Below are 72,089 nucleotides of genomic sequence, written 5' to 3'. Positions count from 1 at the left end.
TACAACAGGAGAGAAGGATTTTGAAGTGAAAACCAATTTTAACAGGAAGAGAAGAGAGAAGAAAATAGAAAAGATGTCTGCATATGTACAAGATGTGATTTATAAGATAAACACTCAACTGGGTTCCAAATCAAAATAGGCTGCTAAACTGACAGAGGTTGGTATTGCTTAAGTGAAGAAGCCACAAGTTCACATTTCCCCTATTACTTCAGACTCTGATCTTGAGGATAATGAACCTCTGGCTTTCAGAAGGGTACAAAGGAAGAATGTGGCAAAACCACGGGTAGAGAAGAAGAAGGCAGAGCCTAGGAGGAGACTTGTTAGAAAGGTAACTAAGCCTACTACACCTCCACCACTAGTAAGGAAGCCTATGCATAAGAGGAAACTAGTCACACCGGCAACTACAAGCAAAAAAATGAAGGGTGATGATACTGGAACCGGTAAGACCACAATGATCTGTGTTGAGCTTATTGATGAAATTACAAAAGATGGAATTTTGAAAAATATATCAAAGTATTATGAATATTTAGAAGAGAATGAGAAAAATGAATTAGAAGAGACTATTTTGTTGTATATAGACATCTATAATAAATCCGTAATAGAAATTTTGAAGGAGATACCTTTATCCTTGTATAATAAACTTGAGGCTAGGAGACTTGGCATTGTCAAGAGGGATAGGGAGATCAAAGAAGTAGCACTTTTGGAATTATATGGTGTTGTAAATAATGAGGAAATGAAAAGATGTACTGACACTGCAAATAGGATAATCATCAATAGTAAATCTCAACAGATAAGCCTTATGATGGGTGATGCAGAGTACACGGCAAGAAATGTACTAATGGGCCTACTTCTTGGTTTATACACCCAAAGATTGATTTATCACTCCTAGGTGGTCCAATGGCTTCCTATATGGAAGGAATAATTTCCTAAGTGTGTTTCACACCCCATACTTCTCCTCAAGGTTCTAGGGACCTTACACAACTTTAACCAAAATTGGGTTTTGGGACACTTTCCCCAAATTTGACCAAAATATGGAAATTTGGCCTCCGGTCTACAAATCCTCAATCTAATGATTGGAATAGTTTACTTATGGCTAATACAAGGATAATAAATCATAATTTGGATTATGGGACCTCCACAAGGCTAAGAACCCTTATAGGGCTAGAGGATCCCAGTAGGTCTCTTTAGCCAGTTTATGGGCAACAACTTGCAAAACTTCCAAAGGACTAGACAAAAAAATCATTGTTTTGGACACCCTTTTTGGACTTACAAAATATTCCAAAGTTGCAAGAATTGAGTCTACTCCAGCATACCCTAACCCTTGCCATGCTCACAGACCTAATAGGCCTAAATAGGCTTGGTTAACAAAGTAAGTATCAAGGAATGGGGGCATAGAACCAATGCAACACTTTAGTTAGGTCCTCCTACCTCCAAATGAACAGTATCCACTATTAAACTGGTCATCTTATTTATTTGGTTGACTGTTCACACAATGGTCTCATCTCTTAGGCTAAATACATAGAGATATTTAGCCTATAACTTGATGGTTGAGGCAACAAACAAACTCCTCTAGTCCTGAGCCTTTAGGGTCTTACTATATACTCCCCTAACTTGAATTTTCCAAGTGGTTGTGAGATTCCACTATAGAAAAGACAAGTTAGGGTTCCATCTCTGCACTAACCCTTCAATTAAGGGTTCCTAGACCAGTCAGAACAGAAAGAAGACAAAACCAATACTCCGGTCACCAAGTGAACTCCAAAAACAAGAAAATAAGAGATGATTCAATTTACCATAGTTCAATGCCTAGATTTTTGATTTGGTAATCCGTATTGTACCATACTATCTCAGAAAACAAAATTGCTTAGGAAATTCAGTGTTTCTCATTCAGTTCTCTACCCAAAACAACATTCGTTCACTTCCCACCTTCACCTTGAAGGTTTCACATTATTGCATAGACCCTTTCCAACAACTCTAACCACCTTTTGAATGGTTATTGTTGGTATTATGGATGTGTTGCATTGGTTTTGTCATTGATGTCAACACTTACCAGAACTGGAGATCTTTGGTTATGTTCACCGACATGTTAAGTGACTTATGCACAGTCACTGGTATTTGGTTTACCGGCAGGTTATATTGTTCATCGGCACAGAGGATGACTTGTTATCATCTGGAGATTACTTGGTTATGTCGAAGACATTGTTTGGACACTTGGTTTTGATGAATTGGTTATTGGTCTAATCGAGTTTGCATATTTGTTGTTACCGACAAATTGGTCTAGGTTATGGACCGGCAAGCATTATCTATTCCAAATCAGCACGACACATTATGAAGATGATTTATTGATTGGTTATTATTGTAAATGCATTGAGCTGACATGATGCATCACATATTGATTCATTTGTAATTGATTTAATTGTAATATTCTTAATGAGCCGACCTACACATTTGGTCTTAGGTTGTGATATATGTGTAAGATCTCACTTGTCAGATTATGTAGAGGAAGTGGAAAATGATTGTAACAAGGTATATGTGAATATAAGCAGAGCTATACACGCAGATGTCATTTGAAGATTCAAGGAAGGTATGAAGAAGACAATCAGAGCTTAACCGGTACTCAATCCAGCATATGAAGATGCTATTTTGAGCAGTACATTATCATTGGATTTAACCATCCAATTGTAGTCAGTGTGACTCTCATTTTATAATTGAGTAGTGAGCTCTAGCCAGTTGGCCTTTCTACATGTCCAGACCCCATTTGTACACACATACTATCTACAGTAGTATCATCTGATTGTGGGTAAGTTTTCCCACCGTGGTTTTTTCCCTTACAGGGTTTCCACGTACAAATATATGTGTTATGTGTTGTGGATGTTACTTGTCTTTCTGTTTCATGCATTAAACTTTACCGGTACTGTTATTAATTGTTAAACTATCAACCGACATTAAGTTTGGTTTACCGGTATTATGCATCAAGTTTGATTAAGTTATATTTGGGTTGAAATTAATAGACAACTAATTCACCCCCCCCCCCCCGCCCTCTCAGTTGCCTCCGGGTCCTAACAGTTATGACTATTACAACCAAAATGCAACTTCTCAGAGCAATATTGCAAAAGTTGTTGACAACATTTTTGACAATTTTGCAACTTTTGGCAATTTGCATCCTCCAAGCTTCAAACATGTTTAAGATCTATTCTATAGTCATTTATTTGCTAAAACAATATCAAAAACACTTATGACATCCTATTCTAAGGTCCTGTTGGTCTAATGAGACCCAAGGTTGTCTTAAGGTACATTTGGGACTCTTAGCCTTACAAATTGGACCAATAAAAAAATATTAGGTGGATCCAAAGGATCAACACCAAGATTACACCCTATTAACCTCTTACTACAACCTAGTGACTCTTCAAAAGTATGAGATATGCCTTGGGTTCCCTGCACTAATGGGGAGAGTAAATGATGTGGTAAATGAGACAAGTAATGGATGGACCAAATTCTTTCAGAAAAACCCAGACTTTCTCACATCTCAAGAAGAATTTGCAAGGGAAACAACTTCCACCATTCCTGACTAATCAAAAGGGAAAGGTATTTTGGGCAGTTCAACTCCAGTTTTGACACAATCGGTAGTAACTATAGATTCTTAAACACAATCAACAGTTAAGAAGAGTGTACAGTCTGTACCAGCACATACCATTTTTGAACAAAGCAATGTATAGGACACTACAAATTATGTGGATAATACTCCATCGGTAGTAACCGACACTGCACCAAGTGGCGAAGCCACCGGTGCAATAGAGGTTGAGATGGATAAGGTAAAAGCCACCGAGTCCATACTGGCAGGTAAAACTAATTCCCCGGCAAAGGTTTTGGCAATTGACACTTCTCAAGTTGAGAAGAAATCAGTCTCTGAGTTGAGTCCAACTGAATTAATGATGATGGCTACTTGGAAATTACTGAAGGGAGGTACTGCAGATAAAGGATTAATTGATCAATCAGTCTCTGTGTTGCACAGATTATTACCTGACTGTCAAATTGAAGATGGAGCAAGCCCTTCTGGTAGGCTCAAGACTCTAACAGACCACATATCCAACAATTTTCAATCTTTGAGGCAGATTGCAGATCAACAAGATTTGGACAATTTCACAGCAACAAAAAGAATAGCTTTTGATGAACTTATAGAAATAGGGAAGAAGAAAATTGAGGACAAACTTATCCCTATTGAGGTTTGTTTAAAACAATGTACAAATATCTACAGAGTGTGTTGTAACATAGAAAGTCTTACAGCTAATGTAGATAGTAGATTGAAGGAGTTATATGATAAGATAACTAAAATTGCTAACTCTTTTGATGGATTGACTACACTAACCACATCTGTTGATGGACAAATTTTGTCCTTGGAGAACCAATTTTTTTCTTTTGAGAAGGAGAGAGATAAAATCATGAGAAGAGCAAGAAATCTAAGAGGATTGGTAAGTCCTAGACTAGATTCATTGGGTGTTCACAAGAAAGAGTGCATGGATATGATAGCTAAACCCACACTGATAGATATCCAAGAGAAAGAAACAATTGCCCACTTACTAAGTGGACTTGCATCTATTTCTGATACTTTCAAATCCGGTTGGGATACATATCTTCAGTTATTGCAAAAAGGCATACCCGAAAATCCTAAAGATGACTAAGCTCCAGTGAAACTAACAATATTCTTTTATTCTTTCAATTCTTTCACCGGTCTTTGGCATTAATGTCAAAGAGGGAGTATGTTCATATGTGAAAAATATCAAGGAAACACATTTCAAATGGAGTGTATTGCTCAGGGGGAGCATATCGACAGGGAATCCATTTTTCACATGAGTGTTGTCATCAATGCCAAAGGGGGAGATTGTTGGCAATTGACACTCATTGGATTCATTTTGTTGTCATTCATGGCAACAAGATATGATGGAAGTCATAAACCGGCACTAGGAAGCATATACCGACAGATACCAGTTTTGGAGCATTCAGGGCTACATCGGCACCGACACCGGCATCAATACTTTGTAATAGGTAATTGGTATATAGGTATACTTTGTAATAGGTATATAGGCATTGAATATCTTTTGTAAATGTATTGTAAGCCAACATAAGGCATATCATTTGTAATAGGTATATAGGTCAGTCTACTGGGTTACTTTTGAAAGGAAGCAAGATATATAAAATGTGTATAGGAGAATATAGCAGAACTGTATGATACAAAATATATGTATGGAGATCATTTTGTATGCTAGTAGTATATCATGCAATGATCTATAGATAGCTTGGAAAGAATTCTAGGAGGAGAAGAGATACCGGTAGCAGTTCAGAGTTTGTGAACCGGTACAGAGTAGAACCAAAACTAGAACTCTATTTGGCATAGCAGATGCATTCTTGAGTTTATTTTCAGTAATTTACTTTGGCAGAAAGCTTGTAGTCAGTGAGGCTCTTTAGTGATGAGAAGTATGCTCTAGGCAGTGTGCCTTCCTGGAAGTGCAGGCCCCTATTATCTGTAATATATTTTCATATGCCCAGTGAACTGATATTGTGGGTCACAAATCCCACCGTGGTTTTTCCTCATTGAGGTTTTCCACATATAAAATTTGTGTGTTATGGTGTTCATTCACGTGGATGGTTTATTTGCTTCTTGTTATATGTTTATTTGTTTATCGATATATATGCATGGTCTAGAAAGTTAAAAATTGTTCATTTCGGCAGAATATTGATTCACCCCCCCCCCCCTCTCGGTGTTCTTGGATCCCAACAGGATCCGACATGATCCGGTAGGCTCCGGTATGGATTGGTTATGGAATTGTCTTATTCATGATACTCATGTTCATATTTAGTTAGTTGGTCTTGGTCTGGTGATCAGATGATATCCTTTTTTCTTGGAAGCTTGGCTTCTGATTCCAGGGAGGGTTTCACTGGTAGAGCTTTTGATGAAGATCTTTGGTGATATGCATAAGTGGTGTTGGTGCAGTTTTTGGTGGAGTTTCAAGATGTTGTTGGTGATCATGTTCAAGACTTGGTGGATGGAGATCATTGCTTTAGTGTATGGACCTATATTGGGTCCCGGTTGATCTAGGTTATGGATCCACTTAATGTAACGTGTGGATTGGACCTCTCGATGTGTTTCTGGGATGTCTTATATGTTGGATATTATTTGTTTGTTCTAAGGCCGACATGTTTTGTAATTATGTAAATGATTTATTATCTAGTGGCCGACCTAATTGTTTATGGTCAAGGGTTTGTATATATAGATGTAAGATCTCACTGTAGATCAGATGTAGGAATGGGATATGGATATGTAATGTGTGAATAATGTAATATCATTCAGGAAGAGGATTTCGTTGATCATTGGAGATCAAATTGGGTTTATGTAAGAGGATTTAGTCCTCTGGTATTGAGATTAACTGGAATTGTACTCAGGCATATGAGATGCTATCTTTGCAGTTCAAACACTTCTTCGAATTGTAGTTTGGATTTCTATGTAGTTAGTAAGGATCCTTTTGTGATGAGAAGCATGCTCTAGGTTGTTGGCCTCCTTGCAAGTGCAAGCCCCTCAATTATAATTCACATACTTATTGCAGAAGTATTATCTGAATGTGGGTAGACTTCCCACCATGGTTTTTCCCTTTACTGGGTTTTCCATATATAAATCTTGATATCATGTGGATGGTATTTATTTTGTGATTATTGTTTATGCTTAATTAGTTTAACTACTATTCCAATATTTGGTTTAAGCATTATGGTATTAATGTTTTGGGTTCCGATATTAAAGTTTTAATTGCTTAAGGTTTCGGTAATCTGTGACAACCGATTCACCCCCCCTCTTAGTTGTCTTCCAGTTATTTGAACTGTCTAACAATTGGTATCAAAGATTTGGTCCTCTCAACAGAAAGCTTAACCTCTTGAGGAAGATCCTATGGCGACTAACAGTTCAAGTTCACCCAGTTCATCTAGAGATATCTTTCGGAGAGATATTCCTAGGCTTGATGGAACAAATTACACAGTATGGAAGATTCAGATGGAAATTAATCTGAGATGTCTTGGCAAGGAGATTTAGGAGATCACATAGAATGGTGTTACACCTTATAATCTGGCATCTGGCAATCCTCCTTTGGCAAACCTGGATAAGGAGCTTGAGAATGATTGTAGAGAAAGAGAAGCCCTCTTGTGTGCACTTTCTAATCAACAAATAATGGGACTAATTGACAAATCATCTGGAAAGGCTATATGGGATAAGTTGGAGACTCTTAATGAAGGTGACCCTACAGTGAATATTGCTAAACTTGATGGTTACTGGGTGATATATGAAAACTTGAAGATGGAAGAAGATGAAAGGATCACTACATTCATGCAAAGGGTAAATGGGATTGTTATGGGAATTCAATGTTGTGGTGGAACTCTGAGTGAAGATGAAATTATTTCTAAAGTTTTGAGAGCCCTACCACTGGCTTACAAGATAAAGGCTACTGCTATTAATGAGTTGAGAACAATGGCTAATACATCTATTAACAGAGATACTTTGGTTGGGAAATTATCTGCTTTTGAGCTTGAAGAATTTGGACCTTCTGGAGCTATGAAGTCTGAACCTTCTTTTCATGCATCTACATCTGTAACCGGTAAGAAAGATTGGAAAGCTTTATATGCAAAGGAATTGGAAGATATGAAGAGAGAATATGCCGAGTTTGAGCAACTTGAAGCACTATTTGCTAGAAGAGTACCTAAAGGACTGGTAGAAAGTAAGTATGAAGTAAAAGTACCTTTTAAATGTTTTGCATGTAATAAGATTGGTCATTATGCATCTAGATGTCCTGAAAGGAATTCAAGATTTGAAGAAAGAGTTAGAAGATCTTTTAAGCCTAGCCCTAGATATCAAAACAAGTATAAGTACAGGAAAAACAGAGACAAATCATGCTACATAGCGGATCAGGAAAGCATTACTGATTCTGATGATCAATGGACAGAAGACTCTGCTAGTGATTCTGGAAATAGGAAGGAATGGGTGTTGCTAGCTATCAAGGAAGATGTTCCAACAACGAAAGATAATGTACCTAAAGAGAAGGCACTTGCTGCTAAAATTGAAGACAAGGATGAATGGGTAATTGACAATGGTTGTTCACATCATATGACTAGAGATAAAGGGAAGTTTCTATCTTTGCAAGAATTTGATGGCGGTCTAGTTAGATTTGGAGATGACAAAGCATGTATGATAAAAGGAAAAGGGATTATATCATTCAATTGTAAGAATAATACTGACAATGTTTATTATGTTGAAGGTTTAAGGCATAATCTTTTGAGTGGAGGACAATTGGTGGATAAGGGATTTCAATTACAGTTCAAGGATGGAAAATACAAAATCATTACCAGATCTGGTTTGGAGATTGCAAACGGTACACAGACAAAAGGTAATATATTTCATTTGAATTCCGGTGAGAAGACATGTTTGATTACACAAATCGATGAGAGTTGGTTGTGGCATAAAAGGCTGTGTCATGTGAATTTTAATTGCATTGTAAAGATCAATTCAACTAAGGTAGCTAGAGATATACCTAAGATTATGAATGTCAAATGGGGAAATAGGTCAGAACCTCTTTTAGGAGTATACAAGACAAATCTAATGATGTTCTTGATCTTATTCATAATGATTTGTGTGGCCCTACTAGAGTTAAAAGTTTTCAAGGTGATAGATATTTCATGCTAATCATTGATGATTATTCTAGAATGACGTAGGTTACTTTTCTAAATGAAAAATCTGAAGCATTTGAAAAGTTTAAAATCTTTAAGGCTAAAGTGGAAATTGAGACAGGATTGAAGATTAAATGTTTGACGTCAAATCATGGTGGAGAATTCACATCCGATGAGTTTAATAACTTTTGTGAGAAGCACAGTATAAGAAGACAATTTGCTGCTCCTCGGACACCTTAGTAGAACGAAGTTGTGAAAAGGAAGAACAAAACTATCTTGGATGCTACTAGAACAATGATGATGGAAGCTAGTCTACCTTATATCTAATGGAGAGAAGCAGTGAGCACAACGGTTTATACATTCAATAGAGTACATATCACATGAGAAATTGGTAAGACACCTTATGAATTATGGTTTGGCAATACACCTACAGTTAAGTATTTTAGAAGCTTTGGTGGTAAATGTTATATTAGGAGAGATGATATCATTGGCAAATTTGATCCTAGATGTGATGAAGGCATATTTCTTGGTTATTGTAAAGAAAGTAAGGCATATATATGTTATAACAAGATATTACAAAGAATTGTGGAGAATGCTAATGTCAAAGTGGATCAGATGAATAGAGGTCAAATCAGAATTTATGAGAAGGAACCAACAGTAGAAATGATTATATCTGAATCGGTAGCACCTTTACCAGAATAGAGTGTTGAACCAGTTACTCCAGCACTATCAACAAATTCTACAGTAACTAAAGAACCAAGAAGAGGAACAGAGAGTTAGAAAACTCCTAGGTATGTGAGATTGAATCATTCAGAAGATCATATCATTGGGGATAAGAACAATGGAGTGATGACAAGAAGAAGACTGACAACTAATGAGGTATGTTTAATTTCACAATTTGAACCGATATCAGTAATTGAGGCATGTAAAGATGAATATTGGTTGAAAGATATGGAAGAAGAATTAGATCAAATTGAGAAAAATAACACATGGACTTTGGTTCCCCGACCTAAAAATAAGAATGTTATTGGAACTTGTATACACCTAAAAAATGGTGTGAAGATAATTAATTAAATAAGCAATTATTTAATTAATCCCCCTTTCTAATTTAACTGAATTCATTAAGTAATTTGATTAAATTCCCCCTTTCATCTACTTATTAATAAATCTAAGGATTTATTTAATAGGTTCATTTTCATAATCCCCTTTGATTAATTAATTCAAATTAATTAATTTTCCCCCCATCTTCAATTAATTCTTCTAATCTTCTAATTAATTAAAACAAATCAATTTATGAGTTGTTGAGAATTAATTAGCCTTATTTGAATTTTAAATTCAAATTTACCCACATGCCTCCTAACTTCTAACCACCTAACCTAACCCCTTCTAAACATAACCCCTTCCATCTAACCCTGGGTTTCATTAAACCTACTCTTCCCTTGAGACACATGGCATTCTTAGGCCACATGTCCCATTTCCTTAGACACTTGCTCTCTCATGAGAAAAGCTTCTTGACACTTGTCACCACAGAGATGACAAATGTTCCCTTTCATCCAACCTCTTCTAGAAGCTGCTTGACACTTGTCACCATAGAGATGGCAAATGTTCCCTTTTATCCAACCTCCTCCAATTTCACCATTGATATCTTTAGACTTAATCTTGACCGTTGATTCCTGCCACCTCACCCCTGGCCTTGGAAATCCTATAAATAGACCCCATTTTGGAGCAATAATGATCCCATCTCATTTACATTTCAAGCATTGTTACTATAGGCATATGCAAGTTTAGTTTATCATTTGAGCATTGTTATCATAGCTTAATTGCATTATTTTAGCATATTTTCTAGCATAATCATGGAGTCATGTAGCTTAATCATTATCATTGCTAGCTCATGCATATTTTTCATTTAAATCCTCCATCTAGGTGTAGTCAAGTCACTGGAATTTGCCTAACCAGATCTGAGAGCAAAATTCATACTCGCATTTACTAGGAGGTGATAGATCGCTTAGCTATGGTTTTATCTTTCTTTGCTTTAAATTCATTAACCATGCTTGTAATGATCTATTGAGTGTTTTGTGTTGCAGCTACAGGTATACACTTCATAGGCACGACATTTTGGCGCCCACCGTGGGGCTGGAATCATCATTTTTGGCCTCTCAAGCTTCATCAACACTCATCTTTACTCAGGACAGAATCAAAAACTCGTACGAGCTCCTTTGTAGCCTCATACGAACTCCTTTATGATCTGGGATGACAGTCCATCCTGATTCATACGAGCTTCTTAATTGTCGTATGAGCCAGTTTCTTCATTCACACGAGATCTAAAGTTTTGTCGTATGAGCTGGTAAATCATGTCGTACAAGTATCTGCCTCTGTATTTTTAAATAAGTTACATTTTTAGGGTTTCAGGTTTTAATCCGACCTTTATTAATTTTAACCCTGACTGGTTTGTAAGATTTTTGGTAGCCTAACTCTTTTCTATAGGACGATTGTCGAAGATACGCTAGTCAAAGACATAATTCAAAATGCATCAATGACTACTAATGGATCTATTTTGTAGGTTGCCTAAAAGAATTCAACAAAACTTTGTGTATTTCTTAAAGTTTTTTTTAGGAACACTTATCTTTTGCTAAAGGAATGAACAATCATGTATTTCGTGTTTTTGATGATAGGCAAGTATGCTCTCACCTTTCTTAGGTGATTAGAAAGCTAGACTCATCTTTTTCTTTCATTAGTGCATATCTTTAGCAGGTCTGCCCTCCCGAGAAGCTAATAACTCTTAAAGCCATTATGGTCAGTGAGAGGGGAACGACCTAAGTGGGAATGACTAATGCCAAGTAATCCAACCCACTATAAAATAAATGTGATTTGATGAAAATCAAGTCAACAACAGTGCTCGGGAATAGCTCTCCTTTGTACCTTCGAGTATATCAAACCTTGGTTTTCAAGGCTGGGAGACCTCTTAATTAAGTATTATACCCCGACGCGCTGGACGGATCCCTTACTAGTACCGGTTAAATTAGAAGCTACCTGATTCACCTCCGAAAGGGTGATAATCTTTGTGCAAGAGAGATAGTAACTCTCCCAAGACACTTGCCATATCATGCCCCCATTAGCGTTTGGAGTCAGATAATACGACGTTGAGAATCCATTGCTTGAGACTCAGCAGCCATATTTTGATTAGCTATTGGGTGTGTACATAAGTTTGCAAGCAAAGGTTTTCTCTCCTCAACCAACTTCCTTAGGGTTTAGCATGCTTGGAGTCACTTATCATATCACGTGTTTGTTGTGTATTCATCCCTGAATTGAAAAGTCAGACATCTAAACTGGAAAACATAAGCAAAACATTAAACTTCAGTGATAAAAAATTGAACAAACAAACACTTTTTATCCCTGCTTTGTTATCTGTTGTACGAGTCTGGTTCTCTATCGTATGATCTAGTCATTTATCATATGGGATTTATCTTTTGTTGTATGGCTTAGTAAGGTTTGTCGTACGAGTAATATGTTTTATCATATGGTTCAGAAAGTATTGTCGTACGAGCCTCTGTTGTTTCACATGAAAATCTCAGTTTGTCGTATAGGTTTGTATCTTTTGTCATTTGAGGCTATATGATCTGTCGTGCGAGTCTCTATTTTATCAGTCCAGAGCTGTCGATTTGCATGACTTTTTCAGGTCTGACATTTTGCTTGATCAGTTTGTAGTAATCATAAACATCTGTTATTTGTCATTCTATGCTTAAATTGTCTTCTTGGTTTGCTTGGTCATCATCTGTCAAAATCAAACTTTAGAACATAAACAGCGTAAGATTTTCAAGTGCTCACCCTCAACAAGTTCAAGATCTAAACATCTCAAAGTGCATTATCACCTTCTTTGGTAAACTGATCACTCAAACATAGTTTCTCATCAGGATCCATCATCCTCTATCACGAAACTGAAATGTATGGTCAGGATAATCTTGTCCCACATCGTAAGATATATCATTCCTACTGGACTTGGTTTTTATCAAATCATCATCATTGCACTCCAAAACCAAAGATCGGAAAACTTGCAAACTTTTAAACACTTGAATCATCTTTTCGTGTTATATCGCACTATCACATTTACATTGACAATTGATCACTTACCAAAACAACTTTTGGACAATCGAACCCCTGAGACGGAAACAGAAACATTTGCAATAGCTGAAAATCATATCAACATGACATACCAAAGCAAAACACAAGAAGAAGACATAACAAGCCAACATACCAAAGCAATCAAACAAGTCCAAAATCAAAATCCAACTATGTCAAAACCTCACAAGGATTCAAATACATCTCCAAAGAAATGTGGTTCTTTTATGCAACTCTTAAAGATATCCCTAAAGGATTTGGCTAACAAAGATCAAAATCGTGCACCTATGTCTAGCAATGGCTCATCCCTCCATAAGAAAATTCTCCAAAGGCATCCATTCCTACACCTCTTGAAAGCTTGCAAGAACCTTTCATGGCATCCTCACCAAAGAATACACCCAAAGATGAAGTTCCCCAAGGGATATCCATAATTGTCATCAAGCCTATTTCAGAGGATCCTATTCAAAGCTCATCTCCTTCATATCCAAGCATTAATTCATTGCAACATCCCCATAGCGCTTCCTTGCAAATTGAAGTCCTCATTCATAGAACGCTCATTAAACGTGTCCTAATAAATGGGGGAGCTGGCTTGAACATTTTCTCTTTGAGTCTCGTCCGCTCTTTGGGTTATTCAGAAGATGCAATTGATCCCCTGAAAAAGATCACCATTAAAGCATATGGTGAAGAAGAACATTATTCTAAAGGAATTGTGATGTTACCCATCAGCGTGGGACCTTTGCAAAAAGACACAACATGCCAAGTTCTAGACTTGGACCTACCATAAAATATACTCTTGGGAAGACCATGGATACATGACATCTGGATATTACATCAACATGTCATCAGTGCCTGAAATTTCCCTATAATGGGCAGGAAATCACAATATCAGCAGACTCAAATCCATTGCAGTGTTGTACTAATCTGAAATCAGCTCAAGAGGTCATTGTTTCACATAACAGAGAGATAACATCTTCAAGCACACAATCCAAAGAACAATCATTTGTATCAATTTTGTCAAACATGGAAAAACAAATGCAGCTAAAAGATCGAGGGAATGGAGAATATTTACTATCATGGAAAAACAAACAATAGCAACTTGAAATTGAAAGGGAAGAAGAAGATGTAGATGTTGATGTAGTTCACACGTATGCAGGACAAACATTAGGAACTAGCCTATTTGAATCAGAATCACATTCTGCTGACATGGACTTAACCGAGGACGATCAGGAGCTACTTGTCCAAGGTCATTCTGACAAGAGTACTATTCTAGATATGGAAATACATATTGAAAATTCTGACATCTCTATCATGACCCCTAATATCTTTGACATAATCCAACATGAGGATCCTTTATCCTTGATTCATCCTAAACCTATGGATTGGGAAAATGAAGGACATACCACCATTGATACCTTTCCTAATGACCATGCCATATCTTTATATCTTAATGAAATCGAACCCATATCAACTCTCACCAGGGATTCTGCTAATGGATCTTCAAGTCAAATGGGTGTTAAATCTCCTAGTTGCAAAAGTGAAAATAAAGAAAACAATATCAAGTCTAATGCTAAAAACCATTTATTGGCAATATTGGACTGGGAAAAAGTAAAAATAAATGACGCATTTAACGGTGAAAACCTCCTTGAGGCACCAGAAGATTTGACAACTTACCTGAATACTATCAAGAGAGGTCATCTATTCTGATGGAAATAATAGAGGCAATTATCATTGGCACAACTGATCTACATCTAGCAATCTCTCTATCAAAACATGAAGTACATAAATATTTGGAACCCTTCAAAGGATGGCAAATCAACTTTACCTGTTCATATACAGACATTACAGGGTTCGATCCATATCTTACAATACATCACCCAAATATCAGTCCAGGAGAAAGCATCAATAATGGAACACATCATGGATCAGGATCAAGCATTTTATTCATCACCACAAGGTCATACAATTCTAGAAGCATACAAATTAAGCTTTCCATGCACCAATAACACAGAAGAATATGAAGCTTTGGTTACAAGTATCAAAATGGCTATAGAATGGAATATTACACAACTTCAAGTCTTTGGAGACTCTCATCTCGTCATTAATCAAATTAATGATGACTATCAAACAAAGGATGAAAAATTAATGCCTTATAAAAAGATGGTTGATGATATCAAGAAATAATTTATAGAAATACTTTATAGAAATAACTTTCTAGCAGATTCCAAGAAATAACAACAAAGCAGCGGATGCCATGGCTACACTTGCTTCTCTACTTCAGAAATAGGAAAATCAACAACGTTACGAATTCCTGGTGGAAGAGTTGTTTTACCCTGCTCATAATTGTCCTGATTCCCAAACTATTTGTCACCTTGTGGGGCATGATTCCTCTCGCTATGGCCAAACTTACACATACCTAAAAGATAACATCTTACCTCTTGACTTATCGAAGAACCAAAAGAGAAACTTTATTCGCCAATCCTCCCATTTTACTCTCATCGCGAATACCCTATTTAAATGAGGTCTAGACGGTACTCTCTTAAGATGTCTTGAACAAGAAGAATCTAAGAAGACCTTACATGAAGTCCATAATGGCATTTGTGGCACTCATTCAAGTGGTCTCACCCTTTCGAAAAAACTCATATGCTTGGGCTATTATCGACCGACTATGGAACAAGATTCTTTTCAGATAGCTAGAACATGCAAACAATGTCAGATCCATGGGAATTTGATTCATGCACCAGCACAAGAACTTCATGCTTTGGGAACATCTTGGCCTTTCTGCCAATGGGGTCTTGATCTCGTAGGAAAGAAAAAATCCTTCTTCATCTAACACAAATTCATCCTTGTAGCTACAGAATATTTCACAAAATGGATTGAGGCAGTACCTCTCATAAATATCACAGGAAAACAAATTGTTGCATTTATCTTAAATTATATTATCTATCGCTACGGAATACCAATGACCATTATCACTGATAATGGGCGGCCATTCAAGAATCAAGATGTACAAGAGCTATGTGAGAAACTCAAGATACAACACAGATTCTCCACACCCTACTATCTGCAAGGGAATGGACAAGCAGAAGCATAAAACAAAACTATTCTGAAAATCCTCAAAAATACAGTGAATGATGTTGGAAAAGATTGGCATATTCAATTGAACCCTGCTCTATGGGCTTACCATACCAGTATTTGCACACCAACAAGTGCCACACCTTTCTCTCTTGTTTATGGATCAGAAGCTATACTGTCAATAGAAGTAGAGATACCTTCTCTACGAGTATCATTAAAAGGTCTCATCCCAGATGAAGAATAGTGAGTATCTAGATTACAAGAGTTAGAACTAATCCATGAATGAAGACAAAATGCCTTTGATCATTTAAAGGTATATCAACAAAGAATGTGTCAGAGCTATAATCACATGGTCAAACCACGAATTTTTCAAGTAGGGGAACTAGTACTAAAAGAAAATCCACGCAACCAAGCAGATCGAGAAAAGAAAGGAAAGTTTGAACCAAACTGGTTAGGTTCGTTTGTGATCACAATAGTATTTGGATCAGGAGCATATCAGCTATCAACACAGGACAAAGATCAACTTAAAGAACCCATCAATAGCATGCATCTAAAGAAGTTTTATGTCTGAAAAAAGCAGAAAAATCCAAAAATATTGAAAAAAGAAGAAAAATCCAAAAACAGTGAAAAAGCAGAAAAAACAAAAAAAACAAATATGAAAAAAGTGCAATAAAAACAGACGGTGAAAACCTGGCAAACAGGTGCTATCTATCCGCTAGCTCTGCCATCTATTAGTTCATGCATATTTCCGCACTCATTAATTTTTCATCAGCGCTGATCATAATAAAGCCTTTGTACATACGCAGGCATTCCAGCTAAATCTCTCGCCATGGTTTGGATCATTGGGTATATCATAACGAATTTGTTTCTAGGCTTGGGACAAAATCTTGCACTTAGTTGGGGGTCAAACTTTTGATCAATTCTGAGCTTAATCAAATAGGTAGAACAATGGTTAGACAACTCTTATCAAGCAAAAACTGATACATATCCAACATTGAACATGAGACCAAATTATCAACCATCAAACTATCACAAAGTTAGTCTAAACGCATGGATGATATCTTTTGGATAATTATTTTAACATGATTGTTCAACTTTTCTATATTGATTTTCGCTATCATGATTTCTAAGTAACTCCAGGATATCTTTGACTAGAGGAACAAGGAAGAAACATGATATTTTTCTTGTCTGTTGTCTGAAAATTAATCATTAATATGTGCAAATTTGTCTCAGGACATGAGCATCGGAGTATCATTGAAGACATTTCCAATTTGCATATTGAAATGATTAATACTACCTATTTTATGCAAGCAACACTCAGGTCATCTCGGTTTAATTATGTTGGCTTGATGATGATTGTAATGTATTCATCACTTGTTGTCATTGATGAAACACTCTCACACACATATATGATAACATTGACTACCAGTGTAGCTTCAATTGGTTTACACTACCAACCGATATGTTTAAGGTCTATCTCCAACCGATACTTTGTGTCAATCGGTATGTGCCTAAGAGACAACCTGTGGTAACACTAAGTCGGCATCAGAATCAAGATGAAAATGAAGAAGAAGATCAAGTGGAAGACACTATAACAACAATTCACTAGTATTATTCCAACCGGTATTAAACTGCTCTAACCGGTATCTGTTTTTGTGATGAGTTAATAACACCATTTGTTTGGCGGTCATTTTTGTGATGAGTTATGTTTAAGATGTCTAGATTCACTGCACCTAGGGAATTGTGTTCCTATGGCCGACATAAGGCTATATGTCTATTTAAAGACATCGTAGAGAATCATTTTAATGATGATAAAAGATAGAGAGTTGTTATGTGAAAAGAGTGAAAAAGCTTTTGTTGAAAGGTGATAAGTGTTAAGATGTAGAGAAGTGTTGAATGTGCTTAGAAGGATTTGATCAAGCAAGTTTTGTGCTACTCAGAACAGATCAAGCTATTATTGTTGTTTTCTAATCATTACAACGGATTCAAATCCCTTAACCGGGTAAGCTCTAACAAGCTTCATTGTACAAATCCTCTAACAAGGTGATCCATTAGTTTGGATTCTCAATCCTCCAATGAGGTTACTCCTAATAGGGTAGTACTCTTAACAGGGTATAAGCTTCTAATCAAGCTTGGAATCTCTAACAAGATTTTCTCCTAGTAGAGCTCTTTGTAAGACCTTAACCGGTCAGTTTTCTATTACTACATATAGTTAACTTGTGAGTTCTATCTCACTATGGTTTTTACCTATTTCGGTTTTCCATGTATAAACACTTGTGTTATGGTGGATGTTGTTATTTCATTTTGGTTAGCACGTATTTTGTTTAACTGCTTGGTTAAATTCATCTACCAGTCAGTGTTTAAAGTATTGTATGTTTTGGTGTCACTGATTCACCCCCCCCCCCCCCCCCCCGCTCTTAGTGCTTTTCAAGTCCATCAATTGGTATCAGAGCCTAACTTCTTTGAAGCCTAACTGCTTAGAAGGGAATCTTGAAACTACCATGGGGGATAGAAGCTACTTTAAGATGCTTAGAGAACTAGAAGCTAGTAGAAATGAAGTTGAATCCCTTAGGGGCAAACTGAAGGCTTCTCAAGTCAAGAGGAGAGAGCTATCTGAAAAACTGTTAGAAATATTTGACAATAGTTCTTCAGACGAAGCTAATATTGATGCTTTATCAGAAGAAGTTGAGAAGGTGCAGGGTGAGAAATTGATTCTAAGGAGAGAACTAGAAGGTCTCACTATCTGCACGAGTCAGGAACTGGAAGCCATAAGAGTTGTTGAAGATCTTATCAAGGTAAGAGATCAGGAGATTTCAAAAATCAAACGGGAAAGAGACACCATGCATGAGGAATTAATAGCTGAAACAAAAGAAAAGGAGAACTTAAAGCTAGGCCTTGAGTTGGCATCATCTCTAAAAGAGAATCTATCTAAGCACAATGAGGATCTTGTCAATAAGCTTACTGAAGCCAATGAGAAACTGGAAAAGTTTATCAAAAGTTCTACCATGCTAGAAGAACAAATTCAATCACAGAGAATAAAGGGTGATATCTCTGGACTTGGCTTTCATACAACTGAAAAAGGTGAATCCTCTAGGACAAAGAGCAACTATCCAAAGAATAAAAATACTTCTAAAGTCAATAAGACTACCGTTAAGAAGGCTTTTAAACCCGTTTTCTTTGTTTTCCATAAGCCTGGTCATACCACAAATGTTTGTAGGAACAAACCTAACAAGAATGCAAGTTACAATATTAATGCTAGGTATGTGTCTAGAAAGTTTGAAGGACATTGCTACACTTGTGGAATGTATGGGCATACACATATTGAGTGCAGATATGGATCAAACAATCCTGTACCACACATGCATCCTAGACCATATGGTGACCGGACAAGGAATTTTGATAATCGGGTGAACAGGATCTGGCAAAGATCCTATGACAGCCGGTTTAGTCCATTCAAAATAGAAAAGGTAACAAATGTTGTGTGTACCTTTTGCAACAAAATCAGTCATGTGGCTATGAATTGTAGAAAAAGAATAGGAAGAGGAAATGCAGGACCCTGGAGATCATCTGGTATGGTCTGTCACCACTGCAACAAACCAGGGCACCTGGCAAAGTTTTGCAGAACCAGAAATAGCAAACTGGTCAACTCTACTAAGGATCGGAAAGGCAAGTAGAAATTGATGTTGAGGAAACAAGAGAATATATGAACTGGACATGGAAGAAGAAAAGCAAAGAATTTCCTGTAGAAGAAATCACTCCTTCACCCAGTGAAGAGAGTCCAGCACTAGTGACTTAAGCCTGTCTAAAACGGTTAAGGGGAGCATAACGGTAAAACATATTTCAAACCCCTTTTTGTAGAATAAGCGAGAAATAATCTTTTTGAATTTTGAATTTTGGTAACTTTGTGCTGACGTGTTAATCAACCAGTATTTCACTCAAGTGGCGAAATTAGGGTTTGTAACCTAAAAGTATGAGCATTTATTACGGTTGGTAAAAAGGATAAAAACAAGTTTTACCTTATCATTTTTACCCTAACCCTTTCAAAAAGAAATTGAAGCGATTGCAGAAGCAGAGTAAGATTGTCTTGGTGCGAACTGGAAAATTGCTTTATGATTAAGAGAAATCAAGCTGAATTGGAAGTTGCAGAGAAGCGAATGGGAGAGCATTTGAACAGTTCAACTGGGAAATAGAGCGATGTGCAAGACATTAGGTATTTTTTTTAAAAACATTGCCTCGATACTTGTTTATCTAGAATGGCATCTACATCTAAGTCTTTAGAGAGATTATTGATCATTGTTGAGCTTGAGGAAGTTGTAAAGGAAGAGAAAATTATGTCTTATAATGCATTGTTGCAAGTCCCAAGTGGAGTCATGATCGAAGGAGATTTGTCCAACTATATAGATTGCAAAATTGAAGATTTGGGAACTCTTCACATCTATACTCAGCTGAAATCACTATGTGATAATGAAGGAAAGATTGAAGCTAAATATGCTAGGGTTTTTGAAAAAGGATTTCATAATGTCGCCTACCCTCTTGAAGATTTTGAGGAAGATCACATAAGAATAATCCTGAGTCGAGTCCATGGAGAAAATATGTATCTGGAAAGGACTCACACGATTACCAAGGAATCCATTAGGGTTGTAATGGGTTATTGCTCAACCGGTAAAGTTTCTGAGTTGAGGAAAATTACAAAATACATTGTCTTCAAGCTAACCGGTTCTACCTTTGATGGGCGTGCTTTCTCTACTGACAATATCAGAGATCTTGTGGTGAAACTTGTAGCAATGGTGATAGGCTACAGAGTATTTTACTCCAGTAGACTTAACAGTGTTCCATCTGCAGCAATTCATACAGCACATAGTATGATTGTTGGAAGTGAATACTATGATATCTGTGAAGCTATCAGAGTCCAGCTATTTCTAAATTTGAAGTCCATCAAAAAGAACAATACTCAGAAGTTCAAGTTTGGTCAGCTGTAGGCTGGGTCATTTTTCTACTTTTAGAATTTTCTACCCAGTATAGGTGACATTGAACAACATTGAGGATGTAAAGAATACCTTTTCAACTTCCACCAATAGGTACTTTAATGAATTTCAGAAGAAAATGAGCTTGAGAATGAGGTTACCTGAAGATGTGGTAAAACACTATAAGAAAGACATAATCTTCACGGTTACCACTGACTTTTGCTTGATGAAAGCAAGAGAACCTAGTGAGGAAGAGATGGAAGCTATGAGCTACGAGGTCAATCATGACTTACTGGTTGGCTATGCTAATACCCTGTTAGCATCACCAATAGACAAAAAGAAGGCAAAATTGGACATTCTAGCAATCCAAGTTGCACCTGCTGAAATCGGTACTGCACCTGTAGCCAAAGCTAAAGGAAAGCAAAAGAAAAGTGAGGAAAAATATCCTGTGAAGAAAACTACAAGGGTGACTCAGAGTGTCCTAAACAAGAAGGAACCAACACCTAAAATAATTGAGAAAAAGGAGAGTGTACCAAAGAAGAAGAGGAACAAGAAACTAATTTTGCAACCAGAGTCTGAGGGAACAAAGCCCAATGAAGAACCTAAGAAGGAGAAGGCAACTGGCAAAACATCTAAGAAGGTAAAGGTAGTGCCAAAGGAAACTACACCACTAGATATTACCACCTACAAACCTGACACAGTATTTGAGAGAACAGTGAAATCATTGAGAAGAAACAGGTTTGAAAATGTTAAAGAACATTATGATTCTTTTACTATAGATGAGCAGAAGGAAATACTCCAACATGTAATAACTTTGTTAAATCACTACAGTAGATTTCCACATGATTTAGAGAAAGATATTTCAGTCTCTTTGTATAATACTTTGTTAGAAAAATGGGAAGAAGCCACTCAGTTAGAGAAGAAGATTATTGATGAAGTATTTGTATAGTATTTTCCCACATTATCATCAGAAGGAATTAGTGCTTTTACTGAGGAATACAAAATATATATTGATTTTAAAATAAGGAGATTGAAGCTTCTCAATGGAAAAAGGGCAGTTATTGAGTCAGATACTCACCAACTAGCATGTGTAATCAAACAAAGGGTAGAGAACCTTCACTCTGTCAATAAGGATGAAACCACAGATGATGTTTCTCCACTAGAAATGGATATAGAGGAAATTGTTCCAGCTGATATAGTCTATTCAACCAAGAAGAAGGATGACTCCACTATTCTTGTTGATGAGGACATTCAGGATATAGTGGACCTATATGAAGATATTACTGCACCAGATATGGATCCTCCTTCAATCATAGAAGTACAAGATACAACATGTGATCAATCGGGTACTCAACTAAAGGAGGTTAGTATTCCGGCAACTGAACAACTAGAGAAACCCCAATCTCCACCGGTCACTAAGATAACTCAAAAGGAATCCACTAAGGAAGCTACTACTCAGCAAGCAGAAGATAAAACAGAAGAAAATACAGAAAGAGCCATCATTAAGAGTACACCCCCTGAACCGGCAAAGCAAGAACTACTTAATGATGATGATGAAGACTCTTTAAGAATTTCAGGACCTATCAATATGAATACCTTGAGTGCATCTGAAGTGATGAAGATTGCCAGTGTTATGCAATCTCGTGCACATAAGAAGAGGTTGAAAGAACAAAGAATTGAGGCAGAGACAATCTAGAATGCAGTAGAAATTTTGTCTAGATTACTACCAGAAACCTCTGTCACACATCTTCCCACTCCTATCAACAAACTTGGTCAGTTAGTTGCAGAGGCATCTGATCAAATCAAACCACTTGAAGATGTTGCTCAAATATCTGCTGAGTAGAGCCACAAGAAGGCATATGGAGATAAGATGGCTAAGCACATTGAAAATGGCAAAATGGCTTTATCTCATAATGGCAGTCTATTAAAGAAAGCTATTGAATCTAGAGGAAAGTATCTTGCCTCTACCTCCAATATTACTTTCTTTTATTCTGATATTACTAAGAATCAAGTTGAAACCAAGCAGGAAATAGAAAGGTTATGCAAGGCATATGTTCCACTCCAGGACTCCATTCATGTCTTTAACTAGTCTATAGATGAACTGCATGATAGACTGATCAGGAATGATAATGAGAGAGCTAAGAGATTCCAATCTCTAAGAGAGCTCAAGAGTCAGCTCACTTTCTAGATCAACATTCTTTAGAGAGCCTACTCCAGTGCAGAAGCTATTCTTGCTACTCTTGCAATGTGCTCGCTTGACTTAATGGAAGAATTCTATTCTCAGTTGGTGTCTACTTCAGAGTATACGAATCAAATACTGGAATCATGGCAGAATTCTCTATCCCAGATGAAGCAGAATTTCAATAATATTTTCATGAGAATAGCTAATGCATGAATTTGTTTTAAATTGTAATATATGTTGAACTCTTTGATACAGAATTTCTATATCTATGTATATATTTTACTTTATCATTTTGGCATTGTTGTCAAAGGGGGAGTAATAATATGTATGAGTGTTTTTGAAAATTTATGCATGCATTAAGGGGGAGTATTACAACATTTTGAAGGAGTGTTACATTCAAAAGGAGTATGAGTATATATATGTAGATATGTTGTGTATTACTCAAAATTTTCTAAGTGTTGCCATAAATGCCAAAGGGGGAGATTGTTGGCTTGATGATGATTGTAATGTATTCATCACTTGTTGTCATTGATGAAACACTCTTACACACATATATGATAACATTGACTACCGGTGTAACTTCAATTGGTTTACACTACCAACCGATATGTTTAAGGTCTATCTCTAACCGGTACTTTGTGTCAACCGGTATGTGCCTAAGAGACAACCTGTGGTAACACTAAGTCAGCATCAAAATCAGGATGAAAATGAAGAAGAAGATCAAGTGGAAGACACTATAACAACGATTCACTAGTTTTATTCTAACCAATATTAAACTGCTCTAACCGGTATCTGTTTTTGTGATGAGTTACCAACACCGTTTGTTTGGTGGTCATTTTTGTGATGAGTTATGTTTAAGATGTCTAGATTCACTGCACCTAGGGAATTATGTTCCTATGGCTGACATAAGGTTGTATGTCTATTTAAAGACATCGTAGAGAATTATTTTAATGATGATAACAGATAGAGAGTTGTTATGTGAAAAGAGTGAAAAAGCTTTTGTTGAAAGGTGATAAGTGTTAAGATGCAGAGCAGTGTTGAGTGTACTTAGAAGGATCTGATCAAGCAAGTTTTGTGCTACTCAGAACATATCAAGCTATTCTTTTTGTTTTCCAGTCATTACAACGGATTCAAATCCCGTAACCGGATAAGCTCTAACAAGGTGATCCATTAGTTTGGATTCTCAATCCTCCAGCGAGGTTACTCCTAACAGGGTAGTACTCTTAATAGGGTATAAGCTTCTAATCAAGCTTGGAATCTCTAACAAGATTCGCTCCTAGCAGAGCTCTTTGTAAGACCTTAACCGGTCAGTTTTCTATTACTGTAGATAGTTAACTTGTGAGTTTCATCTTATTGTGGTTTTTACCTATTTGGGTTTTCCACGTATAAACACTTGTGTTATGGTGGATGTCGTTATTTCCTTTAGCATGTATTTTGTTTAACTGCTTGGTTAAATTCATCTATCGGTCAATGTTTAAAGTAGTGTGTGTTTTGGTGTCACCGATTCACCCCCCAATAGATCTACCCATGGCAAAACCACTTTGTTCACTAGAAATGATGAAATCCAGGACTAATTTTAATCTATTCACCATAACTTTGGATATTATCTTGTATATGGTATTGCATAAAGAGATCGGGTGAAAGTCATCAAAAGATGTGTACTCTGCCTTCTTTGGAATCAAGGCTATAAAAGTGTTGTTAAAATCCTTTAAAACAAAACCCCCTATCCTTGAATCCTCCACCACTCCCACTATATCATTTGCCAAAATGTCCAAATTTTTTTGATAAAAAAAGGGCTGGGAAGCCATCTGGCCCTGAAGATTTATCCGATCCTAAACCAAAAACAACTTTTTTCACCTCCTCCATTGACACCAGGTCCATTAACATTTTTTTTGTGTTCTTCCTTCACACCTGAAGGGATCACCCCCAGAATATGATGCATATCTCCTCCATGGTTCCCCTCACCATTGAAGATATCTAAAAAATGTTTAACTGCCTCCAAATTAAGCTAATTTAAATCCGTAAAGGTCACCCCTTCCTTATTCTTTATGGAAAAAATCTTGTTCTGAGATCTCTCAACTTTGACTAAAGTGTGGAAAATTTTTGTATTTCTGTCTCCCTCTTTCAACCATGATTCTATAGACTTTTGTCTCCAAAAGATTTCCTCTCTAGCTAACACCTTCGAGTATCCTTTGTTCAAAACTTTTTCTTTTATGAAAGCTTCTTCATCCATTCCCTGGCTAATTATTTGATCGTGAAGTGCTTTTAACTCTTCTTCTAGTTCTACCTTTTCATTGAAAATATTCCTAAAAGATTCTCTATTCCATTTCTTGAATTGCTTCTTTAAAAACTGAAGTTTTTTGAAAAAAAATAAAGGCTTTGTTACCTGGTCTTTCCGGAATATGCTTCCACCATTATTCCACAAGATTTCTGATATTGCTATCCCGTAGCCACATTGCTTCAAATTTAAAAGGGCGTCTCTCCATAGCACCGTCTTCTTGAATTATGAGGCAAATAGGATAATGATCTGAGCTTGTTATAGGTAGAATTTTAGCAACACAATTCCAGCGGCTCTCTGTCCAATCCCCAACAATAAAAAACCTATCTAACCGCTCTGCTATGTTTAGAAAACCACTCCTCCTATTAGTCCAAGTAAATTCCCTCATTCTGAAAGGGATCTCAAGCAGCCCTAAATTCATGACAAAAGCACTAAAGTCTATCTGACTCTGCCTATTCCAACCCACTCCACCCATTTTATCTAAAGGGCGACGAAGAGCATTAAAGTCTCCACCAATAATCAACAAATTTTCCTTGTCATTCCTCATGATATCTGACAACTCATCCCACAGCTGCAATTTCATATTAGAGTTGTTATGCCCATATATGTTAATAAAGAAAAAACATGTGTTGAAACTGCTTTGATTTAATTTTCAACCACTGCCACCACCGGGTTGTTCTAATGACAACTACTTCTATTACCAACTCCCTCCAAAGAGCAGCAAGGCCTCCAGAGGCACCTTGAGCTCCCACTAGATTACATTTCCAAGATTGAAACTTCCTAGAAAAAGCACCAAAATCCTCTTCTTTGATCTTTGTTTCCTGTAAAAAAACAATGTCCGGTCTCACTTGATCAAGGCACTATTTGATCAAGCGAATCTTGTCAGGGGCATTGTAGCCCCTGACATTCCATGATAAGGTCCTCATTGCCCTCAGGAAAAGGTATAGCCTTTTCTCGATCTCAATTTGCTTTGGCCTACAACATTACCCGCCAATTCCAACTTGGCCTTGTTAGACTTGGCACCCCTTTTCTTTTCTCCCACTTTGGATTTTGATTGGAGAGCTAGAGTCATCGCCAGAGTTCACTTCTCATGGGTTCCTACTAGGGCTGAAAAACCCAGTTCATCATCTCCATCCTGTGAATGTGATGACTCGTACTCATATTCTGAATCTATAAGATCCCCTCCACTATCTTTTACTCCTTTAAAAGAGCTTTCCATATTTCTTATCAGTGATATTTGAATGTCTTTAAAAACCGGATCCTCCATAAGTGGGTCTAAATTTTTAATCAACCTTTCAGAGACAATTAGTAAACTTTCAAGTTCTGGGACTATGGAAATCTCCTGGTAATTCTGACCAATAGGATCCTCCGCTTGTCTCACAGGATTTGTTGAGGATGCATCCATTCTCTCCACTTGGGGTTCTTCCTGACTAGAGCTATTGTTTTCCTGAATTGTTGGGGTTTTTTCCTCTTCTAGAATCCCCCTGTCCTCTATTTGAAGCGATTTTCTTTCTTCAATACAGGGATTTTCCAAACTCCACCCAGCATCCTGCGTGCATCTCCCTTGGGTGGCATCAGCACACCCTGATATATTCAAAGGCAGGGATTCTCCTTTATCCATCGTCCAAAATATGCTTTTGGAAAGTCCAAAGGAATGTGTTTCATTCACAAAAGACTCATCGATGGCTGCCTTCTGTGAATCAGATTTGTCCATTTTGAGTAGCTTTGTTGAGTCTTTGCTACATTTTGAGGAAAATTGGATCGCCCAATCCTTTTCATTCCAATGTTGTTCCCCATGGTAGTCTTCTGACAGCCTGATGATTTCCTACTCTAAATGATGTTGTATCACAACTTTGCCTTTATCATCTTTTTTACAGAAACCCAACTGATGGATTTTGATAGAGCAGTTTGAGCATGACTCCATGTCTTCATCCAAAATTACTTTTTGTTTCCAAAACCCCAACCCTGTTTTGATCTCTAAAGTGTTAGGGAGATTGTGGATTGGCTGCCAGTTGATGCACAACCTAGAGCCCAGACTAAAATCAAAGGGGTCGACATATTCTTCGGCCATTACAAACTCACCCAGTTTATCTTCTATTTGCTTCAATGTTTCCCGATCCTTATATTCTTGAGGGAGACCAGGCAGTTTTATCCAGATGAGGACAGTTTCAACCAAAGCTTCAAAGGGGTTAAAGTTAGGTTTCCAGGCTAAGATATTTAGTCCTTTCCCTTCCAGAAAAAATGGCTCATTCTCTATTATCTAGTCTCTATCATGTGTTATTGGGAAAACAACTTGATAGTAACCATTTCCAAGTGTTTTGAGATCCATTCCCTCCCCCCATTTTTGTTTGCACCAATCCCTAAATTTGGAAAAAGTCGGCCACATTCCTCCCCATTTTACAAAAAGAGCTTTGTCATTCAAAAAACTAAGCGACTCCTTCCATGCATCATTTGATAATTCTACAGACAACACTCTACTAACTTCTGCATTAGGGTTTACCTCGAAAACCTTTGCTGCCTCAGAGGAAAGTTTTGGCCACCAAAATTTCTCCTGAGGCATTCTGAAATCCACTTTTGGGCCAAAGTAGATATCTTAAAAACCCCCAAAAGAACCTTCCTTTTGCGCCCTAGGAGGGTTGATCCTGCAATCCCCAGATCTATTCCACCCCTTTGAAATCCCTAGAGCCTTCCATGTCCAATTGTTTTGAATCTTCTGCATCTGATAGTTGTTATTCCAACCATTGTTAATGTTCCTACCGAACAACCATCTATGACCATTTCCTCCTCTATAGAGGAAACCCTTGTCCTTCCTGAACCCGGACCTCCCGCACCGCTCTGCCATAATCTTAAAGGTCAGTCTTTTTTGGTGACACAACAAATAATCTTATGGAGATTAAAGTGACACTGTTGGGTCTTGAAATGGGAAAGAAATTGAATGTGACCCATTTACACCTTGAGGGAGATTCACTAATCACCATCAATGCAATTAGAGAAAACTCAACTCCCAACTAGAAATTGGAATGTTGGCTAAAACCAATTCAAGATGTAATCAATACTTTTCAAAAATTCAAATTGTTTCATGTGTATTGGGAAGGTAATGGCTCTATTGATGAGCTTCCCAAGCTGGCCTCAGAGAGAAGGGTGGGATGGTGAGCTATTTGATCTCATGCCACCATGCCATCCCGTGCCAGAAATGGAATGATGGAAGTGACTTGATATTGAATGACTTTTAGGGATGACAATACATAGTACATGTGACTCATGACAATATGCCCATATCAAATTATTCTCATGATTAATTAGTTTCATGTGAACCAATGATTATTGGATACCCGACATGCTTCAACCCTACAATATCTCACTTTGACAAATATTTGTAGATTTGAAAATACCTCAAGGACTAGGTTTTTTTGATGGTATGATCTGATGGTTATTGGCTATATATTCGAAGGGATAGGTAGCATTTCCTAAATTAACCTCTCCACAATTTTTTGTGACTCATCCTCCTCATCTCGAAGTGCTACACCTGTGAGTTGCTATGGATACCCCAATACGACTGCTCTCGGACAAAAGACAAATGTCCTTTATGGGGAGGTCACATAACAAACACTCAAAGCCATCCTCAATTACTCAAATGACCTAGTAATGCATGTGGTAAAAATGATTTTGGGAGAGGAATTTATGCTCATGGATCATCAGCATAGGGACAATACAAATGTATCTGGTATGTTCTTGGTGGTTGTTTTGATGGCCGAAAAGACTAAAGATGGTGCTAAGATTCTATGTGGGAAGATTTTTTAGGATTCCTATTTGGGTGATTTGGAGATAGTGCTTGCAAACATTGATAGAGAGATGAAGATTTGGTTTCCACGTTACTATTTATTTCTCTAACACAATGGAAATGAAGTGCCTAGAATCCCAATCATCACCACCTTTGACCCAAAGGCCTTTGAAGGTAGGAAGTCTGACATCATCAAGAACATTACCTTCCTGAAAAAAATGATGGGGATCGCGATGAGTGAGGGCAGTGAATGGCTTAAAGCATACATGAAGGCAAAAGGTTTGGAGTGTGATGGAGAGGATATGATCTTGGAGTGACAATTAAGGAAGTGCAGTGGAGAATGATCGCAGATGAGGGCCCAAGCACAAGGGTTGTGGCTATGGAACATGCACACAATGCTGCCAAGGATAAATGAATGACTTTGTTTTGAAATGTAAGCTCTTTTTGTATTTTGGTATATAGTGTAGATAGCTTTGAATTTTTGTGTCTTTGATGGCATCATTTTGAAACTAGATGCTACACAATTACTATATATAACTAGAAATTGTATAGGGTTTTTGATTGGTTAGGTTTAACCATTTTGACCTTTGTGGTTAGTTAGAGATATAATGTTGAGGCAAATATGGACCTCGAGTAGCGGAATAGAGTAGTGATTGAAATATGATATGTAATGGATGTTAGACACAATGTGCCACTAAGAGGGGGGTGAATCAGTGGTTTCCAATTTCTTTTCCCTTAAAATCCTAAGTATGTATACCGGTTAACATCCTAATACTTAGTAGGCCTGCTGATAAGATAAACTAAGACAATGTAATGCAAGCATACACAAGGGCACATCACATGACACTAGTATATACGAGGAAAACCCAAGATGGGAAAAACCTCGGTGAGAAATGTTGATGGAGTCTACTGCTCCAATCCAGCCTCACAATGAAACTCTGATTGTAATGTTTAGGGCACCAACCCAAGGAGCACCAACCCCTGATTTAGGGCACCATCCCAAGGAGCTACAACCCCTACACCGAGCTCCAACTCAGTGGTCTACAGTGAACATATTTAAATACAAAAGTAATAGTCTTGTTACAAATGATTTTTGTAACTCTTCTACAAATCTCTCTACTGGTTCTCCTCTCTCCAATACTCCGTTGGTTCGTTGCTTACCTCTCAAGTGCAACCCTATCTCTTGGCGCAATTGCTCTCTGCTGCACAATCATCGGTTCAGTATCTTCTTCTTCTCTACTTATTCTTCTCTTTGTTGGTTCTCTCTTCTCTCTGCTACACTACTACACTCCACCAATACTACACTCTACCGGTTCTTTGCTTGCCTTCTCTACAATCTTCTGCAACTCTTCTCTATCGGTTCTGTCACTACCGATTTACTCCTTTGTTAGACTCAATGGCTAACTATCAGTTGTCTCATTGTTGCTGGTTGAACTCTTCAACTCAGTCTCTTCTCAGATTGTCTTTTTTGCACTTGATTGATTTTCTCTCTCACATGCAACAACACTCTCTCATTTAGCAACAACCTTCATCGATTTTGGCTTGCATATTTATAAACTGGTTTTCCTGCCAAAAACCAATTCAAACTTCAAGCGGTTAGGGTTTCTCCATCGACCTCGAGGTGAACCAAACCCAATCAGATCTCATCAAATCTGATCTCCTTGATTGATGAACTGCAACTCATCAACCAATCCCACCATTGTCGAGCCTTCCAAAACACACCTTCCTCATTTAGCAGTCTGCTTTTAATCTGTCAACTGATTTCTTGGTCGATCACCAAGAATGGTTTTGCGATTGCCTTCACCTACCTTGATCTGCTCAAACAGTCTATTTTGGATCTCTGTTGTCCGTTTGACCTTGAGCCGCAAACCTCTACTACGCATCCCATGAATCACGCAATCGACATAAATGTCGACCTGTCACCAACTACCTAACTGACACATCACACCGACCTGTGCATGCTTGCCACCTATGTCCTACGTGTCATCATTGTTGGCATGCACCTTAGCTCGGTCGCCATGTCGGTCACCGACCAACACACAATACTGGATTCATCTACCGGTTCACAAACCCTGTCGGTTATACCCTAACTGGTTTGTCATCAACCTTGCACCTTTCTTCTCTTCCGGTGGAACACCTTCACCGGTTATTACTCTTGCCAAAACACTTCATGCACCTTGTTAGCTTTACCAGTGAATATACTTATTGGTAACTACCTTGATGACATCATGTCATCAACCTTCATCTGTTTTCATCAGAGGCAATTGCATTCCAGTTGCACTCTCTGTCTATAGCTTCTTGACCTTGCCTTCTTCATCATCAGCCAGAACATCATCTCAACCGGTTTGTCAAGGTGACAACCCCATCAATTCTTTACTCTTCTTTTTCTGTCCTGATAGCACAACATGCAACCCTTTCTGATCTGATGCACATCTCTGATTTCATGTGCCTGAGGCATTCTTTTGTTTCATCGTTTGATCCAGTGTGAGCCTTCGATCAACTGCCTTTAACTCTATTGTCTTATCTCCAAGAACTATGATGCATTTCATGCATAATAGGAGATAAGCTCCACTTACCGGTGGGAGGGGATCCTTGTCATCTGCATCCTGCAATGAACCAATGTGGCTTCCCTGTTTTAGAAACATATCTTCAAACAGGCACATGTGATTCGGTTTGGGCATGCTCACTGTCAGTCTTCTCTTCAAATGGTGACTGCATCTTTATTTGGTGGGAGTCTTGTTGTTTGACATCCACACAGCATGTCAGTGGCCTGCTCATACTTCACCTCTGGTGTTGATGTGATTTAGATAACATTCCCCCTCTTCATCACAATCAATCAACCAACATCTTGCTCCCTTACATATGTCATCATTTACCGGTTGTTATATCATATTGGTCTCCTGCCCATACCTTCCACACAAGTCAAACACTAACTTGTGTACCGGTGACTCCAATGGCCATTATACTGAGTGACATTCTCTCCTTTATCGGTAACCTGCTAAGCTAGGTGACATCAAAGACATCACATCCGGTACGCATCAATGATAGTGTTGCATATACATCTCTTATACCGATAGCCATCTTATACCGGTTGACATCAATGACAACACAATGCCAACAATGGAAAGATTTTTTATTTCAATATAACAAGTGTTGCCCAATACCAGCTATTTATCTACCAAATAAATAAATAAATAAATATTAGTTGGAAAAATCTACCAACCTAATCTCACTTTTTCTACCACTCAAAGTTTAATTAAATACACTTATACAACTTATCCATTCATATGATTCCATGTTTTCTTTTCAATATATTGATATTTCTTGAAAGGTTCTCTAAGATTGACTATTTAGAGACTACTTATTTACAGTCAAGATTGCCTTTAAGCTTTTCACATCTTTTATTCTATAGACGTGGTTCATTTTAATACCTTTTTTTGTACTATAACTAGACAACCTTTTGTTCTTCTCATGTAGTTGTATGTTGAGTGAATTGTTTCTTGGATCCAAATGGACATTCTCTTTGAGTATATCTTCCAATATATATTTGATATCTAATGTTTCATTACTAGCTTCGTCATTTAATTTATAGTTGTGAAGAAGACATTTATTGCAATTTTTTGTTTTTTGTGTTGAGATGAAAATATAAATATCAAACAAGCAAGTATTCTTAAAATATTATGTACAAAAAATGCATTTCAACAAGTCTAAAGGGTTCACTGATACCACAAAATAAGTGTATATATTAGCATAATTTATGAACTATTTGAATTTTGTCAATACCCATGTTTAGGATATACACTTACCCAAAACTTGCTTCATTAACCAAATATCATTTTTTAGAAGGACCATTAGGTTGAATATTTTTGTGGAAGCCTTACATATTGCACTGTTATTCCAGGTTATTAAATTAGAGATAGTTAAACCACTTTGTTTGACTTTTGGAATGCTAGGTGCCACCTCAATCACTTGTCTTTCTTTTCATGCTCTTTCAAAATAGAAATTAGCTTACATACGAAGCCCAAAATCTTTCACTATCATGACACATTTTTATGTAGGCAATAAAGCTTAAGATTCATAAATTGTTGAAATTATTCATGAAGTATCTTAATTTTTTTCATTTTGCAATGAAAATTGTTGAAATTGTCCATCAAGCACCTTAATTTGTTCATTCTTCGATGAAAATGTTGTTGATGCTACTATTGTAAATCATTTCTTGTTTTCAAGCACCATGTTTAATATAGGCTCTAGCAATGACATATAATGTTATTGCTTATCATGATGACCTCAACTAATGTTATTTTAAATAAAATAAAGTTCATAATATTATTTATAATTATTTAATGATTAATAAAATATATTATTTTGTAATAAAATTGATTAAATTTTTTTATAATATTATTTTATTGCAATATGTAGAATACCATCTTTTATGAATTGAATTACAATACTCAATCTAGTGTAAATATTAAATAACTCATACCAAAATTAAATAATATGTACTTTTTTAAATTGTAGTTAGGATTAAGGTTATGATTAGCTTAAGGTTAGGGTTAAGGTTTGATTAAAGTTAAGGTTTCCATTCTAAGACATAGATTAGGTAAGGGTTAGGGTTAGTATTATGACTTGGTTGGGGATAACGTTAGTGTTAGGAATCAGGTACATGATTACCATTCAAGGATAAACCTTAGTGATGCAGAGCCAACAGGGAAACTTGGTGTGTTTAGACCAACACCCACAACCTAGAGTCACATCTACCCCTTGAATGACAAAAACCACTTGAATTCTCAGACTTCTCAAGCCTCTTAGGACAATCTTAGAGACTTCACAATGCAAAAAACATCATCCACACATAATTTGTGTGACAAGATTCATATATCCTAATCTAGACCTACTCCCACATAAGCTAGGTTAACACCAACAAACATGAAATGACTATGCAACAAGGTGGGATGGGCCAGGGGCTTTATCATGACTGAAATGAACCAAATTAATGACTTTTGGCAACCCTTGAGGTCTACAACCTAGACTGTTCACTTTGGGCTAGTGAAAGGAGGCCTAATTGAATTAGGTCGACCTAATTGGTTTTTACTCTTTATCTCTCCAAACTTCCAAAGGACCCCCCCCCAAAAATGGATGATTTGAGTACCCTTTTGGGATTTATTTGAGATTCCAAAGTTTTAGACTCTGATCCTCCTTCCTGATATTCGAACCCCAAATTGAGCGTATTAGGTCTATTAGGCCTAATTAGGACAGGTTACAAAGCAAGTGCCAACTAGGGGCTTGAACATAGTAAGGTTATGGTTTCAACAATTCTGTACCACTCTAGGAACACCAAATCCACCATCATAATGTTTTATCCATCCCAAACTTGTATTTCATACACCAATTTGCGCTTCAACACAAGCCCGTCACATGAGGATGCCTGACTAGGGTCAACAAAAACGCACACCTGCCAACACATTCCTACAAAATGCTTTTGGAATCTTAGAATACATCCCCTTAAATTGTTCTTCCCTTAGGGTCAGAAGTTTTACTTAAAGGGAAGTCAAGTTAGAGGCATTGGAAACCAAAACCCTAGGAAAAGAGAGGCTTTCAGACCCAATAGCAGGAATTTGCTCACCAAACGCTTCAAAATTTACCAAAATGGATAGGACCAAAACCAAGACGATCCTAGTTCACCCTACTATGCATCCATGAACAAATTAGACCACCGCCAATCAGATAACATGGACAGAACTGGGCACAAAGCATAAAATTGTAGGAAAATGTAGAATTCACATTAACTTCAATCACCAACATTCAACCTCATTACATTTCTTCGGCCTCCAAGGCCTTATATAGGTGTCAACTAACTCCCCCAACCGATTTTTGAAAGTTTGTGACCGCTGGGAGGAGTGGTTGGCCGAAAGACAATGGTTGTATTATGTTGTCAAGAATGTTGTCAAGCAACATTCTTGTCAACTTGACAATTTTGATCACTTACATTATCAACTTGAAAAAATTGGATTCCACATGATCCAAAATCACCTAAAAGACTCAAAAACAATAATTCCTACCTATCATTGACCCCTTGACCAGATTTGGCTATGTAGGCTTATGAATACCAAACATGCCAATGGCCTTACAATTGGGTCCTTATTACAATCCAAAATCAAAATGGCCCATAGGACCTTGACACAACTCTAACACCTAATTACACCATTTATACTCATGGTATTCCATGAGTGTTAATTTGCTTTGAGGGTGTTCCTGCACCACTTAGGGCCAGGGTTATAGTTAAATCAAAGTAAAGATTAGCATTATGATTCAATTTGCATTGGAGTTGGTGTTCCTAAGATTTAAATTCAGGGGTAGAGATAGTATCAGGTTTAGGGTTCAATTAATATGAGGGTTAGGGTTAGTATTATGGTTAGAGTTAATGTGTGTTATATAAGGGTTATGATGTAATTAAGGTCATGGTTATATTATTTAATGTATATTTTGTTATTAGCGTAACCATTGCACCTCCTTTTGGTGCAAGTGCTAGTAAATAGAAATTGATGAATCATATATTACACAAGGTTAGTCTAGCAAGCATATAACATTCTCAAAGCGTCTCAAAGGATGCATAAGAAACCATCAATACTCTTAAATGCCTTAAACAATGTACACAAACCATAAAACCACAAAACTATATGATAAGGGTATCTTCTATTAACACCACTCAAAAAGTCCTGACAGTTGTACCTACACAAATCTAACTTAAAAATGATTCGACGTATTAAATTGACAACAACATGCTTAGCCGTAATTATTAAATTCTCAAATATGTGATCTAACATATCCATACAAGATCAACCATCCTCACCATTGAATACCATCCTTAATAGGGGAAAGGATCCAATAGTTGAGCATGTTCCAACAATTGTTATAGCATTTGTTGATTTGATGTCCAATATTTTTAACAATATTGCACCAAATAGTTATGACTTTGAAATTGTCAGTGTTGACGACGAGTACCCATAATTGAATGAAATGTTTTCTTAAGATCTAAAAATCAACAAATCATGTGATGCCATATCAATGCACTAGCAAAACATGACTTAGTGCACAACCATTGGTCTCAGTTTTTTTGGGGCCTGTTTGTACACCTTGATAAAACGCATATTGAAGTGGCATAATATTTGATGATGTGGCCCTAAAACTTTAGTTATAAGTAAGCAACTTGCCGAATAAGCTTCTATAAAAAATTGAGAGTGATTTGAAATTTTCACATAAGATTTTAAGAAACACAAAGTTAAGGTGCTCAACTACTGAATCCTCTCCCCTAAATAAATACATTTTGAATCACACCATCCTCCCCATTGAATACAAATCCCTAATACACAACCACATTTTGGACCACACCATCCTCCCTATTCCCACTCACAACACATCCTCTTTAGAGACAATGGGGGATAAGGGCTAAGGGCATAGGAAACAAACAATTTCAGCTTCTCCTAAAAGGTTTCAGCGTTTTTTTTTATAAGTTCTAAATTTTTATTTCTATTTTTAGCCTTTCACAAGACAAAGCAAAGAAGAAATAAGAAGTTAAATCAAACACAAATGCAATACAATAAACTTTCCTATTTATAATCTCCTCTATTTATAATCAATCACACACGGCGACATTGAATGCATTAAAGAAAAAACAGTAAAGCCCCCACGATCTTTCTTGTATAATTTGCCGATCCTTTTATTCATTTGAGCAGGGCCTCTCAACAGGGTTTTTAGCAGTGGGGACATCATTCTTCTTCGGCATCCCTTCCATTCTATTCTATGCCGTCAGGTACTCTTAAACCCTAGTTTATTACGTTCTTTAAATTTGTTTTCTTCGAACCGTCTGTTCATCAGCATCAACTTTAAATTTACGTTTTTGGAGCTGATTTTGCACAAATCTTTAACGGTTAATGATAAATTGATTGAATTATATAAACACGAAGTTTTTCTACATGGAAAGAAAAAATCACACTGGAATTCAACGTAGGTTTCTGCAAGGCAAAGGCTTATTTGACCCTAGATCATGCTGCACATAAACACAGTAAAGAAAGAAAACATGGTAAAGAGAAACAAATCATGATGGTTGGAGCGCAAATTTTATTAACCCTAGGAAACGGCTCTTTGGTTGCAAAGAGAGTAAATATAACCTAGGGTAGAGCGGGATAATTTTGGCCAAGATTATCGGTGAGGTGATGGGTATTGATTTGCTTTAGGGGAAAAGTAGGGAAAGTTAACCTATTTTAACATTTCAGGTTTCTTTAGCAAAAGGTTTGTGATTTTTTTCCGATAAGAATTCTGCTGCTGTTTTGGTACTAGCGTAAACTTAACTTAGGACATGCTTTGGATGAAGCTATCAGGTCATATTTCAGGATAGAGTTCATATACTCTTTGATTTCGAAGTAGGACTTCTCCCCCTTAATTTAGTGATTCAGTCGCATTTTTGCTTGATTTGAGGTTGTGGATGCTTCTTTATTCAATGTTGTTTTCTAACTTTTGCTTGCAAATGGAGGTTAGGCAATTATGCCAACTGGCCGCACCATATTTGATGTTTGTGGCATATTTCCTTTCCAGTAACAACATTGTGTGCTTTGTTTGTTCCCTCGCATTATTTTATTTTTCACCATGAATGCCGTTCTAAAGAATAACAAGCCTGAATAAAATACAATGGCACACCCCTTGATGATGATTTCGTTCTATTTTTCAGAAACGGAGGAGTACTTGGTAATTTATCCATAGGCTCTGTGTACTTTAAATATTTACAGCTTCAAAGGCCATCTAATCCTGACGTGATTGATTTACCTTGGAGCTCTCAGCTTCATTTCTTTTGTATTGAAAATAAATCTCTTTTTTATAATTGCCACCATTTTATATATTGTCTTTGTATCAACATTGTCGCTGGTTGCAGTCCTGCGGAATTTGAAACTGGGCTAGTGCTTATTGCTGCACTGTTACCTGAATGACCAAACTTTTAGCTTCTATCAACTTCCATATAATGAACAATATCCGGTATATAGTATTGGAGTATGTATCAGCCATGAAGAATATGTAGGTACATAATTTGTAACTTCTGTATGTGGATATGTTTTGGCCTTATCAAATTAAGTAGCCCTATACAAATTTAGCCAAAAATGGGATTACACAAGATATTCATATATCAAAGATTTATCCCAATCTTTACTACATTAATCACAAGATAGTTGTCATAGAACATTGGCAGAAAACTGAAAATTGTACAGTCAAACCAGCTTATTTATAGATTTGATTCTCATTTTCTAATGTTATTTCAAATTAGGAGATGCAATTCGCCTCCAATTTTTAAGGGAATGCTATTTGTTCTGGTTAATCAACTTCCTGGGTATTTTATCTATATCATCTCCTACCTCCACTTCATTTTGTCAAGAATGACTAATATATTATATAAGTGGTAAATAAGCAACCTTCTCTGCATAACTAGAGCATTCCCTATTGATGTCTATGGATAAAATGTTAAAACCAGACAATCAAGTTTGGCAGTGCAAGAAACGACACTCAGATATTAACAGAGCCTGAGATCAACTGTTTTGCTAAAAGTTTAAAGAGAAGATACAATAAAGGAAGACAAGCTAACCTCTTGGAAAAGAAACTTGGCCAGGCCAACTTGTAACCCATCTCAAACATTAATGAACATTCTGAGACATATTAAAGGTGATAAGTACAGTCCAAACACCTCTTAGAGATTGCAAAAGATGAGAAAAACCATTGCCTTTCCCTTTCCAAACCATAGCCATTCAATAATTGATGGGGCAGCAACAAGATGTACCTTAACATTAAGGGAGACATCGTCAAAATTTATAATCACATTACTGATAAGGGAGACATCGTCAAAATTTATAATCACATTACTGATTCTTTTGGTGATCGTAATCCCTTTCTTAGCAATGTAATTGATCACAAAATAACTAATTGATCTGCAACATATGAACAATATACTAATTGATAAATTGAGATTTCACAATATGATATTATCTTGGATAACTCTTAGATTTCCAATTTGGGCATTTTTTTTTGTTTACTTTACAGATGAGCAAGTTAGAATCCTGCTCAGATTTGCTTTTGTAGCCATTTCTCTTTGCCAATTGCTGCAGGCCTTGTGAAGTTGACTTGCTCTCCTCCACTCTATTTGTGGTGTTTCTAAGGTCAAGAAAGTGCATGAGTTCTGCTGATCCCTATAGCACTGAAATTATCTCGTGCAAGTTGTTATGAGATTTATTAATATAGGCAGTTGAACATTTTGTTTTCTTGTTTATAAGAGCATGCATAAACATCCTTTAACGTAGTTTTCATATCATGAAATTCCACTACTTATGTAAAGTTGCAATCTATAGTGCACCTTGAGTTCATGTTATTGTCTGTCTGCTGCAGGCTCTTTACTTGGAGGATCTGAACAGCCTTGGCAACTTGCCGGAGTAAATGGTTACTTCAGCCATGTTAACTGGAGAAAGAAGGTAGCAGTTGCATTATTTTTCTATATCTTGTTTTTTGTTTGCTTTGTTTGCTTAAACCGTTGAGCTGTAATTAGATGCCTTTTTGTTTCTCTGTTGTCTTTTTGTTTTGCTTCTAGATTGATAGAAATAATTTGGTTCTTCTTCTCTTTATTGTATTTGCATTTATATTAATATCTTTCGTTAAAATTTTTTTGTCGGCGTTACCAGTTTTGTTTTAGTGGTTCAATGATTTTTGCCAAGGTTTGGCAGAGCTTTGTACAGCTAGCTGTACACTATATCATATTTAACACCATAATCTGGACAAAATGAAGAGAATTGAATACAGGATTACACAGCTGATAATTGATAATGCAATGCCACCTGTCAAATCATAAATAATACAGGTAAATCAAAATGGGTTGTATCATAGCAGTATTTCTTGGAATTGTGATTGACTTGGTAAACCAAAAGTATAAATGGAACTCAGTTACTTGAAATTGAAATGGAAAAATTCAAAAACTCAGGAAAGAGATGCTACATTTCCATCTGTCACAGAAGTTTGAGTGTTTTTTTTATATTTCTTCTTTTTAAAACTAGATCATGGATTTGAAGGATGCTGTGGGATCAAGGGTGTAGGGACGGGGCCCATCGCAAAGTCTGGAGCCACCAATTCAAAATTAATGCCTTTGAGGCAATTGGGACCTTCATGACACATGCCATTTTTCATAATTGTACCCCTTTTAACCAAGCTCCAAATTCTTCGAAAAATGCACTTTTAGGGTTTAGGGATGGTAAGGTTTCATTTTTAATTTATAAAAAATCTGTGGGACCTTCTGGGTTCACTGATGGAGTGGGTCGAACCTGGCTATTTAGATGTACCGGGCTAAATGATCAGGCTTAGGGACCCATGCTGGATCTGATCTGGGATGGGAATGCCCAAACTCTTCTAGGTTCGTCAGGTGTTACTGGTGAACCTGTAACACAGGTTTTTTGTCCATATCTTTGCTCTGGCCGTTATTGTCCACGTGCTCTCCATTTTTCTACCTTTATGAATTTTTTCTCTAATTTTTAAGTCCACTGAGAATATTTATTGGTCTTTTCAGTGTATTGATGCATTTTCATTCATTCCCAAAGATGTACAACATTGCAATACCTAGACAATATTCATTGTGACAACAGTTTGTTAATTTCAGACATATTTATCCACTTCCAAAGTTCATACTGTGCAAAGTACACTAGCGTGTGCATTATATCAAAGAATTTTTCAGTTGATCTTTATGTTTTAGGATTTGTAAAGTTACCTTTGTTTATGTATAATTCTGGGTCTAATCCATTCGCACTATGTTACTGGGTTCTGTTGGATATGGGCACAGGTCCAGCTTGGGTATAGGCATACCCAAAGGGTTTCCAAGAATTTAAAATAAACTGCCCAGACTAAAAATCTCTTTTGTATTTGTCATCTCCGTAGAATGAAACACTGAACCATTGCAATGCTGTTTTTGAATTTGGCTTTGTGAGGTATTGAAATACATAATGAATAAAATACTGAAATGCAGAGAAAGAGCAAGGTTGGGGCAACTTAATGTAACAATAATGCGATTTGATTATGTTTTAAGTTTTTTCTTATATGATTTATCAGATGCATATTATTGTAGCTAAATTGAGAGGATTTTGTTTGTCGAAGTAGGCCTCTTAAGAGATCCACCCTGGGCACAGCCCAGACAACCTGGTTATGCTGCCCGGCAGTGCCCTGGATGAATAAATGTTTTCATTCTGATAGGTGTTCCACAGCCACAGTGGGAGTGAAAGTGAGAACCTGTGTATATAGAAACCCAAAACAGAAAATCTCATATGGCATTCAAATTAAAATCCATTTTTACTACTGCTTTTTTTATAGATTTGCCACATGGACATTAATTGCACCCACCACACATTAGCAGTGTGAGGTTGATGGAATTGGAATAACAATTTACATTTTAACGGGGGGTTTAAAGAAAAATATAGGATAATCGAAAGTAATCCTTAATATGGTTGGTGAAAGTGGAACACATGAATTGTTTTGGCGCTTGTTTTTATTTTCTTTTTCCTTGTATGAGAAGCTATGTTTAGTAAGCTTCAGTTATCTTACTGACTCATATTTCCACCATCTGTATTCTGTACAACTGATAACTGTTAAAACTTGAACCAGAATATAGAAAACTGAGAACAGAATATAAAGGACGAAACACAAATACACAAGCCCTTATCCTGGGAAAACCCTCCACTTGAGGGTGAAAAACCCAGCCCACTTAAAATGAACTTTATTATATCTCAGAAAAGAGTACAACTGATGATATTCTCAGATTACTATCAATTACAATAAAATGAGTCTGATTTTCTACAAATCAATCATAAGAATGAACTTAGATGATACATCTTGTATACAATCCAAAACCTTCATAAATCTGAAAACTCTGTATGTAGAAGGAACACCTAAAATCTCTAATCTGTCAGACACAATCACACGATTTTAATGAAAGAGAGAAGCTGATATTGAAACTGCCGAAGAAGAAAATGAGACAAGGAAGAATAATCAATATAGCACATCGGAATTCCCAGTGAAGAGACACGAAGGGAGAGGGCAAGGCACGGGCAGTTACACCTGCACCGACAGCCTCATCACCTTCACCGATAGCCACATCACCTCCACCGACAGCCGTAGCAACATGAAGGGTCAACGACAACAACCAAGGCAAGAAGAGAGCGGAAGCTAAAGAGCCGATACTTAGACGAAATAAATCAGGACACTGCATAGATGATCTCTATCGCTGCTATATCTTCAACACTCCCACTTAGCAAGAGAGAGATCTTTATTATGTCAACATATGACAAGTACACATAATTGCAACTCAGAAGATGTCAACAAAAAAACATCACAGTTTTTATTCAATAAAGTTGTTATCTTAGTATAACAATATTCATCATAGCTACTCCTAGAGGATGAATAAAACCAAAAAATAAAAATCATAAAGTCATACACGACTTCCACCATAGCTACTCCCAGAGGGTGGATCAAGGGATTTCACCTCAAACTTCTCTCGCATAGAAGAACTCATTAGCCAAGGGATTTCACCTCGAACTTCTCTCACAAAGAAGAACTCATTAAACAAGGGATTTCACCTCGAACTTCTCTCACAAAGAAGAACTCATCAAACACAGGCAATGTATCACTGAAGCTAAGACTCTCTCTCAGCAAGTGCATCATTCTTCATCATACCAAGCTTTTCTCGGAAGTAACAAAACTTCACTCTTGGAAGTGGCTTGGTGAGAATGTTTGAAGTATGCTCATCTGTAGAAATGTACTTGAGTTCAATTGCTTTTCGCTGAACCATGTCTCTCAAGTAATGATATTTAATTTCCACATGTTTGCTTCTATCATGAAATACTGGATTAACTGAAAGTTTCACACAGCTTTGATTATCACACATAATCACAGTAGGTTCCAAAAGCTGTCCAAACAAGCTTGCAAGTAATTTCCGAAGCCACACAGCTTCTCTTGCAGCCACACATGCTGCAACATATTCTGCTTCAGCTGTATTTTGTGCAACTCAAGATCGTTTCTTGCTGCACCAAGAAATCATAGCTGAACCTAGACTAAAACAGCAACCTGTAGTGCTTTTTTTGTCATGCACACAGCCTGCCCAGTCTGAATCAGAAAACCCCTGCAATTTCAGGTCTACACACGAAGAAAATTTTAAGCCAAGTCCAATTGTACCACGCAAAGTTTAAAAACTCGGACTCGCCACGGACTCGGCAAACCAAAAATTTGGACTTGGACTCGGACTCGTGAAAGACTTGCGAAAGACTCGGCAAAAAAACAACCGTAGTTTTACAAAAAAACATAAAGAAATTAATGTATTTAGAGAACATAAGAGCCATAATTGAAACATTACACGTCATATGATCTACAAACGCGCAATATTTGAAATTTGAAATACTAAATCTAAATACCCAGATTTCTTCAATGCTAATTATGTTGTTATATGGAGCCTAATCAGACTCGGAGGTTAAATTTTCACTACTTCCATCAGCGCAGTTTCCCCCTATATTTTTCGACGGGGATTTGAGGGCAGCGCCCCTTGCGCGCTCCCATGTCGCGATACAAGGCGGGGCCGAGGGGCAGCGCCCCGCGAGGCCAAAAATACTTTTAATATTTTATATAGGCGTCGGGTGTTATTTTTCTATTGGCAAAGAGACCCTTCATGAGATATTTCACTCCCTTAATCACGCCAAATGAAGGCAAAAAAATAAAAATAAAAACTCACTTTTAAAACTTGCATGACGTTTTTTCTGGGTCGCGTGAGTCCATGCAAAAGACTCGTGCGAGTCCTTGCAAAAGACTCGCGAGTCTTTCAGATGGACTCGCCAAGGAGGCGAGGAGACTCGTGGCTCCCATGGACTTGCGAGTCCGTGGTGAGTCCACGAGTTTTAAAACTATGGTACCACGTACATATCTCAATATATGTTTGGCTGCCACAAGGTGAATATGCCTTGGTTCACACATGAACTGACTCAAGGTATAAATTAATTGTCTATATATAGTAGGCTCAACTAAATCTGAAGTAGCTGCATCATCATGTAATTTCTTTAGATTTACTTCCATAGGAGTCACCATAGACTTACACTCTAACATGTCAAATCTTTTCAAAATATCAACTGCATATTTACCTTGACTCAATATGATTTCATTTGGTCTTTGCCATACTTCAAGTCCAAGGAAATAATGTAACAAATCAAGATCCTTCATTTCAAATTCTGAAGCTAAATCCTTCTTACATTTGACAATGAGATCATCATTACCAGTGAGAAATAAGTCATCAACATATAGTACTAAAATCAGCACCTTATCATCACATACCTTGAAGTATAAGTTTGGATCAGCATCATTCTTTAGAAAACCCAAGCTTAAAAGATAGTGGTCTATCCTTTTGTACCAAGCACGAGGGGCTTGTTTAAGACCATATAACACCCTTTTTCAGCCTGCATACATGAGAGTTTCTATTGTGAATAATAAAGCTCTCTGGTTGCTCAATGTAAACCTCCTCTTCAATTTTACCATTCAAGAAGGTTGTTTTCACATCCATTTGATGAAGTTTCCAACCCTTAACAACTGCAACAGCTATGATAGTCCTGATAGAAGTGTAACGTGCTACAGGTGCAAAGGTTTCTTCAAAATCTATACCTTCCTTTTGGGAAAAAGCTCTGGCTACAAATCTGGCCTTGTACTTTTCTATACTCCCATCAGACATGTTTGATTTTGAACGACCACTTAGAAGAAACCACTGATTTGTTTTTAGGCCTTGGAACAATGTCCCATACATCATTTTTCGTAATAGATTGATATTCCTCTATCATGGCATCCTTCCACACTTGCTGATTTAAAGCCTTTTCAACATCTGAAGGCTTGGATGCTAAGATATGAATCATCAAAGATACATAGCTAGCAAACTTGTGAGGTCTTTTGCTTTCTTTGAAAGTACCACGAGGGGCTGCATATTTTTCAGCATCTTCCATAGTATGTCTAGCCCACAAAGGTCTTTTCTTGTTAGCTGAACTAATACTGGGACCTGTTGATGTAACTATAGAGTCAACTGGATCAATTGGATCAGCTGAATCAACATGATCTTCTAAATCTGTAAACTTTCTCTGAATGTTTGAAGATGGATTCGGATCAGCTGTATCTAAATCTTGAGAATGTTCAAATTCTTCTTTATCAGATTTTAAGCTAGATTCTTTGAATTTCATGCAAGCTATATCTTCATCAAAAGAAACATCCCTCTTGTTCTCAATCTGTTTTTGTCCTGGAATGTAGATTCTATATGCTTTTGAAGATTCACTATAACCAACAAAGACGCCTTTCTTGCTTGAAGGTTCTAATTTAGATCTTTTCTCTTTAGGAACATGAATATAAACAGGGCATCCAAAGATTCTGAAATAACTTACATCTGGTTTGACACCTGTAAAAGCTTCTTTTGGAGTCAAGTTGTTTAGAATCTAATGAGGACTACGATTATGAATGTGAACTGTTGTCCTGCAAGCCTCAGCCCAAAGAAATGTTTGAAGACTTTGGTCATGAATTATAGCCTTTGCTGCTTCAACAATTGTCCTATTCTTTCTTTCAACCACACCGTTTTGTTGAGGATTATAAGGGACACATAACTCCCTCTTAATCCCGGCTTCAACACAAAAGTTATGAAAAATACCAGAAACATATTCTCCTCCATTATCAGATCTAAGAATTTTTATTTTCTTGCTAGATAGATTTTCAACTAGAGCTTAGAACTCTTTAAATCTGGACAGCACTTCATCAGACTCTTTGGACTTAAGAAAGTAAATCCAGCACCTACGAGAAAAATCATCAATAAAGGTGACATAATACCAAAAACCACTAAGAGAAGCAATTGACATAGGTCCACATAAATCAGAATGAATTAATTCTAGAGCATTCTTTGCCCTATTTTCACTACTATGAAAGGTGCTCTTAATGTTCATACCTAGAGCACACCCTTTGCAAACACCTTCATGGTTTTGATTCAGCTTAGGAAGACCAATGATAACCTTCTCCATTGAAGACAAAGTTTTGAAATTCAAATGACCAAATCTTTTATGCCACAACTCACTTGAACTTGAAGAATCATGAGCTAAGACTTGAATAGGATGAGCTGAAAGCTTGTAAAGACTATCATGACGAACACCAATAATATGAGCTGATTGAATACTAGGGTTCTTCTTCCATGCAAGTACTTTTCCATCAGCAAAAACTTCATGATAACCTTTGTCTTCTAATGCAGAAATGGAAATTGGATTCTGCTTAACACCAAGAACAAATAGGACATCACTTAAATGAAGAGGAATACTAGAGTCCAACTGAAAAGAAGTATAACCAGCACCCTTCACAGAATAGCAAGCATCATCACCAATGATAACTTGAAGATGAGAGTCTTTTTCTTTCAAGTTTGAAAGGTGCTCACGAAAACCAGTGATATGACGAGATGCTCTACTATCTATCAACCATGTATCACAGTTAGTAGGAACATTACTAAAAAGTGCAGAAATAAATAAGAATCCTTCAGAATTTTCACTTGACTCTTTTTGAGGAGAAGGATTCTCAACATTTGCGGCAGCTGCTTGAGGCTTAGATTTTGAAACACAATCTCTGGCAAAGTGACCAAATTTGTCACACCTAAAACACTGAATTCTAGAAAGGTCCTTCCACTTTTTCTTGGCAACAGGGGCTGACTCATCATTCTTGTTTCTGAATCTTTTGAAGTTACCTTTCTTTCTTTTCCCCTTAGATGCATGGGCAGCAAGCACATGATCATCTTCATGATGAGATTTGCGACCATAACCTCTTGCTTCTTGTCTGCATTCTTCTTGAATGCAATCTGCCCTCAACCTATCAAATTTAGGAAGATCAACTCTTCCACTAATGCCTTGAATGAAGGATTCCCAAGAGATGGGAAGTCCATTCATAGCTAACATAACCAAGTCTTTATCAGCAAAAGTATCTCCAATTGCACTGAGCTGATCTTTTAACTCAGAAATCTTCATGAAATAAGAAGTAACAGAATCTCCTCTAGACATTTTCACATGCAGCAGTTGACGCCTAAGGGCTAAAGCTCTGCTAGTATTGTTGAATTCATAAAGATTCTTTAGAGTTTGAAACATTTCCTTAGTTGAATCCAACTTAGAGATGATAGGCACCAGATGATCCTTAACAGAATCAATCAGAATTTTCTTAGCCATGGTCTTATTCTTTCTCCATTGAACCTTCTCTGCATCAGCAGAAGGTTCTTCTACATCTTTCGAGACATAGTCAAGGAGATCATTCTCTTCTAGAGTGATCAAAATTCTAAATTTCCAAGAAGAGAAATTTGATGAACCATATAGTCTATGTTCTACTTTCAATCCGTTCACCATAATGAATGACTAAGGCAAACAACTGAAGGAAATAAAGAACTTAAAAATTCTGGTTCTAGATGGATCTTCTAGACCTGCTCTGAATGACTAAGGCAAACAACTGAAGGAAATAAATAACTTAAAAATTCTGGTTCTAGATCGATCTTCTAGACCCGCTCTGATACCATGTTAAAACTTGAACTAGGATATAGAAAACTGAGAACATAATATAAAGGACGAAACACAAATACACAAGCCCTTATCTTGGGAAAACCCTCCACCTAAGGGTGAAAAACCCAGCCCACTCAAAATGAACTTTATTATATCTCAGAAAAGAGTACAAGTGATGATAGTCTCAGATTACTATCAATTACAATAAAATGAGTTTGATTTTCTACAAATCAATCATAAGAATGAACTTAGATGATACATCTTGCATACAATCCAAAACCTTCATAAATCTGAAAACTCTGTATGCAGAAGGAACACCTAAAATCTCTAATCTGTCAGACACAATCACACGATTTTAATGAAAGAGAGAAGCCGATATTGAAACTGCTGAAGAAGAAAACGAGACAAGGAAGAATAATCAATATAGCACATCGGAATTCCCAGTGAAGAGTCACACGAAGGGAGAGGGAAAGGCACGGGCAGTTATACCTGCACTGACAGCCTCATCACCTTCACCGACAGCCACATCACCTCCACCGACAGCCGTAGCAACATGAAGGGTCACCGACAGCAACCAAGGCAAGAAGAGAATGGAAGCTAAAGAGACGATACTTAGACGAAATAAATCAGGACACTGCATAGATGATCTCTATCGCTGCTATATCTTGAACAATAACTACCTAAACATATTGGTAAATTTATTTATTTTGTTCTATTGTTTTGAGTTTTATATTTATAAATAATAATACTTGATTTTCTATAGAAACAGAAAAACAGATTAATAAAAATATTTTCATTTTAGTTATTTTTTTTTGGTTTTATGATTTTGATTTTTAATTATTTATAATTTTTTAATTTGTAATTAAAATAATGAAAATTAAACTAGCTTACTATCTATGTAAAAGATGCCAAGAGATAACCTTTCCGAGGCACCTATTTATTCCACTTGTCTATGTTAAATTGATTAAAAGATAGGCGCCTTAGTAAGGATATCTCACAGTGCCTTTTACATTTATCTTATCTAAGATACGTATGCTAGATTCTAATCTCCAGTCCTCCATATGATCTGCCAAGGAGTTATTTGAAATTTGCAGAATTAAAAAAATTCATTAAAAAATGCCCCAGGGCTTTTGATTTTATTGAAAAAATGATTTACTCAGGTTTTATTGCAAAGTTTAAGTGCTAGCTGTTTGAGTTTGATGTCTGCCGTTGTTTATTGTGGGCTGGATGTTGTCAAACTGAAGCAACTTCTGATTATTTTTATCTGCTGCCTTCAGTGCTGTCTTTTTCCTCCCTCTGCCCTTGTCTTTGCCTTCTGAAATATTTGAATCATGTTAAGGGTTTCATCTGAATCATTCTCTATTTCTGGGCCACTGTTTTTGTCCTTTTCTTTCTTGCGTTGGCATTCTTGAGAAGAAAAGTGACTGAGTTCATTTGGGTATTTTAAAGTTATGTTTTAAATATTTTATGAAAATTAAGTTTTTTAAATAAAACTATTAAAGTTAGCATTTTTCGATAAAATTTTAAAAATTAAGTTACCATGGATTGTATGTTGGGAGATTTATATTTTTTGTGCTAGGATTATATATAGGAGGATATGCTATTAATATATTTATATTAATTTATCAATATTTTGTATTTAATATTTATATTATAATATTAATATATAATATTTATATTTATATATTAATATATTTTTAATATGATATATACTTATAGTATTACACTATACCCAACTTTGCTGAATGTGGGGACTTATTTTTGTCTCTGTACTGGTCAACTTGAATCTAAACAAGCAACGTAGGAAAAATACGTAATTAATTCAATGGCAAGATGTATCTAGTGAGTCCATAAATGAGTACAAAAGTGTTTTCTATTAAATTTGATTGATTTGAATGCAAATTGAGTAGAAAATCACATCCTTATGTGGAATCCTGATATAATAGTTAGCTGACAACTATTGTGAATTTATGATGATTGCCTTCGAACATCATCATAATTCAGCATAATTCATAAGTTGCATATTACAGCATTATACATCTTCCTTTTCCCTGGTCTAGTGAAAACTTTGGGAGAGTTTCCAAATTTCTAATAATTACAATTGAATCCCTGATACTGTTAGTATGATATTTCATCTTTGATCAATGATATTATGATAGTGATAAAATTAGGTGTCTTCTTGATTCTGGTCTCCACTCCCAGACCCTCATTGTTATTAATTTTTTTATATGACGAGATCCTAATAACTAGTGGGGTTTTTGAGAGTGGAGACCCCAATGGGTTTGAGGGGCAGTGATGACAAGTTGCACAAGGTGTTAGATGCTCAGCGAGTTTTATCTGCAAGTTTTTAGCGCAAATACTTCGGAGCAAAACAGAATCACGAGTTTTTCTTGAGTTGGCGAGTTTTTGCAGAATCTTCCATCTATGGAACTTTTTCAATCAGTACAGCCTTAGCTGTCGTAGAGTTAAATGGAATTGAGTGGAATATTCTATGGGTTCAAGATATCAATGTTAAGCTATGTTCTTGAATTGAAATATATGTTAAAATCTTCTAAGGTGGTAGAATATAGGGGTTGCCCATCAAGCAATTCTTTGTCTATAATTCAAACTCTGTACTTTTTTGTCCAAATGGAAGAGATTTGCAACTGGGTGCCTTTAGCAAACCATGTTCGCTAGTGAATCTAGTGTGCTTGCTACATGTTTGTTCAGTATATTGAAAATGCTAATCCTCCTATATGCAAAGTACTTTACATCACTTATTTACTTATATTCCCTTCAAAATGGAAATGGTTCACAATCTGTAAATTATTAAATTCTATTTGGCAGCTTCTGCTGTAACTACTTTTTGTGTGGGTGTACTTGACTTTTTATTCAGAGAGAAATTTGCTGTGGGCACATAAATTGGCTAGCAAAGAATGCAAAAACAACATGCTCCACTTTCGTTATTATTAGAATTTATTCTTATGTACAGGGCGTTTTGGGGATGAGGACAGCTGTATGACATTCCACTGTCAAAACGATGCTAGACGATATCTGCAGAATTCTGCACACCAATCAAATTCCAATTTTTTTTGTTTGTCTGCACTTCTCACATAGTACTAAACTGTACCAGACCATGGCTACCTTTAATCTCTTTTGCAACTGACAATACTAACTGACTTTAATAACATATCAAAAATTTTTAGGTTTGAGACTTTTGGTAACGTTTCAACAATAAAATCAGAAATTTAAATTATTGCTGTTAGTGTTAGCTGTTATATAACTTCGTCATTAGCTATGAATCTGAATCTTGTATTTATTGCTTTTATAATACTGTTGCTGCTGTCACTGCTGTCGTGATTAATTTTATTGCTGTTACACTGCTGGTATAAAGCTGTCAAGATATATTTAACAATCCTTTATTATTGTCATGAATGATTTCTTTTTTAAAACATCATAAAAATTTGCCTTGCTGTTGGGGATTCTGGCTTGCCCCAGATGATTCAGGAATGTTACAGATTGCCCAGCTGTTTGTCAATTACTGCAGCACATTTCAGAAACATTTCAAAGACTTAGAGAGTTTTTGGGACAGCAGTTTTAGGGCCAGTGATGTATCCACATGGAACACAGATTTATTGTTCAAATGCGCTTAAGCTATGAGGTTTCTTGTATCCAGAATTTCTGCTATGTTGCCATGAGTGGGAGAGTTTGGCAATCAATTGATATTTCGTGCTTATAGTTAACAATGCAACTTGTAATGCTGTTCTTTATCCTCAGTTGCAATCCTACAAATTTTGATTTTCCTCACTACTGTTGAATCACCACTTTTTCCCATGTGAAGCAAAAGCTCACTGCTATTGTTTAAAGGTTTATTGAGGAACTTATTCATGTTTCAGTTCCAATGGATGTTAACAGATTCACAGCTTTACTGATGGAAGCATGCATAGGACATTGTATTTTTGTATTGAATTTTTTGATGTTTTCTATTTTGGTTTGGAAAATAAGAACCTAAACCTTGTACTTTTTGTTAAATTTGTGGCCTGTAGCTTTGGGCTCGGATACTTAATTTGTTTCTCTGGGTACAGCTTTTTACTATCACATACATTTCTTCTTTAAGTTTCTTTGATGTTTATGTAAATTTTACTCAAAGCATATATTATTTTTTTTTAATTTTCATTCAGATATCTGGTTCTGATTGTTTTTTTTGAAAGTATATGTTGATTTTGCTTATCCAACTGACTGCATGTGTGACTTGGATCCTGTAAGCTAAGTATGAAAACTAGTAGTAAGATATTTTAATTTGTCTTTTGTTTATGGAATAAGATTTTCTCAATCCTTGTTTTGGTTTTCATAAGAATTTGTTTCTGTAGATGAGCTAATGTTTGTATTTAATTAATTTTGGTGTAGGGGGGTCTCTGCCCGCAGGAGTGGCATGACTGTTTTGGGGAAAGTCCCAAAACCACTAAATCTACCAAGTCAGAGGTATCGTTTCTTAGTTGTAAATAACTCTAGGGAGATTTAAATGATATGTATGATCATGCATCTTCCTTGTAAGGTCAGGCAAATGTGATGTGTGCATTATCTGCCCTTGCGAATGTTGTAGGCATTTTTACATAATTATTCATGCTTAGTATTCTGTGTCATGTTATACAGGTTGGAAAATCGTGGACTAGACCCAAATGTGGAGATTGTTCCAAAGTGAGAAAATGAGAACTCGACCAACTTGTAATTATGAATTTTTGATACTTTATAACTTGCAGTTTGAAATGATAGTTGATCACACCTAGAATTATTTAGCATTTTGCTTAGCAATTCTGTTAAATGATATTCAGAAGTTCTTCCCTTATTGAAGAAGTTATGTTGAGAATAGCCTGTCATACAGCTTGAGGGTAATTTACTTGTAGAGTGGGAAATGTTTTTATAAGTTTACTTGTGTAGCTGAATAGGGATCTTTTTAATTTTGTTTCAGGCATATTCTCTTCATTGTCACAGTGCTATGGGTTGACAGTTATTCTTTTGCTTGTCATGTGTATATTATCTTTTACTGACTAGGTTGCTGGTTCGGGTTCGAAGAACCGGTATGCCAGTACGGTTTGGGTTCGTTAGTACAAAAACATGTAAATTATATATATATATATATATATATATATGCAGCCTATAAGCATGAATTAAGATTAGCATGTCACATAGCATCATATAAACAACAAAACCAACATAAACTTGTAATCATAGCATCATGATCATACCATAACAACATCATATACATCAAGTTTAATATCAAAATGATAAAGTATTCAAGTATTATTGTTTCAACTTTCAACAATTTAAAGTTTGATCATCAAATTGATTCTCTAATTCATCATCCTCATTCTCCTCCTCCTCATCATTGACATTGACATTAGATGAATCAATGAGAATGCCAATGCCACTTACACTTGCACTTGCACTTTAAGTTTGCTCGCTATCTGAGTCATCAAATGCAACAAGCTGAGAAGTAAAATCATCCAAATCAGTATGTTTTGGCCCAATATCCCACATCTTCGTTTCCCCTTGCTTGTAGTCATGTTGCTTGTGTGAAATGAGCCAAATTAATGTTTTAAAACTCACTTTTAGGGTCATATTTTAATTTTTTATGTAGTGGAATTCAAAAAAAATTAAATTTTGCAAAAAAAAAAATTCCATTTTTGGGCTGTCAGACCCCTGGGTTTGATCTGGGTCCTCTTGGGTTCGCCCTAGTTCAAACCAGGCCTGTGAATCACGAACCCTGTCCGAACCACAGGCAAACTGGACCCGAACCCCAAACGAGGACCGGACCGGACAGGACCAGTACCAGGGGTCTAGGGGGCCGAACCCGGTAACTCAGGTTACTGATAGTCTGATACATCCGAAATTACTTGGAACTTTTACTGACTTTTCGGCATAAATTCACAAAGCTAATCATTTAATATTAATATATAAGCATGCGATAAGAAATAATTGATGTCCGATGGTATTTTCTGGATAATAGTCAGAATATTTGATATATGAAGCATATATTCACTCACCCATGACAAATAATTCAGACGAGTTACTGGAGCATGCCTATTTGGATTTTTCATAGGTATAGCATGTATATATTCCTTATATTTTGTTGTAACTTACAAGTTCCTCGTCCATGTATCACATGGTTTGGGCTCCAATTTCTCTGATTGATGTATTAGTGTCTTCCTTGCCTTTGGTACTGCCATGAGTCATATATCTTCTGTTTCTATTTGGAAGATGAATAATATAAGAGAGTTCCAAAACTTGTGACTCAGCAAAACTAAAGAGCTAATTTTGAATCTGGCTTGATGACTTAGCAAAAACTTGCAAATTAAAAATAACTAAAATTCATTTCTTTCACAAAAATCAGCAGTATTCATCAAATCTTGTCAAAAATTTGACAAAGCACAGATATATGAGTTAATGGGCAAATTACTTGGCTGCAAAAATAAATTGCAAGTGCATGGTGAGTATTCAAATCATGTCAAATATGGTAAATCTGGGCGTCATATCACCTGAAAACAATTTCCTGAGTGTGTATCTCATATTGAACTTGAGTTTTCAATTACTTCAGAATGTTTATAATGGCGCACTGACATTGCTAAACCAGAAGCAGACTTTAGCATGCAAGTCCTTAAGATGGTTATTGCAATGTCTTACTAACCCCTACACATATTGGGCACATCTTTTTATTCTCTTTGCTTTTGAATATCTAATTCTTGAAACTGGGTATTTGTGTGTAAGAAAGTTAACAAATTTATTCTATATCAGTGCATGCTATACCGATAGCATTGCAGATATTGTAATATTTTGTGTGAAATTTATCTTACACGGTAATGCATTGAACTTACAAGTTCTATTTCTATATTAGATCCTTTAAGTAAAGACCTTTTACTCCATACTGATACCTACAACGTAAATCTTTCTCAGAGGTACTGTTAGCTGGGGCACTGGCCACTCACCTCCTACTACTGTTAATGCTTGGGGAGCTGCTTCATTTTCTTCATCACCTCCTGCTAATGCTGGAGTGGGGGGCAACCGTTCAAATGTTAGTACAGCTCGTCCTTCATCTGGAGGAAGTGGTACTCGTCCATCGACTGCGGGAAGTGACCATTCTCATGAACCTGCTACTCCAAATGCATGGAGCTATGGATTGAGCCGTCCCTCATCTGCATCAGGGGCACTGGGCATGGGTCATTCACAATCAACGCTAACTCGTCCTTGCAGTGCGGAATCAAGACCAGGGAGTTCACACCTCTCCCGTTTTGCAGATTCATCAATTGAATCAAATGTTCCATGGGGAGGATCTGGAACTTCACAGAAGCTGGTAATGCTTGTTGAGATTGTAAGACTTACTTTTGTTGGATGGAAGTATTGAAAGCTCATTTTTCGTGTTTAATTGTTTTTAATAGAGTGCATTTTCTCCTACCAATATATTCACTAATAATTCGTCTGTTCATATTTGATTTCTTTAATGGAATGTTTTCGAATCATTTCAAAATTCAATGTGATGGTGGTATCTCAAAAGATATTGTTGTTGGTTGTTTGTCATTTCACTTTTTCAGGGAGAAAATCATCCTCAGCCTGCTCGATTTACTCTGACATCTGTTGACTTTCCGACTCTTGGGTCTGACAAGAACCCAGATTTGCGTCCACAGCATGGTATACCAATTTTCAGAAACATAGTAAAGATTTGCATATTCTGTACCATAATATGACTTGCATTACATAAACTCTGCTTTTGTCTCATTTTTCTTTTTTGTGCCTAATTGTCTTATTCTTGTGAAAGTGTATATGAGCCACTTATTTAAACGCTAATGATGGCAGGCAATGCTTCCACCACACGACCAATGTCGACTTCTGAAGGTTTGGCACAAAAGGAGAAATTAAAGCCTTCTCTAGCTGATTGGAATGGTGAGAATCCTAGTCCTTTGTCCAATTTCAAAGCCCCAGGAAAATGACAAAAGTCTTACTTGTGTAGGCCTTGCTGTTTTTAGGAACCATACAATGTTTATTAATCTGTAACTATAATTTGCTTTGTACTTCAGATGAAGCATCTACAGGTAAGGATAGAAGACCTAGGGATATGCTAGCTCCAGATGAGGGACATGCACCCAAGGAAGGATTTCATAGGAAAACATTTGTACACACAGTGGATTCCTGGCATTATGATGATGGGATTAATAACTGCACAGCTTCAAAATTAACAGAAGAAGAATGGCATAGGGCTGGACCTCCAGTTGCTCCCTATGGTCCTCCTGGTGGACAAGTCAGGTTTCCATTCACAGCACCTGGTTATATACGTCCAGCATTTGAATATGGACCCGTACCATATGCTCAAAGGCCACATGGACCTGGTGGGTATGGAAGACAGGGTGAAATGTATGGTCCATATATGGCACAACCTATGGTGGCAGGTCGTCCTGGTGTTCCTCTTGGCAATAGTTTGTATCCTAATCAACTACCTTTTGATGGTTACTATGGACCTCCGGGAATCCCTAGTTCCCACTATGGTAACATTGATGAAAGAGAGATGGCAATGACAAGGATGGGGGCTGGGCCTGGTATGTATGGTGGATATCCTCATTATCAGGGTCATCCTGTTGATGGGCCTCGGTTTCAATATAATGGACCTGGATCTGGTGTGCGCCCAGCAACTTTGCTTCCTTTATCAAGAGAACAAAATGATTTGACATCTCATGGTAGGGTTGCTTCTGAAGGGACAGATAAGACTTACTCAAAGCAGGTTGATGTGTGGATGTCTAAAGATGCGGATAATTCTAGTGACAATAGTCGCCCATTTCATCCCCAGGATTCAAATACAAGGAGAAACTCCTCTCTTTCTGCTGGAAATCCTCAAAGTGAGAAAGACAATTCACGAACAGCTCTTAGTGGCCATCGTAATTGGGGTACTGTTAGTAGTGACGAGAAAATGGATTTTTCCAAACCTGTTTTTGATGAAGAGGCTTTATCAAGTCGAGAATTTGAAGATAGCAGGATTTCAGTCTTGGAAAGCAACCATGAGAAAGGGGCCAATGTTACAAGGGTAGCTGAGCAGACAAACTTGAGTGATAAAAAACACGTTCAAGTTAAAACTAAAGATGGCATGGATTCTTACAAGTCCTCCGTGCTTGAAGATTTGAATAAGGAAAGGAAGCGTGATTGTGCTGAAATTGACCCAAACAGGGCTGCACATTCGGTGGATCATTTTCAGACTGGATTGGAACATCACTTGAAAGTTGGTGGCTTACCCCAAGATGAAAAGAAATTTGTAGCGACGGTTGAGAAATTTCAGCTAGAGGATGTAAAGTTTGGAGAGGAGGCATCTAAACAAAAAGTAGAATCTTATTCCACAAGCAGGAACCATGCTCTTTGCCAAGAGGCACAGACATTGGTAACACCATTGAAAGGATCTGATGAACATATTTCCACAGATGGCCCTGATAGAATTTCTGTAGTTGCAATGCCTATACCAGAAAGAAATTTAGCATCAAATGCAATGCCTATACCAGAAAGAAATTTAGCATCAAATACATCTGTTAAATTAAAAGGTGGTTTATCCAGTGCATCAGGGTCCAATAATTTATCTCTTGAAACTCCCAAGATCAGTGATAAAGTTCAGTTACTTAAGCGCAGTGATAATCACCGAACAGAAAATACACTGGATTCTGAAGGAGCAGTCCTGCAAGCGCACGGTACTCAAGGACCCAAAGGAATTCAAGAAACCTTACAAAAAGAATGTAATACAACCAAAGGCAGGTTTAATGCCCATGAAGGAGACAGTGAATGGAAAAGGAAACTGCCTGTGGTGGAGTCAGCATTAAAAGCAGCGAAACCCAACAGTGCTCATGGTAATAGACATATAGTTACTTATTCCACAGCAGATGATGCTCTAACTGGCTCTGAAGATTTTGGAGATAAACCAGCTGGAGAATCTCATATTCAGCAGTGTCCTGCTTCCCATGATTATGAGGCACAGGTGAATCTTCACAAACTTTTATTCTTTTTCATTGTATGATTTCATGGTGTTGGATTGACCTTGGATTGATGTTAGTTGTTAAGTATAATCTTTGGGTGTTTGGCAGCGTGCAAAGTTGAAGGAAGCTGCTGCACAACGTGCAAAGGAGCTGCTAAGAGAAGAAGAGGAGAGGATAAAAGAACAGAAGGCTAAGGCCCTTCTAAAGTTAGAAGAGCTTAATAGGCGGGCTTTGGGGGTTGCAACACCTCAGGATGTGGGAAATTCTAGAAGTGAAAACATGACATCTGCAACATTCAGTGGATCGGAAGTAGTATCTGAAGATACACAGAAACATCAAGCAGGCAGTTACAGCAATAATGGGGAGCAGAATGACAATCTGAGAGAAGCAGACAATGTTCTTAATAATAATGCTGTGTGTGAACTTCCTCCAGTTCAAGTTTCAGAGCCATCTGAAACTCCAGGAAGCCTTGAAAAGAGTGCTAGTGATGCCCTTGTCAAGAGTGGGAAAAATGATAGGTCCAAACGAGAAAATTATCGCAGGTCTAGCAATGTCAGCAGGGAAGATCCAAAATACCAATTGAAAACAGATGACCAGAAGAGCCATTTGAAACAAAGGGAAAATAATCCTAATACTAGTTCTCTGCAAAATGCTGCCATGCTTCCTGTACTGGTTGTGCCAGTGTCCGCTTCTATTTTAACTTCACCAAGCACATCTGAAGCTTTGCAAAAGGACATTCAAGTAACATGTTCAGATTCTTCTTCAGTTGCTGGCCAAGTCAGTCAGCCTGAATTTCCAAAACAAGCTTGGTCCCGTCAGAAGGCAAAACAATATGTTTTTGAGCAAAAATCTTCTGGTTCTCAATCATCTATTTTGGATAAAACAGAGCAGATCATTTCACCAGATAGTGGAAATTCTGTCAATCTAGCTGGTGAGAGTAACATGTTGCAAGCACCAGGCAGTTGTATAGTTGAGAAGAGTTCTGACACTATTGCCAGTGGAGGTGATGGTTCGATATCCCGCAAGAAGAAATATAGCAAAAATGCAAAAAACAAGAATAAGATTGATAAGTCAATTGTAACTGTGAGTTCAACAGGGTCATCAAACGATGATCACATTGTGGCACTGCAACCAAATAGCATTTCTGGGGATTCAAAACATGAAGGAGGGTTAGTAATTAGTAATACAATCAAAGCAGTGGAGAAAGGTGTTGAGATACAGAATATAAAATCTGAACTAGGTTCTGTACAAAATGGTGGAAATGATACGAGTGTGACTCATGATACTGTGGATGCTACTGTGGTAGATCATCGAATATTGCAATCAACAGATGATACTTCTACTGGAAGAGTTACTCAAGTGAAGTCTCACTTTCCAAAGCGGTCATATAGAGTATCACAAGAAGCAAGAGTGTCTGATAAATCTCAGGTAAGTGAAGGTAGAGTGTGGGCTCCAGTGCGTGCAGCAAATCATCAAGTTACTACAAATGACAAGCAGAAATTGGATCAAATTGAGGTACAACCTTCTGGAGTTGACAGTAGTGAAGTGGTAGTACAAAACCCGATTAGAAATAAGAGAGCTGAAATAGAGCGTTATGTTCCAAAACCTGTTGCAAAGGAGCAAGCACAACATAATGAAAATTGCCAACATTTTGTAGCTGGGTCATCTTTTTCTGCTCGAGATCAAATGGATCAGAAAAACAAGCACGGTGCGGTGAAAAATGTAGTTACTAGTGAAACACAACAGCAACATTCGTCCTTTGGTGAAAATAAAGGGCATATATCTGGAAAGCAGGGAAAGCAAAATGGCTCATGGCGTCAGAGAAATTCAAATGAAATCCGAGAAAATACTAAGGTGTCTCATACTCACCAGAGCATTGAAGGTGAAAGTGCTTTGCCCTTGCAAACAAATGAAGTGACTGTCTCCAGAACAAGGCACACTCATATAGAAACAAAGGGTTTCAAGTCAGAAGGGATTGAAATTCATCCTCAACCACACCAGCCAGACTTGCAAAAACCAAGACATGTTGAAGAGTTGCCAAATTCTGTTGCTGTTCAATCAAACAAGCAACAAATCCTTCAATGTGAAGCAGAGCAGAGTACACAACTTGCATCAGAGCCTCATTTGCAGACAAGCAATTCTGCAAAGGATCAGGAACCTCAGCTGGCTTATAAGAGAGATCAGAACATGCATGACCAACGTTTCTATCAGGCAAACAGGTCCCGTCCAAAGTCACAAAAGTTTTCTGGTCGCCAAGTTTATATGGAAGGAAACCATCAGTTCACTAGAGTTACTGGAGTAAGTGAGGAAAGTGAGGAAAATCACCGTGTTGAACAGAGTTTTGTTCATCAGCGACCTAGGTCATCTGCATGGACTCCAAAGCCACAAGGGTCAGCAGATCATAAAGAGCACCATTTGCATCAAAAACTTATCTCTGGCCAACCTGATACCCACCAACTAAAGATGGATTCGAATGAGGAGCAACATGACTCGGAAACTAGAGTGCCTGAACATCTAAAAACTATCTGTGATCAGCAGGAAGGACCACTATCATCAACAAAGAAGCATCAGTTGCAGGAGCATTCTTTTGGGCAGCAGGTACCTGCTTCACCAAATCAATTTGAAGGGAAAAATCAGAATCTGAACTCTGATGTTGATAGAACACATACTGGCCGTTTATCCCAGCAGCAATTGAAGTTGACACATCCAGATAGACAAACAACTGACAAAGAACAGCCTAAACAAATTGCAAATTCTATGTCATATCAGCAGCGTCGACAGGCCAATCATGGCCATTGGCAACAAACTGGGGCTGGCACAAGATCTGGTACACGAGTAACTGATGGATATGAAGAACATCCCCAAACTGCTAATGTGCAGAGCCGCAAACAGCATGATACCTCTATACCAAGGAATTCAGAGTCATCTTTGGGAGCTGGCCAACATCATAGACAAGATACAAGCAAACAGCAACCATTAATAAACAGCAATCTGACCAAACAAAATTTACAAGTACATTCTCAGCCAATCTCAAGTCAAAAACCTCTAGAATTCTATCAACCAAAGGCAGGTTTGGCATCTAGAAATGGTGATAACCATGAAATAAACCCTAGCATTACCCCACATGGTGGTTCATCCTGGTCAGGTGAGCACAGAGGTAGTCACGGTTATCGTGGTAGAGACCACAGCCATGCTAGGCGTGGTCGCTCCAGTGGACGTGGTGGTGGGAGCTTTGGTCTAAGAGGAAATTAATCAGGGAGTGGAAGTAAGATCGAACATCCATCTAAGCAGCGTCAGCTTGTTGATGCCACTGGAGGTGTTATTTCACATCAAGTAGTTGGTTAAGTTGGTGCTTCAGTACTTATTCTTGCAAGCTTCTGGTTTTATTTCTATGCTATATTTTCCTGCTAATCTGTGCTTTATCTGTTAGGTCTTAATATTGTCTTATGAACACACTTCTAGTGATATTTGTGAGATGTATGTACTAGCTGGCATTTCTGGCTCAGATTAGGATTTCCTCAGGGCTATGTTTATTTGGAGGTTGAATCAGTGGATCTTGTGTGCTGTACAGCTTTTTTTAAGCCTTGCTTGTCAGGCCAAATGAATATTGGCTTCTTTCAGTGAAGTTATCACAGTAAAAAGGAGGCGGCTTTTTAAAGTAAAACTTTTGATATCAGTAAATCTGACATTGGGCATAAAATATGTCAGAACATGCTTCAGAATTTGAGTTGTATCCTTCGTTTTCTTTGAAGGTGTGTACCCCAGAATGATGTATATGTGAACATTAACATCAGAGGAAGAATAGTGTAAAGTTTTTTTTTATTCTTCTGTGGTGACAAAATCTTGCACATCGAGGTATTGCCTACTTCCAACTCTTGCTTGGATGTAGTGATTCTGAGGCTTTTGCCTGGATTGAAAAGTATTGGTAGTGCACCCTGGGGCATGGACACCTGAACTATAAAAAATCTAACATGCAAGAAGTTATTTGTTTGACTCGTGAACCAGAAAGGTTCATTATTTGTTACAAAGTCGTATGACAATGAATATTTTTTTCCCATTTGCACTGGATCTCATGTTGATGCAAGCTTTACATCAAAATCACTCATCTACTCGTTTGGGGTTCCATTTTTTTTATGTTGTTGATTGTGCAATGAACTATGATCATTGTTGCCATGGCATGCATCATGTACTGGCCTATAATATACATTCATTTTTCTGAACAGGCATTGCATGAGTCATCACTATGAATTTACGGGCACCAATTATTCTCTTTGCATACATAGATTCGCTTAGGTTGCACATTCCTTTCTACACGGACAAACTTGGTATGTTTTGGGTGTGCATCTATTTCTTAAAATCGGCCCTTGATTGGATTGTCTTTGGGGTTATTAATATTAATAATTTTTGGATGATTTAGTATGTTAAATCTTCATTGGATAAATTAACATGTTTTTGTTATGATATTTTTTATGCTGGATATTGATTTCAGGTCTGTTAATTGGCATAATTATACAAAAAACTTCCAGTAACCCATATTCTTTTTTTCTTCTGTCTTTAATTGTGAGCTCGTAATGGCACTTCGTTGTTTTCTAGTCAATGTGTTAAAAATCAGTTTTCACCATGTTATAATCTGTAATGAAGAGTAGAATCTGCTTATGGTACATGATATATTTTCAATTGCATATTAGTTTGGTGGTTTTGCCTTACTATGGTATTGCTTGTTAATGATTTAGATTAAAGGTTATATGTTCGCTAATATTAGTTGTTTTTTGAACAGGCATTTGGTGAGCTAATTTGAGAACCGAAACTCTTCATGTTTTTCATTAAACTGGTATACATTCGATATCATGTGGATTTGTAGAATGTAGGACATCATTCCTTTTTTAGCGTGAACAAAAAATCTTTTGTTCTATTAGTTTGTTAAGACTGTCACTAGTGGGCGCCCCTATTTTTGATGACCTGCCTTTTCTCTGGAATTTCACGTCTAACCAATTTTGCGAGGTCATAGCTGTTATCGTTTTGATGTAATTATATCTGTAATGTAAGACAAAGTTAACTTCTGCAAAGGAAATCTTCTTTGAGAGTTAACCTCACCCAATACACTAATATAATTCAGTTTAACTTCTAATAAACAAAATATAAATAATTAGCTAAAATGTTTACTAAAATGAGGCTGGTAAAAATTTACCAAAACAAAAATGCAAACATAACTTTTTGATAAAAAGTGGAAAAATACAAAAAGGCAAGGAACCTGTTTAGCGTTGTTTTGTTGTATGAAACGCACAAAACAAGAAGAAAGTGTTGAAATCTATCTTTGCAATTATTAGATAAACATGTCAGCAAATATTAGATAATAGAAATATAAAGAAATTAACTAACAAGATTTAAAATACTTAAAAATGAACAATAGAAATTATTGTATAAATGAGTAAGCTCTTGCAAACCTTCATCCGGTAGAGAGAACTTGGGTCAATCAAATCTTCATTTTGATCTTTTGACTTCCATGGACAGCCAATATAGATAGATACAAAATAATGTTAGTGTGTTTCTATCTCAAGTGTGTTTTAGGAATATTTAGAGTCATGAACGTGCAATAGTGTACTGAAAAGAGAAGGGAAATATAATCTCAACGTGTTGAGGGGCACCACAAAAGAAAAGTTGTAATATATGGGAGATAAAACAATATTCTTGGGAGTTGGGATTAAAATAAATCTCGAGGGAACATTGTAAGTGTCACGGGGCTAGACTGACCTGCTGCCCAAACAAGCTTTTTCCTTCCAAAGGAGGTCCAACCTCATGCGGCACTGGCAAACCTTACTCACGATTTCCATTGCAGACAAGTCCTTTCTTGTTTCCAGACTACGCCATCCCTTTTCAAGTGTCCACCACTTGACCTCATTAACACACACCCATGCGGAATAGAAGTGCATGCCAACCCCCTCATGGGTTTCCTTCATCCTGATGCTCCTAGCACTCCCTTCAAGTCCCTGACTCTACTCTAGCACTATCTTGTCGCATCATCCTTGCACCCCTGGTACAAGCTTACAGGTCTCCCCTATGCCTTCGTCTTCTTGAGTCCCCCATAAGACCCTGACTACTAACACTGACCCTTCCGGAACTCCTTAAGTCCTCCGGCTCCAACTCTGCACACTCCTTGAGCATGCCCAGTACTCCCATAGTACTGGTGCCCCATGTTGGCCTCCCTCAGCGCCTCTGAACCCTCAAGCACCAAACATATCTCATGGGACGACTAGACTCCCTGAGCTAGCTTCCTGTTTGTCCATCTCCACGCAATGAACACAATACTGGGGCAATAGATAGCTTTATTGTTATGAAGAGATGGCCCTTGGCCCGGTCTACAAACAATTCCAACTTTGTCGCTGGTCACTACCCCGAATACTTCCCAAGCATCCGATTACAAGTTCCTGCCCCTAGATCAACGTCCACTCTTGAAACACCAGTACAGATACCACTGCACCTCGCCCCTGGCGGCAGCTTCTCATATAGACTCCTAATCCACGAAGACCTTGTCTCCTTCGGAACTCAACCTGGCGCACTACTGACTCTCTCATGAGCCCGCAACGGCTTACCCAGTACACAACTCAAACCCCCTTCCTGAACGAGGACTCCAAGTCACACTGCTTTGGGCCCCTAGCCTATGCCTACATGGCTTCACTGGTGAACCCGGTTCCCTATACATCCTATGCACAATAACCAGCTCCATGCAAACACCCAGTCTAAGTCTCTCAGATTGACATAACACCTTGCACTCCTACTTGGGCACCAAGCTCTTCTCTCCATGATCCAATCCAATATCCTTGGTCGCTGAACTCTCCTTCAACTCGGTTGTGCTCCTAGAACAACTCGCCTACGGACCATGTCCTCTTTTCGGTCATGCAACTCATCCATCTTTGTCACCCTCTTGGACTCGCCTCATGGCTTGGCTCAACATGACCACACTTTCGGAACCCGGTCCCTACTGCCACACTCGACCCCCACTCTAGGGCCTTGAGATCCCAGATCTCAATGCAAATCCCACTTCAGGTAACCTAGGTGCGTGCCCAGCACATCACCCCACTTGTTCCACAAGACACATGGACTTCTGGCTTTGCAATTCAACCCACATAGCTTGCCCAACTCTCAAGCTCCAACATTCCAACATAGATAGCCCATTGCACGGCCATCCCCCTTACAAGATCTTGGGTACTCCATTTCCCCAACCGGGACAATCCATTTCACGATCATCCTTCTCGCAAGGGCCTAGGTACTCCGCTTCCCTAGTCCTCGGGTCATAGACAACTCCCCGGGAGTCATCCCCAACATTGGCTCAGTTACTCCACTTCACTGAGATAGGGACCATGAGAATGCATCCACCAGTAAACCTCACCATCCAATGATAAGCGGGGCTACTCAACTTCACCCCTAATGTCCATGTAGGACCTCTATCTCCCTGAGACTAGAGGGCAGGGTTACTCTTCTTCACCCCTAGGAGGAGGTGTCTACCGCAGACCACCTTGGTGCACTCCTGGCACTCGACTATTCTTTCAACCAACCCCCATATATAAGTTTTTCGTCCAATTCTCACACAACTGTAGCTTGGCACTAACCATTTGTCAATCACCACAACTTCCACCTACTGAGAATAACAAGGGACTTACAACCCCAGAAGCCTACTGATCTCCCTGAGACAGCAGCCCCTTACAGTAAGAGCATTGTAGTGAGTTGTAATAAGGTTGTAAAGAGTATTGTGTGAGTTTGGAGTGTGTGTGAGTCGTGTTGGTGTACGTTTTATCATATACCGAACATTAGAATAAAGTACCCAAAGATAATTTATCCTCTTGAACAAAATCATTGCGTATGCTAAAAATGCTAGAAGATCATATGGCGATTCTAAGGTTTCTTTTGTTAGGTCTTGACGTGTGGATAAGCTCAATGGGCGTTGTGATATGTTGGTAATACACAAAGGGTCTTACACTTGGATTGTTCAATTCACAATGAAGGTTTAGACAATGAAGCTTTATCATTCGGGACTTGGATCATGAAAAACTGAAAAGGAGACGAGGGTTTAGGAGTTCTAATCTATTCCTAGGAATTCAAGAGATGGTATTGATTTGGTGAACTCAATAACCACACTTTGCTTCGCCTCACTTAGGACAACTACACAAAGTGGATGCAATCTTCAAGGGATGTGCTTATGATTGAAAGTTAAGCATACACAAAGGAAAGCTCAGACTAACTTTACACAATGAACAAAAATCCTCTGTCCATCAAAAGTATGAGCGAAGATTCACCACAAATCAATACTTATCAGATCTTGCATTCAATCTAACATACATGAAATAAAATCTAAACTATTGTGTTGAGGAAATTGAAAACCTCGCTAATCATCCAGATAAAAGAGATTACAAGGCCTTAAGAGAAAGCACACAAGTAATGCATTATCTGAAAATGACCTTCTTGCAACAATATTTCAAAAACCTCACTCTCCAAATGAGAGGAGGCAGCCTTATATAGGAGTCCAATTTTTTTTGAATGACCGAGATCGAACAACAATCAAGGGCCCAGATTGAAGGATAAAACCCTAATTAGAGTTTCCTAAAACTAACTACCCCTTGACCAATGAGAAATTTACATTTGGGGACACTTGTCCTCCTTGCTAAATATGAACCAACAATGAAAATAGAAGGTTGTTGCATTGTGAAGTGTGCCCTCTAGAAGCTTCTGTGGATAAGTCAGGTTCATTGAACCTAGACATGTTGACTTGGAACAATCTGATTGGTTGGAAGATGACGAGGCGCCACCTCAGCGTGTTGGATGTCTATCCCTGAATTCTCCAATTTGTGTCAAGAAATTGTCTAAGTATAGAAATTTGCTTCTTCTTGTCACCAACTGATTCTGATTGGGAGCTTGTCTTTAATTCTTGAGGAGATGAAATTCTTCAAGAAGTTGTCATGATTGCTTCCATAGGTTTGGTATTGTAGATGAAATCCCCCAAGAAGTTTGAAATTTTTTCTATATTTTCACCAAGTCTGAGAACTTTTCTTTCTTGATGCTTTGAGATTCTTTCAAGTGCCTTGAATTTGGAGAAGAATTCCTTTGTGAAGTATTCCTCATACTTACCCAAATTTTGGCCATCTTTATGCTCGGACGAACCTTTCTTGTGGACTTATCTTTAATTCAGAATTTGGCTTGAAACTCCATTTGCGCTTTTTGTGATGATCCCGCCTCAGCCATCGTCTATGATCTGCAAAACCAAAAGAAAATTAAGTTAAAATTCTAACTTTGAGTGTAAAATTTGAAGGTTAGCAGCTAAGTGTATCACAATTTTACTCTTTCTCCAACACTTAGCACTTTAAAGGCGATTTTTCAGCACTTGGATATTTTGAAAATCTCAAGAAAATCCCTTGAATATAACCAAACTCAGGAACCTGCATGTCTAATTTCAATAAAAAATCAGAACTAAGTCCAAGACAACTTGATTGAGATCATATTGACTTGTTCACAAGGCAGAAAATGAGAAAGAAAAGAAGGAAAATCACTTGGATTCATTCTTTCTTTTTAAAACTTTGAAGAAAAACCAGGTTGAGAACCCAATACTATGCCCATAGAATCCATTTTCACCTTTGGAAGAATGACGAAGAAAGGAAAAGAAGTTAACAAGGAGGTAAAATCAGAAGTTAAACTTAGAAAATTAATGAATTGGCCCTCCAATCAATCAAGGTTCTTCCAAAATCTGTGTGCAAACTCATGGAAAATGGTTGAAAACTCAGACTTATACTTGAAATTCTCTTGAAATCTTCTTTCAACCTGCATGACTCTTAAAAATTCTCTCAAAATGTCCTTCGCCTACATAAAACTTCTTAGAAATTCTCTCCACTTGCTCTAGAAAGTTCTAACTTCAAATGAAGAAATGAAGAATGAAGAATGAAGAAGGTATTTGTATTAGAGTTAGAAATCTCAATTAGAAACTCAAAAATCTCTTTAAAATTTGTTTCTATTTAGCTCTCAGTCCTTCGAATCTGCAAAGAAAGTTTCCAATTTGATCTTTAGTTGACTTGTCATCTCTATCATGTTTGAACTCTTCATATTAGCTCAACAATGCAAGTTTCTAAATCCATTTCCAGTTGTGGCTTGAACTTGATCCATAATATTCTCTTTTTCTTTAAAAAAAACTTTCTAATTCTTCCTTAGTTCGAACTTGAATGGTGAATATTTGTTGACATCACTTCTTCTCTTCTATTTTAGAAAGTACCCTTGACTGATTTTGTTCTCCAAACTTGGGCGGACTTTGCTTGAGTTAGTTTCCACTTCAACTAAGATAGGGCGGACTTTCCTCGAGTTAGGAACCATGATGTGCTGATGTAGGGTGGACTTGGTAGCACTTAGTAACTTCAAGTTGCAAGGTAGGGTGAACTTTGATGATGTGCTACACCATTACTCTTCTCTTGGGCAGACTTTGCTCAAGTCATGACACATCACCATCATGATGTGATGTCTTCTAGGGCAGATTTTGCTTAGTCCATGCACCATCACCTTGTAGATTAGGTAGACTTAGAGAGACTTAGGCACCAAAATTCATGTCTTTGGGCAGACTTCATAGAAGTTGGGAACCATATGCAGGTTAGGCGGACTTGGAGGGAACCATGGCCATGCTGATGTAGGGCGGACTTAGACACATTTTCTCCATTTTCTTGTTCTTCCCAAGGCAGACTTGGTTGATTTTGTGCACCTCATTGCTTCATACCCTAAGGCAGACTTCATGATGTTTAGGAATCTTTCATCTGCAACATAAGGCAAAATTTATCACTTCCTTGCACCATGGTGAGGACGGAGTTGGATTATCTTAGGCATCTTTCACTTAGACAAGGGCAGACTTTCCCAAATTCATGACCCATTGCTATCACCTCCAAGGCGGACTTCATGGATTTCAAGAACCAAGGAGGGCAGACTTCAAGAAATCCACGCACCATGAGATCAAAACTTCGAATATTCATAACTTGAACAATACTCCTCAGATTGCCTTGAAATTTGAAAACCATACTTCAATCATCCCTTGAATTCCTCATGATCCCTAAAATTTAGGAGATTATCTTTTTTGATCAAAACTTGAATTTTGGAGGAATTTGACGATCATATTCATTGCATCTCAGAGTCAACAGTGCAAACCCCAGATCCAATACCAAAAACGAAACTTCCTAAAAAATAGGAAAAAGAAAAAAGCAAAACTTTCCAAAAATAAAAAGTTGTCCAAATTGACCCAAATCAATTGCAATATTCGTCCTTCGGTCTTTCTAGGTACTCTGATGGTGTCTAGACTCTATTCTAACCATGGCTTGCACAAACTTGTTAGGCAATTCAAATAACCGGAAGACAACTGAGAGGGGGGGGGGTGTGAATCAGTTGTCACAGTTTACAGGAACCCTTAGTGTTGGTGTAAATAATTATTCATCATGGATATTATTACACTTACTTAAGTTTACTTAGGAAATGCATTTCATAGTAGTTTGGGTATGAGACACTTGGGTGTTTGTGCCACATTGGGATAGTGTGTGTAGGAGAAATTCCACCTTTTATGGTGTTGATCTTATTGTTACACTCCACATTCAGTGGGTGATCCACTTCATGTGGACTATTATATTGTTTCTCCTACCTACCCACACCTATTTCCTACCTACCCTTGTTTCTTATTGAGCCACATGTCATGTTTGTGTGCTTACATATCCCTAGCCTTGTCTATATAAGCAAGCTCATCTACATTGTATGAAATTATTAATTATTATTATTGATAATTTTCTATTGATGAGAATACAGTTTATTCTTGTCCTATATTGTGTCTCTATTTTGTACATTTCATTGAGCTCTTGATCTTGGCAAAATCTCACATGGTATCAGAGTTATTGGGGCTTCATTGATTTGTCTTGAAGAGGCATTATTGCGACGTCAAGAGGCAGATATGAGGAGCAACATCTTTTGGAGGCGTCCTAGACCAGATCCGACCCTGCCATTGCATCCAGAAGGCCGTTTCCATGAATTTTGGTTATAAAGTCGACCTATTTTGGTGAGAAATTTTTTTTCGCCAATTTTGCTAATATCGTATGAATTTCAAAATTTTTTATATTTTCCAAAAATAAAATTCGAAAAAAATTTTCGTCAAAAAAAAATTAAACAAAATCATTAAATTTTTTTTTTTTCGGAAAAATTGAAAAATAAAAAAAAATCAAATAAAAAAAAAAACAAAACAAAAAAATTTGCTGTGTTTGGGGGTCCGCAGACCCCTAGTACCCGCAGTCTATGTGTTGCAGGCGTACTACCTACCGTACTCTGCAGGTCCGGATCTCCTCGCCATCGTCCGTGTTGTACTCGCGCCATAGATCGTCCTGCCGTAGCTCCTCGGCAGCAACACCGCCCGACACCACCACCGGCGACGTCCTCCCGGCTCTGCATGCTCGCTCGCCGCCGCGCTGGCTCCTCCCGACACCGGCCCCCGTCCTCGGTTCCTCTAGCGACTGCTCCCCAGCCGCCTGCCGCAACCTCCGCTCGCCCGCCGGCGGTGGCCCCCTCAGCCACCTCTGCCGGCCTTTCGGCTCCGGCCGCTCCCTTCGCCGACGGTCAACCCAGATAGGAGGACTCGCGTCCGCCACATGGCAGGCGGCCACTGGCCCACTGGTAAAACCCGTACACCACGTCATCCGTACGTCCGCCACGTCATCTGCCACGTAGAGCTGATGCACACCGCCTAGTCAGCAAATCCGTACGGTACGACCTGCACAGTCAGCAGTCTGTACAGTACGGACGCCCAATCACCAGAGAGGTAAAGTTTTTGTGACATTCATACGACCGTCAAATTTAACACAGTGACTTGCTAACATCAGTGCCACGTCATCATTTTTCAAAAAATTTGCAGGCCCCTCTCATTGAGCTTTTTGATTTTGCAGTTCAACTTCAAATGGCCATAACTTGCTCATTTTTGCTCCTTTTTGGGTGCAATTTTTTTTGAAATGGGCTAGAATTCGTGCTCTCCACAGTGGTGAAGAATTTTTTTGATTCAGATGCACTGATTTTTCAGAAAATTCAGTTTTTGGTGACTGTACTTGAGTAATCCTAGTTTTTGCAACTTCAGAGGCTTCGTTTGGGGTCATACGACCTCCTTTTCAGGTACGTTTTTTTTGAAAGTGCGTATTTTTTTGTTGACTTTCATATGACGCTATCAGATTGATGCCATTGTAAGTATAAATTGTACTTTCAGATTTTGGCCATTTTTTGGCTCTCTTGGTACTTGTATATTTGCTTGAATCTCAGTTAGATTCATTGCACTATTGATTGAAGTCTCTTGTATCTCATTTGAGAAGTTGTAAAATTTGCATCATAAGTCCACTTTGCCTTGTTTTGCAAGTGGCTCATTGTAATCGCACTAAGTATAAAGTGCCAAAATCATCACTTTGGGGGGGGGGTACTTTGATTGAGTGAATTTGGGGGGGTGTCTCTTGTGCTCTTGTTCTCTTGTGTTCCTTCCTTTTTGCTGCTATGGTTTCTTCTAAGTTTCCTCTCTTAACTCCTCATAATTATGCTACTTGGAAAATTGATGCATGGAGTAAACTTATGGAAAAAGGACTCACTCATTACATTGATGGAACTATTGTTGCTCCCGCTGATCCTAAGGTTGATCCAATTGGTCACTTGGATTGGCTCACTAAAAATATGATGGCAATTGGTACCTTAAGAAAGTATGTATCAAAGGATCTCATTTTTCATATTGAGAAATGTACTCTAATCAAAGATGCTTGGCAAAAGTTTCAAGACTTGTATGGTCAAGTTGATGAGATTAGGGGATATCAAATTGATAGTGATTTCACCATGTTAGATCTCAAGAACTTTGATACTATACAAGATTATGTCACTAAGGCAAATGAGTTGAGGGCACAACTCAAAGATTGTGGCATTGATAAAAAGGATACTCAATTGATATTCAACTTGATAGGCAAGCTTCCACAAGAATATGCAACATTTGTTTCTAGTTTCCAAACCCATAGGATGACAATGGGTTCAAGCTACAAAATGCCTACATTTGATGCTTTCAATGAAATGTTGATGATGGAACAAACTAAGTTGATAAGCATGGGCATTCTTAAGGCTTCTAAGTCTCAAGCATTAGTGGCAAATCAAGGGAACAAAGGAAATCAAGGAAATGACAACTCAAACAAGAAGAAATGGCAATCAAAGCCTAAAGAAAAAGCACCATCTTCTCCACAACAAGGAGATTCATCCTCTTCCAAGAGAGATAATTCACCAAAGAGGGAGAGACCTACTTGTGTTTATTGTAAAAAGATTGGTCATGAGGAGCATCGTTGCCATTCTAAGAAGATTGATGAGCTCACACATATCATCAAAAAGCATAACATTGATTTGCCTAAAGTCTACAAGAAGGATGA

General features: G+C 37.5%; 1 protein-coding gene across 3 annotated transcripts; it reads left to right on the top strand.

Annotated features, from left to right (window-relative positions):
* The first annotated feature begins 36,724 nt into the window (after nucleotides 1-36,724).
* Nucleotides 36,725-61,719, top strand: LOC131068480 (protein MODIFIER OF SNC1 1). 3 transcript variants are annotated; one of them, XM_059218391.1, is made up of 10 exons: nucleotides 36,725-36,900; nucleotides 39,513-39,595; nucleotides 52,070-52,144; nucleotides 52,316-52,360; nucleotides 54,614-55,010; nucleotides 55,249-55,345; nucleotides 55,511-55,597; nucleotides 55,732-57,150; nucleotides 57,187-57,662; nucleotides 57,769-61,719. In XM_059218391.1, the coding sequence occupies exons 2-10, from the start codon at nucleotides 39,561-39,563 to the stop codon at nucleotides 60,910-60,912; spliced, it is 5,775 nt and encodes a 1,924-aa protein (XP_059074374.1). In that variant the 5' UTR covers nucleotides 36,725-36,900; nucleotides 39,513-39,560; the 3' UTR covers nucleotides 60,913-61,719. The 3 variants fall into 3 exon arrangements, with proteins under 3 accessions (XP_059074374.1, XP_057859643.2, XP_057859644.2); XM_058003660.2 differs by having other exon boundaries at nucleotides 55,732-57,662; XM_058003661.2 differs by lacking the exons at nucleotides 36,725-36,900; nucleotides 39,513-39,595 and having other exon boundaries at nucleotides 52,130-52,144; nucleotides 52,316-52,387; nucleotides 55,732-57,662.
* The last annotated feature ends 10,370 nt before the right edge of the window (nucleotides 61,720-72,089 follow it).

The sequence above is a fragment of the Cryptomeria japonica genome, chromosome 3 (assembly GCF_030272615.1).
Source record: "Cryptomeria japonica chromosome 3, Sugi_1.0, whole genome shotgun sequence".
NCBI classification, from domain to species: Eukaryota; Viridiplantae; Streptophyta; class Pinopsida; order Cupressales; family Cupressaceae; genus Cryptomeria; species Cryptomeria japonica.
Note: the sequence above shows the minus strand (reverse complement) of the source record. Positions and strands in the feature narration are given on the sequence as shown.

Bases quoted from the DNA above. Each gene is read 5' to 3' on its own strand.
- LOC131068480 (XM_058003660.2), top strand. From the start codon at position 39,561: ATGGTTACTTCAGCCATGTTAACTGGAGAAAGAAG. The intron at 52,361-54,613 runs GTGAGAAAATGA...AATCTTTCTCAG, and splicing joins AATGTGGAGATTGTTCCAAA to AGGTACTGTTAGCTGGGGCA. The intron at 57,663-57,768 runs GTGAATCTTCAC...GGTGTTTGGCAG, and splicing joins CCCATGATTATGAGGCACAG to CGTGCAAAGTTGAAGGAAGC.